The sequence below is a fragment of the Lepus europaeus genome, chromosome 18, assembly GCF_033115175.1.
Source record: "Lepus europaeus isolate LE1 chromosome 18, mLepTim1.pri, whole genome shotgun sequence".
Taxonomy (NCBI): domain Eukaryota; kingdom Metazoa; phylum Chordata; class Mammalia; order Lagomorpha; family Leporidae; genus Lepus; species Lepus europaeus.
The window spans coordinates 69,819,894-69,891,982 of record NC_084844.1 but is presented as its reverse complement, the minus strand read 5'-3'; the positions used below and the strand labels follow the sequence as shown (position 1 = coordinate 69,891,982).

At 42.2% G+C, this 72,089-nt stretch overlaps 2 pseudogenes; one reads left to right on the top strand and one right to left on the bottom strand.

Moving 5' to 3' along the window:
- Positions 1-51,390: 51,390 nt before the first annotated feature.
- On the bottom strand, positions 51,391-52,824 carry LOC133747156 (nucleus accumbens-associated protein 1-like; annotated as a pseudogene).
- A 17,528-nt stretch (positions 52,825-70,352) lies between these two features.
- LOC133746974 (nuclear transcription factor Y subunit beta-like) lies at positions 70,353-70,845 on the top strand (annotated as a pseudogene).
- Positions 70,846-72,089: the final 1,244 nt, after the last annotated feature.

Sequence of the window (72,089 nt, the reverse complement as noted above, 5' to 3'; positions counted from 1 at the left end):
TACTATCCTCACTCTGTCTTTTATGACCTTGTCTAAATATGATCAGAGTCGGCGAACTTGGAAGGCTTCCATAGCCTTGGCAACTCATGACGACAGCCTAGGGTGGTTACTGGCACCATAAACCAGAGTGTCAATTTGTTAGGTCAACAACAAGAGCCACTGTGCACTTGCTCCTCATGTGGGATCTCTGTTCTTAATGTGCTGTACATTGTGATTTAATGCTATAACTAGTACTCAAACAGTATGTTTCACTTTGTGTTTCTATGTGGGTGTAAACTGTTGAAATCTTTATACTAAATTGATCTTCTGTATATAAAGAGAATTGAAAAGGAATCTCGATGCAAATGGAAAGGGAGAGGGAGCGGGAGAGGTGAGGGTTGTGGGTGGGAGGGAAGTTATGGGAGGGGGAAGCCATTGTAATCCATAAGCTGTACACTGGAAATTTATATTCATTAAATAAAAGTTAAAAAAAAAACATAAATGTCAAACCCAAAAAAAAAAAAAGCGGATGGAACAGGGGCTACAGCCTTAGACACAGTAAGCAGGAGGGCCAGAGAAGTAACTTCCTTGGAAATACCTGAAACCACTCACGTTAAGCCTCACATACTCTTGGATGGGCATTATGGACCTGTGGCTGGTTTACTGACTATTCAAATGGGACATGTGGGAGACAACAAATCCCCACATCAGAGGCTGAGAATAAAGCATGAAAAACCAGGTAGAAGCACAAGAATGAGTCTAATAAATGACCTTCTGTGCCAATTCCTAGCCCTGAAGGTTACACACTATGGGAAAGCCAGCTTTGGCCAAAGCATGTCCTAGAAAGACTGCCCAGGGGAACTGCAGGGCCAGCTCACTGACTCTCTTGGAAACAACTGGGCTCCACATGCTGAACACCATCCCCCCACTTTGGAGAGGCAGACAGGACCCATGGCTGGTTACCACCCCTTTCTGACAACATCCCATGTGAAAGATATTCTTCACCAGGTCAGAGGCTGGATGTCTGGCCTGAAAGCCCAGGAGGATGCACAAGGAGAGTGTCTAACTTAGGGACCATCAATACTAGGCCAAGACACTTTGCAAAACTGTTGGAGGTGTGTGCATGTGTAAATCAACCATGGACAGAGCCAGGAGTCAGGACCAAGGCCATGGGTCAGCCCCAGACCCCTGTCCATTAGTCTTTCCAGGAGTCTCTTGCTTCAACATTGACATATGGAGACTCATATCCTGGTCACAACAAAAGGTAAAACTCTTAGACAAATACACATTACACACACATCTGTAAATGTGTATATGTATTAAACAAACCTCTGAGGAAGTGTATATATTGTATATATACTCGTATTGGTCTACAAAACACAGACTATTGTTCTTTTAACTGTGGAGCTGTATGTGATATTCTGACATTGCAGAAGGGAGGAATTTACTTCTGCCATTTTTTCTAGAGCTTACACACTCAAAAATACATGCAAACATATATCTCTTCAAAGTGAGTAGCAGAGAAATAATTCCATTAGTTATAAATCCATGTTTCTGAAACAAGACAGTGTACATATACAAATAACTACACACAAAACACCGGGGAACACACACATAGACACACATGTAGTGTATCTAGACTATTTGTCCAGGAGGCATGGAACCCTCCACACCTCACTGGCAAGCTTAGGGCATAACACACCTGGAGTCCCTTCACTGTCCATTCCAGGGACCCTTGATGCACACCAATAACTAGGGCCTTTTCACTAAAACAGCCCTGACAACAGGAATCTGAATCTTGGTGGGAAGATGGCCACTCTGTCCACCAAAGTAACATACATCTTTTGAATCAGCTATGAGCCTGAGTGACTCAGATGCTAAACGAACTGAAGTTGTGCCTCTTTGTGGAGAATTTTCCCATGAAGAGAGCTATGTTCTCAGGCTGACTTGGAGGTAGTCTACGTAGGCCTGAGTCCTGATAACATAAGGCAGGTGGTACAGGTCTGCCACGTGAGATTGTCCTGATGATAACTTGGAACTTCCAAGGCTCTCTTTGGTTGTTTATGGCCCCCATGCTTTCCAGTACAGGAAGGACAATGGTCAGCCAAGGGCTCATATGACTTCAGTCCAGATAGGGTTCCACACTTCTCCTGGCCCATGATTGGCAGGCTCTTCTCTGTATGTTATTCATAGCTAAAATAGTGCTCTTGGAGAAATCCTGGCAAAAATACACCTTAAAATGTACATAAACATTGAACAAACTCCTAAAGATGCATGCTTAACTATGTGACTACTTGTACCACTCTATAAACATAGCAAAAATGGTTCTCTTGCCTGTTTAGTTGTATTCTTTCATCCAGGATGCTTCAACTCCTTAGCAGAAAAGAATACATTAATGCCATCATTTCTACAAATGTATACAGACACAAATACATACAAACATGTACACCACAGGAATAAGTAAAACAGAAAAACATCTTATTTTTCATGTATAAGAAAGTATACATATACAAATAAGATACACAGCGCATTAAAACACACAGTCACACACACACACATTTACTTCCTTTGTCTGCTGTCCATTTGGCCCTTCCCTCCAGTATTGGCAATATTGAGGGTATGCACACCCAGGAAATCCCTTCATTGCAACAGCCATGTATCCATGGCCACACTAATCACCAGGGACATATCACTGAACTACCTATGGCAGCAGGTAGCTCAGGGAAAGCCCCAGACCCTGAACACTATACCCTATTACAAAGCTGGCTCTGCCTAAAACTCCCTTTCTTAGAGAGGCCAATGTAGCTACATGGAGGACTGGCTCACTGAGAAACAACTAGAAGCCATGTGTCTTAGGCCACCCGCATTAAAACCCTAGAACTCCCAGCAACAACAAATCCTGGCATTACAGACTGAAGAGGGGCTTTCAGGCATAAAACAAAGCCCAGATGACAAAAAAGAAAATGACGGATGAACATGACCACATGAAATTTAAACATAACACACATAAGCAACATGAAAACAGCCAAAGCTCTGAGATCATCTCTGTGAATGAGTATGTGCAAAGGATGCTGCCAGCCCATTACACAGTGCCCTAGAAACACATACAATTTCTGTGTTTCTTTAAATAAATGTTTAAAGGATTCTAGTTTAGAATTATTCATTATAATAAGGAATTCTGAGCAGTGGAGATTTCAGGCATTCAGTGAGAGAAGGTACCTTACATACATTCCAATATGTCCATGCCCACAATACTATGGATCTGTAGTACATTTGTGTTTTAATGAGGAAATCACAGGTGTTGAAATAGTAAATGGAAAAAGCATGTTATATAACTTCCCCTGGTTTAAAAATGACATGCACATTTTTTAATATAAAATCACATGCAGACAAGCAAAGACACTAACTGAAATAATTTCAAAAAATGGGAATTAAGAGTCTTCCATGTCAACACTTTTCTATTAACCAATTAAGCCCATGTAGTATTGTCAGGATAGATACATTGGTCAACAAAGAACAGACAATCAACCAAATATGACTACACATTTCTACCTATAATCTGTGCACATAACCACAAACCTGTATTGAGGATGGCATATCGCCAAAGTCACATACAATGTATATATCCACCATAATCCAAAATCACTTTCCAAGAACATGGACATGTGGCAAAATACACCTTATTCCACTAGAAAGCACATGAGAACATAAACACTGAATGTCATCTAAGTCATGGCTTCACATTTGACTCAAATACACACACACTGCCCAAATTTACAATGCCCAAGGCCCCAAATATAACAGTTCCTTAAGTAAACAATCTGCTTTGTATTATTACTCCCATCATTTCCATTACTACTTGTTTTTCTATAGTAGAAGCTGATAGGGGAACAGGATAGACAGTTTAGCCACCTGCAGCCAATAATCTAGCACATATAGGAGCTTTGGTAAATTTACTATCTTGGCACTTCACCTGGCAGGTGTCTCAACAAATTTTAGAGCCACTAATTTCATCATAATAGTTAATATTAAATCACTTACTATATTCAAATACCCAGCACCACCATTTGTATGATCATGATTATTTATAGTTATAGTTCTCCTGGGACCAGCATTGTGGCACACCAGCTTAAAGCCCTGGCTTGCAGTACCAGAATCCCATATGGGAACCAGTTTGAGTCCCAGATGCTCCCCTTCTGATCCAGCTTTCTGCTAATGCACCTGGGAAGGCAGGAGAGGATGGCCCAAGCCCTTGGGTTCCTGTACCCTCATGGGAGACCCAGAAGAAACTCCTGAGTCCTAGATTCAGATCATCTCAGCTCTGGCCACTTCAGCCAATTGTCAATTGAACCAGAGGATAGAAAACCTCTCATCCTCTCAGTCACTACTTCTCTCTGTAACTCCGCTTTTCAGATAAATAAAATAAATATTAAAAAAAATAGAGGGGGCCGGCGCCGGGGCTCACTTGGTTAATCCTCCACCTGCAGTGCTGGCATCCCATATGGGCACTGGGCTCTAGTCCTGGGTGCTCCTCTTCTAGTCCAGCTCTCTGCTGTGGCCTGGGAAGGGAGTGGAAGATGGCCCAAGTGCTTGGGCCCCTGCAACCACGTGGGAGACCAGGAGGAAGCACTGGGCTCCTGGCTTCGGATTGGCACAGCTCCGGCCATAGTGGCCATTTAGGGGATGAACAACAGAAGGAAGACCTTTCTTTCTGTCTCCTTCTCTCACTGTCTAACTCTATCTGTAAAATTAAAAAAAAAATAGAGGGGCAAGCATTGTGGTGAGCCAGTAAAGCTGCCACCTGCTGTGCCAGCATCCCATATGGGTGCCAATTTGACTCCCAGCTGCTCCACTTCTCATTCAAGTCACTGCTATGGCCTGGGATGGCAGTGGAAGTTGCCGAGGTCTTGGACCCTTTCACCTGCACTGGAGATCCAGAAGAGGCTCATGACAAGTGGCTTCGGTCTGGTGCGGCTCCAACTGTTGTGGCCATTTGGGGAGTGAATCAGAGGATGGAAGATGTTTTTCTCTGTCTCTCCCTCTCTCTGTCCAGAACTCTGCTTCTCAAATAAATAAAATCTTGTAAAAATATTTTTAAAAAGGGAATGAATTGAACCCCTTAAAACTCTTCCTTGATAAAAATATAAGTAAAAATATTACATAACTTTGTAAAGGTTAATTTAGTTTAACATTTTCCATATCCTTATGGCATATCTGTGTTAACTAGCATTCCAAGATGCTACATCATCCATTATAGAAAAACTACTACACTTTCATGATTACACCCTAATCTTATTCTTAACTAGCTATTAAATTCTTTACATTATTTCACCTATGCTAACAACCAAATTAACCCATAAAAAGAACTGCAGATCCCCAAGAAACATTATTTATTGTCTTTTATTATTTATTTATTATTACTCAAATCTTATTTGCACATTCATATTTACAAATTATATACCTAGGAAAGATGAAATTAACAAACCCTCTTAACCATGAAAAATAGAAGACACCAAAAATACTGAAGCTCTGAATGCACAGAAATTGGGACTTAAACTTTGGCTCTTATATACTCCCATAGAAGATATAAAACCAGAAGAATTATTACTGCATACAGTAGATAATAGAGTCCTCATACCTATAGAAATACCAGTCCATATATGACTTTTACCTGAAGATGTCTTGCACTCACAACCAGATCCACCTTTTGATCTAAAAACAAATCCCAGGGCCAGGGCTGTGGCACAGCAGGGAAAGCTGCCACCCACAGTGCCAGCACCCCATGTAGGCAGCACTGCGAGTCCCAGCTGCTCCACTTCCAATCCAGCTCTCTGCTATTAGCTGGGAAAGCAATAGAAGATGGCCCAAGTACTTGGGCTCCTGCTTCACTGTGGAAAGACCCAGAAGAAGCTCCTGGATCCTGGCTTTGGATTGGCATATCTCTGGCCATTGCAATCAACTGGGGAGTGAACCAGTGGATGGAGGACGTCTCTTTCTCTTTGTCTCTCCTTCTCTCTGTGTGTAACTCTGAATTTCAAATAAAAATAATGAATCTTCAAAAAAAATTCCCATCCCAGGATGCTTGCATGAGGCAACCTTCATGTCTACCCCATTTGGTCTATATTATGACAATGCTCTGACATGTGTGGGTCCAACCATATCTCCATGTCTTCAAACAAGTACCACTAAAACACTTTGAAAACTGACAGAAATCTGTGTTACATCATTATGAATCCAACACTTCAATATTGAAAGCAAAAATATTTCAGTAATGAAATGCCACAATTAGACACACAAATGTAATTAATATGATCTTAATCAAATTAGCAATATTTATTTCTCCAACTAAAATTCTTTTTTTGAATTTTTATTTTTTATTTATTTATTTTGACAGGTAGATTGGACTGTGAGAGAGAGAGACAGAGAAAAAGGTTTTCCTTTTCCTTTGGTTCACCCTCCAATGGCTGCTGCGGCCGGTGTGCCACACTGATCCGAAGCCAGGAGCCAGGTGCTTCTCTTGGTCTCCCATGCAGGCAAAGGCCCCCGCACTTGGGCCATCCTCTACTGCACTCCCGGGCCACAGCAGAGAGCTGGACAGGAAGAGGAGCAACTGGGACAGAATCCGGCACCCTGACTGGGACTAGAACCCAGTGTGCCCGTGCCTCGGGCGGAGGATTAGCCTATTGAGCCATGGTGCAGGCTCTCCAACAAAAATTCTCTAAATACAGTTAACCCTCAAACCCACATCAAAATATACTGGATCACCAAAGTTGAAATTCCATGAGAAACTGAATGAAAGTTCAGTCACCTTTGTTGTTCTCCTTATAATAACAGGATTCCACATTGTAATTATCATCATATCCACTAACATTTTATTCCCATCTCCCAACTATTCCCATCTCCCAACTGCCCAGCCAACAATCAATTCATCTACCTTCAACAGTGATGGGTGCAACTCATTCTTAAATAACAACTGACAGCACTGAAGTATGAACCAGGTCCCTAACACTAAACTCAATCATATTCTGTGATTCTACAAGTCAACTAGGACAGTTACCTTGTACATGCCCCCACACAACCCAAATATCAGTTGTCACAACTAGCTATCATTCTCTGAGCAGAAGCAGTAATTGCTGGCCTCTGCCATAAAACCAAAGCATTTCATCCACTTCCTCCCTTAAGATGCACCTGTCTCATTTATTCCTTTGATAGTAATTATTGACACTACTAGCCTACTTATTAACCCATACATCTAGCCATCCAATTAACAGCTAGTATCATAGCTCTTCACTTACTCATACATTGTATTGGTGGGGCCTCTAATCTTGACATGCATCAGTCCTGCAACAGCTATAATCACATTTATTCTAATTCTAGATGTTCTTGAATTCACTGAAACCCCAACCCAAGCATCTGCATTTCCACTCTCATGGTTAATGACCCACCGAACTCATGCCTATCATACAAATAACACCAGCTCCAACCACAAAAGAGGGCATTGCCAGGTCTGTTGCTTTTTTAAAAGATTTTACTTATTTATTTATTAATTTGAGGGGTGAATTACCGATTGAAAGAGGGAGAGACAGAGAGAAAGTTCTTTCATCTGCTGGTTCACTCCCCAAATGGCAATGGCCAGAGCTGGGCCGAACCAAAGTCAGGAGCCAGGAGCTTCTTCTGGAGCTCCCACAAGGGTGTAGAGATAAAAGGATTTGGCCCTCCTTCCATTGCTTTCCCATTTCAGAATCAGAGAGCAGGATTGGAAGCAGAGCAGCCGGGACATGAACTGGCACCCAAATGGGATGCCAGCACTGCAGGTAGAGGCTTAGCCTGCTGCATGACAAAACCACCCCCTTGTTACCTCTGTCTCTATCATACAGCTTCATGATAGGTTTCCATTTTAATTCTTCTGTTCTACCATTCCTAGCCTAGGAACTAAAATAATAACAAATGCCAAGGATAATGATATAGTCTGAGAGCAATACAATTAAGAGCCATCTTAATCCCATTTTTAAAAAGGGATTGATATGATTGTTTTTGTTCTATCAGCATTTTTTCACCCTTATGGGATTATTCTGAGCCTTCTATCCATTATTCCTAGTCCTAAAGCTACAACCTACCAAAAAGCATCTGTGCCCTAATCTACTAGAACTATCTCTACTAAACACATCAGAATTATTAACCTCAGGAGTACCAATTACCCAAGCTCACAAAAGTTTCATAAAAGAAAACAAAAATGACATACAAACTCCACTAACTATAATCAAACTTGGAGCTGATTTTACATCTACAAACTTCAGAATATTTCTTTTTTTAAGATTTATTTATTTATTTATTTGAGTCAGAGTTACAGAGAAAGAGAAGGAGAGGCAGAGAGAGAGAGAGAGAGAAAGCCCTTCCAAAAGTGGTTCATTCCCCAGTTGGCTGCAATGGCCAGAGATGTGCCAATCTGAAGCCAGGAGAAGAGAGGAGCTTCTTCTGGGACTCCCACATGGATACAGGGGCCCAAGAACTTGGGCCATCTTCTACTGATTTTCCAGGCTATAGCAGAGAGCTAGATCAGAAGTGAAGCAGCCAGAATTCGAACTGGTGCCCATATGAGATGCCGTCATTGCAGGTGGCAGCTTTACCTGCTACACTGCAGCACCAGCCCCAGAATATTTCAATATATGTTTTACCATCTCTAAGGTTGTGTATGGTTCAACATTCTTTACAACCACAGGATTCCTCGGCCTATTTGTAATTTAGATCTTACTTTCTCATAACAATTAAAATTTCATTTGATATGAAACCATCATTTTGGCCTTGAAACTGATGCTTGATATACTTTGTGGACAGAGTCTGATTATTCTTACACATCTCTCTTTCCTTATGAGGATCATAAGTATGTTATATATGTTATTCTTTTAATGTTAACTACTGCTACTGGCTTCCAATGTATTAGCTTCAGTTTTAACCAGAAAAAAAATAATGAACCTTATTTGCTCTCTGACAATCCATATATCTTTAATGCTGTTTCTTGGAACCACCATAATCTGGTCTCAGCAATTAAATATTTACATAAAAAAGAAGTCCATACAATATTTAGATTTGATCCTATAGTCTCTGCCTAACTACCATTATCCATAAAATTCTCTTTTAGCCATTACAGTCTTTCTATTCAGCCTAGATACTACCATCTTACTTCCCCTGCCATGGATATTGCAAAAAAACCCAACACTTGTACTTACCATAGAACTAATTATAGTTTCCATTTTAGCCCTAGGTCTAGCCTATGAATGAATTCAAATAAGACTAGAATGAGTGTAATCATTAAAATTAATTATTTCAACACATTAGGTTAAGGTATTCTATTATCACCAATATGCCTTCAAACCTATAGGAATATTATTTTAGCATATGTTGCATCCTTACAAATACTATCATCAGTATACTGATACATCATCACTTTTGTATTTATGAGGCACAATATTATATGCATTCATTTTAAGAACCCTTGTAATCCTAAATGCTTATTTTATCACATCATGTATAATACTCATTGCCTACTAGTATTTGTAGCCTATGAAGCCACTGTGGGCTAAACACAATTAATAATGGCATCCAACACTTATGGTCTAGATAATATATAAACTTAATCCTTCTCCTAAGATAAAAATTATGTAACTTACAATTACACTTATTCCCATAACGATGTACTCAATACCATGATACTCTGAATGAACATAAATACACACAGCTTATAGACTACTTCATATTCCTATTTATTATAAATAAACCAATTATAAAATAAGCTGTTTCTCATCCACCTTCCTCTCTGATCCTTCCTGATACCACCTCACAGTTTCCCTTAAAAATCAGAGTGAATATCCCCTTTCTAAAGGACAACTTCCATAAAAGTGATAAAATACTAATCTTTCTATAGATATTCTTAATTATGACATTCACAGGCACAGAAGTAATTATATTCTATATACTTTCTAGTCAACAGTAATTTCAACCCAAGTAGTTATTACCCAATGAGGAAACTTTAAATAGCATTTAAATGGAAATCCATGCATAATAACATTGATACGAGGAAGCAAAAATATTCCTATATGGTCTTCACCATGTAGAGGCCTCTATTGCCAGGTCAATATTCCTTGCAGTCATACTGTTAAAACCAGGAGGCCATGGTATAACATGAGTCACTACAATCTTAAATCTTAAACAGGCTATAGAGCCTATTTACTTCTTAGAGGATCCCTATGAGGAAAATCATAAGCTCCATTTCTCTCTGACAAACACATCTAAATCACTAAGCATTTTTACATTAGTCCCTCTACTGATATCATATTTATAAAATATTCTTCACAGCTGTCCTAATGTTTGCATGAACAAAAATATTCTTAAATCCCAAAGCATTAAAATGATTTGGACAGAGGCTGCATGTTGGGCCTGCTGACCCAGGTAGATGCACAAGCAGGGAGTCTAATTTGGTCCCAGAACTTGAGGGTTAAGGGTGTTAGTGCAGCTAAAGGAGGTGGTTGGGGATTGCGCTGCCCATGTACAAGGCCAGGACAGGTTAGGAACCAGAGCCTTGTTCAGTCCAGCTTCTTTCTGAGGTTTCCAGATGTCTCCTGGATCATCAATAACAGGGCACAACCTGTATGGTGGGGCCAGTGTTGTGATACAGTGGGCTAAGCAGCCACCTAAAATGCCCGCATATCACATGGGTGCTGATTTGAGTCCCAGCTGTTCCACTTCCAAACCAGATCCCTGCTAATGTGCCTAGTAAAGTAGAAGATGGTCCAAGAAGATGGACCCTGCATCCATATGGGAGACCCAGATGAAGCTCCTGGCTCCTGGCCTTGGCCTGGCAGCTGGAGCAACATGGGGAGTGTACCAGCAGATGGTCTTTCTCTCTCACTTTCTCTCACTGGCTTTCCATTTTTCTCTGTCTTTTTTTCTCACTCCCACTGCCTTGCAAATAAAATAAGTAAGTTTGAAAAAAAAAAACCTGTATGTTGTCCCTAGTGAAAACAACCCTCTTATGGTAATACTTAGTTATGTGCATTTGTGTAAATGGACAGAAAATTTGAAGGAACCTCTAAGGTACACACATAACTGCATAAACACTCATATGAGTCTAGATATAGAGAAAGTTGTCCCTTTACTTGCATGGATATATCCTTGGGTCCAGGATGCTTCAACATCCTAGGAGGAAGGAATTTATTTTACTACCATAATTTCTAGAAATGAATACACACAAAATATGTATACACATTATATAATAATATAGCTAGAAATAAACCTACAATTCCTAAATATATGAGTTTATAACAAGAAACTATACACTTATACTAAATACACATGAAAAGCAGAAACACATACAATCTCACACACATCACACATACACACACATAGTAATCTTTGTCAGGCAATACTGGGCCCACCACTCACCTGATAGAGATCATGGAGGCATAAACAACCAGAGAGTCCCTCTGCTGCCAGACACAAGGGACCCTGACAGACACCAATCACCAGGTCCACATCACTGAGTCAACTGTCAACAGGTTTGTCACTCTCAGTGTGGAACTGGCTACTTCCCAAAACTGTCCACTGGAAGGAAAATGCATCCTCTCCATAACCTATCAGGTGTTCAGGTTCTCAGGTGCCACAGGGGTAGCTGCAGCTGGGCCCCTCCCTGGAGAACATTCCCTCATTCTGTGTTCTGAGGTGACCATGGCAGCAGTGCATGTACACATGAGCTCAGATGGCTAAAGGACAACTCAGCCCGGGTGCTAGTGGAGAGTGGGTGTTTGCAGACTTTACAGAGCTAGGGCAAGGCCCCATTCACTGAAGGCTACACAGGATGAAAGGCCCTTGGAGTCTGTCAGGATTTTTCCCTGAAACAATCCTGATTCCATAACAACTTCGTAGCCTGACCTGATGTCCACCCATTATACCCTTCATTGATAGATACTTTTGTATAGTAAATTTGGCTAAAATATGAAGTGAGATAGTGAAGAATCACCCGCCTGAGAACATCCTGGAAAACAAGAGCATCTCTGCTATTTCCCTCCTCAGCATCAGCGCCACAGTCAGGAGCCTCAGGTTGCAAGGAAAGGAACCAAGGGTGTGCTCTTCAGGAGGGCCGCACGTGCCGCAGGAACAGCGCAGCCAAGGTACTTTTGGGCACCACCTCCAGGCCGCTTGCCCATGGTGCAGGACACTCACAGTTGTTGACTTTTTGTCTTCTGCCCCCTGCTGGACACCAGATGAATCGCTGCTCATCAGTAGTCACAGATTTCAGGTCCTGACTTCCCAATTCCCAAAGGAGATGGGGAGCAGTGAGTATTCTGTGCATGTGTCACAGCAGATGGAGACCCAAAGAAGCAAAGACACTGTTAGTGTGCCAGTGCCTCCCGATGTGCTTTACACCTGCAGAGAACAACTGGAATTTAAATGTTATCAAATGCCATTTACTGGACCACACAAAAATAGTCACAGGTCTAGCAAAATATATACAAAAGTTATCTCCAAAAAGCTACAAAATACAAGGTAGTTTTTATGATATGTAAACTGAGTATGAACATATCTCTGCTTTTCTCCTCAACCTGATCTGTAGGGCACCCCCAGATTTCTCCAGAACTGTTTCATAGATACTGACACACTTACATACACCTAGAATTCCAGACCTTCTGGGAGCATGACAGACAACATCACTGGGTCAGAGGCCAAGGGTTGGGCCTTCCCAAAAGGATGCATGAGGTTTGACTAATGTAAGCTCTCTCACTGTTGGATTGAGGTATGTCCTAACCACTGGAGGAAGCTATAGACACAAACTACCCATGCACAAGGCCAAGAGCCAGTTTTACATCTATGGCTGCAGTCAGCCAAAAGTCCCTACAACCTCAGTAGGGCCGTGGTTCACCAATGGGAGGTTAAAGCTTGTATTATGTCCATAGCAAAAATTACAATCTTTGGACAAATACTTACCTATATCCACACAGGGAAATGTAAGAAAATATCGAGTGAATCCTTATACATATATTTAACTGCATAAATACTCAGATATGTCTATAAAATATAAATAAATTTCCTTTACCTAGATAGCTGTAATTTCACATCTGGGAGACTTCGACATTCTAAGAGGGAAGAAATGTTACTGTCATTATTTGCAGAAATGTCTACTTACACACAACATATATCAATATATATATACTTATATATACAAAGACATATCAAAAATAATACAAACAGAAATAAACCTATGGCTCCCAAATACACAAGTTTATAAGTGTACAAATACAAATGAATTAATAATATACACAACACAGAGACACTTAACCACTGTCTACTGGGCCTTCCCATACCCTGCTGGCAAGCATTGTGACATAAGCATCAATGGGAAATGACATTATGTTCTTAAACTGTGTGTATGAAATACACAAAATTTGTTCCATTTATATAAATTTTAAAAATTTAGAAAAGACTTTAAAAACATATAATCTGCCAGTGCCATGGATCACTAGGCTAATCCTCCGCTTGCAGCGCCGGAACCCCGGGTTCTAGTCCCGTCAGGGCACCAGATTCTGTCCCAGTTGCTCCTCTTCCAGTCCAGCTCTCTACTGTGGCCCTGGAGTACAGTGGAGGATGGCCCAGGTGCTTCAGCCCTGCACCTTCATGGGAGACCAGGAGAAGCATCTGACTCCTGGCTTCAGATCGACGAAGTGCACTGGCCACAATGCGCCAGGCATAGTAGCCAGTTTGGGGGGTGAACCAACAGAAAAAGGAAGACCTTTCTCTCTGTCTCTCTCTCACTGTCTAACTCTGCCTGTCAAAAAAGACATGTAATCTAAAACACACATATTTAATATTTTTGTCCTTGGGCTACTGGATCCTCCACTCCCCTACTAGCAAGCTTGGGGCATAGACACCCAAGCAGCTCTTAGCTAACACCAATCACTATGACCTTGTCACTGTACCTGCCCTGACAACAGGAACCTCACTCTTAATGAGGAGCTAACCACTGCCATTCATTCCAAAGATGTTCACCAGAGGGAAAATCATTTGAATTACCCTTGGGGCTCAGAGACTTGGGTGCCAATGCAGGTGTCTGGAGCTGGCTGACTTCACTCTGGGTTCTGAAGTTACCCTGGAGGCAGTACACATATGCACCAGGTAAGATGGCATCAGTCTTGAAGGGCAGCCCTGTGGGGCTGGACAGCAAGGTGGGAAACTGGAGACTTCCCAGGGACATGGAAAAGCCCCAGACCTGGAATGTTATATCCTAAATCTTCTAAGTGGACTCATTGTTTTTCCTTGTCTCTGCCTTTTATGTCAGTAGGAATAAGTAGGAGAATGCTAGCATAAAATTCTTCTTTTGTCTTATATCTAGAAACTGATAAATTTTGAAGATGCCCTTAATGTATTTATAATCTTGGAGAAAGAAAAAGCAGTTCAGCTAACAGATTGGGGCCAGAACAAAAACAGTAAAAAACTACTGCTATTCCTAAACATGTGTTGAAACTCTTCACTCTGCACCCCAAGAGCATGGGCATCATGCTCATTCCATTCTTCTCTCCTTGCACCCTTTTTAAAGACTTACTTATTTCAAAGGAACAGTTACAGAGCTGGAGAGGGAGACATATAGAGAAAGAGATCTTCAGTGTGCTGGTTCACACAGGGCCAGCACTGTAGCACAGTAGGTTAATCTGCACCCTGGCTTTCCATATGGGCTCTGGTTCGAGTCCCAGTTGTTCCACTTCTGATCCAGCTCCTTTCTAAGGCACCTGGGAAAGCAGTGGATGATGGTCCAAGTGTTCGGGTCCCTGCACCCACATGGGAGATCCAGAAGCTCCTGACACCTAGCTACAGATTGGCCCAGCTCTGGCCATTGCAGCCATTTGGGGAAACAACCAGCAGATGGAGGACCTTTCTCTCTGTGTCTCCTTCTCTCTGTAACTTTGACCCTCAAATAAACAAATAAGTAAATCTTTTTTAAAAAAATTACCAAGTATCAATAAACACCTTGCCTTCTGCTTCCTTCATGCTTCAAAGTTCATCCTTTGGGAGGGCTCAGGTGAGGGCTACAGGTTTTCAACAATACAGGCAACTCTCCATAGCTGCAGGTTCTGCCTCTGTGGGTTTCTAATATTTATAATATTAGAAAAATAATATTCTAACATTCTGACATAAATACTAACATTTATACATTGTATATTTGTTACTTATATTTAACATATCTTAGTATATGTGATTACATAATTAGTATCTGTATATTAATCACTATAACTTCTAAATCAAGAAAATGAATTACAGTAAGCATTATTTTACAAAAGCAAGCCGCACGCCCTATCATCCATCCAACCGCCAACTGCGACCATGTACCCGGTCAATCAGCCCCAATTGTAACCGTCTGAGCGTCCGTTGGGCCCTCACTCTCCCACCCCCACCACCCCCTCCAGACCCGCCACTTGGCTAACCTCATTGGACGATATAAAAGTGGATGATGGGGGGCGCTTGACAGTTGGCACTAACGTACATGGGACAGAGCCAACCAACTGACAGGAGCTCAAAGGTGCACGGACCTGGACCAGCTCCACCTTGCTGAACAAGTAGGGTATATCCCGCGAGGTCCTGGGTCATCTGCCTTGGAGCTCTCTCCTACGCAACTGCCCCCAACTGCACGAGGACCGGCTCCCTGAGGGGGCACCTCCCTCATGACTTCGGCCACGCGGGCCAGTCCCCAGGTCTGAGGTCCTGGATCTCACCAGAGCAGCCTGTCAGGGGCTCCTAGGGCCTCGTAGCCTCATGGACCAGAAAGTCCTGTGGGTGGGCGGCCTGGGCTGTGGAACTGAGCCCTAAAGGGACTCACACAATTGACGCGATCCTGTCAGAAGGTATTTCAGGCTTTAGCTCAGAAGAGAGGAAATGACTGATGACCTTGACTACACAAAGTTTAAACAAAATCCACAGGCAAGACAAAAAGACAGCAAAATTGATAGGAGAAACATTCCTTCCAATGACTTGGCATTAAGGATTTTGCTTGCCCATTACATACTGCCTTGTAAACATGTACAATTTGCATGTGGTTTTTATTTTTCTTTTAAAAATTTATTCACTTGAAAGCCAGAATTACAAGCAGTACAGTGAGATTGAGTTTCTATCTGCCAATTCACTCCCAAAATGGGTGCTACAAGTCAAGCCTGGGCCAGTGCAAAGCCAGGAGTTTATTCCAGTGTCCCAAGTGAGTGACAGGGGCCCAAGCACTTGGGCCATCTTCCTCTGCTTTTCTTGGGCCATTAGCAGAAATCTGGATTGGGAGTGGAGCAGCAAGGATGCTAACCAGCACCAACATGGGATGCCCGCATTGCAGCTGGCAGTTTGACCTGCTATGCCATACATTTGTAGGAAAGAATATTGATTTCAGCATTATATATCATAATAACCAAAAACTGAGGCAAAGGAAAAACAGGCATTCTGTAGAGGCAGCCAGATTAAATAAATTCCAATGCATCTGTACAGCTTATTACTATGACTTTGCAGCTTGTTTTTAGTGAGGTAAATATTATTAATGCAATGTCAAATGAAAATGAAAATTATAGGGGCTGGAGCAGTGGCATTGTAGACTAAGTCTGTGCCTATGGCGCCAGTTCATGGCCCCACTGATCCTCTTCCAATCCAGTTCCCTGCTTATAAGCTGGGAAAGCAGTGGAAAATTACTGAAGTGCTTAGGATCCTGCAGCTGCACTGGAGACCAGAAGAAGCTCTTGGCTCCTGGTTGTGGGTAGGCCTAGCTCTGGCCGTTTTGGGTATTTGGTGAGTGAGCCAATGGATAAGGTCTTTCTCTCTGTCTCTTCTCTCTCTAACGCTGCCTGTTAAATAAACAAAATCTTTTAAAAAATGAAATTATACATTTATCTCTTCAGGAAACAAAGGACTAAAATTACAAAAGCAGCAGAAATTTTATAAACATAAAAATTAAATTGCAAGCTACTGAACACTAGCCAATTGAAGAAATAAAACAGGAAATCAGGAAGTGTCTTGAAAGAAATGAGAATGCAAATACAACATATCAAAATCTGTGGAATATAGAAAAAGCAGTGTTAAGAATGCAGTTTATAGCAATAGAGCTTATACCAGAAAAACAAAAAAATGTCAAATAAACAATGTAATGGTGGAAGTCAAGGAGTTAGAAAACAATGACAAACCAAACCCAAAATTACCAGGAAGCAAGAAATGATATCAGAGCAGAAATTAATGAAACTGTAACAAAAATAAAATAGCAACAAAATGAAAAGGTATTTTTTAAAAAAAGAAATAAAATAGACAAACCTTTAGACAAACTGACAAAAAGAAAAACTAAAATAATAAGAGATAAAAGATGTTACAACTGACACTACACAAATACAGAGGATCATAAGCAACCACTATGAACAGCTAAATGCTAACAACCTTGAAGAAATTTATAAATTCCTGGATATATATGACCTACCAAGATTGTATAAGGAGATATAGAAAATCTGAACACACATATGGCAAGCAATGAGACTGAAGGAAGAATTTAAGAACTTGCATGAGTGAAAGTTTCAAGATCTGAAGGTTTTAATACTGAATTCTCCAAAATATTTAAAGAGGGACTAATACAATATACAATATATTTACAATACAATACAATACACAAAATATTTAAAGAGGGACCAATACAATATTATTCCAAAATACTGAAAAGAAAGGCACTCTGTCAAACCCCTTATATGAGGCCAATATTATTCTGATACCAGATCTAAACAAAGACACACATAAAAAGCAAACTACAGATCAATATTCTTGATGAACATAGATGCAATAGATCCCAACACCATATTAGCAAACTAAATTCATCACTACATATAAAAGATCATCCATGGGGTAGGTGCTGTGGCATAGTGAGTAAAGCTGCTGGCTACAGCGCCAGAATCCCATATGGGTGCCAGTTTGAGTCCCAGCTTCTCTAATTTCAATCCAGCTCTGTGCTATGGCCTGGGAAAGCAGTAGAAGATGGCTCAGGCCTTGGGCACCTGAACCTGCCTGGGAGACCCAAGGGAAGCTCCTGGCTCCTGGCTTCAGATCGGAGCAGCTCTGGCCATTGTGGTCAATTGGGGAGTGGACCACCACATGGAAGACCTCTCTCTTTCTCTGCCTCTCTCTCTCTCTCTCTCTCTCTCTCTCTCTCTCTGTAATTCTGATTTTCAAATAAATAAATAAATCTTTTTTTAAAAAAGATCATACATCATATTCAAGAGAGATTATCCAAGAGATCAAAGAGTGGTTCAACATTTGGAAATCAATAAACATCCTAAGTCAGACTAACAGAATGAAGAACAAAAACCATGCAAAATCCACTGAAAGAGATGAAGAGAAAGTATTTAATAAGATTCAACACCCCTTCATAATAAGAATTCTTAACAAATGAAGTATACAAGAAACATCCCTGAAAATGATAAAGGCAACAGATTGCAGACTAACAGCAAATTTCATATTAAATGTGGAAAACCTGAATGCATTTCTCTAAAATACAGAACAAGTCAAGGCCTTTCATTTTCACCACTCTTACTCAATATAAAAAAATAAAGGCCATAAAAACCATAAAAGAGGAATCAAAATATCCATGTTTGTGGATGGCATGGTATTGTACATAGAAAATGCCAAAAATCAGTTACAACTGAAGAAGCATTACTGTAAAGTCACAGGCTACAAAGTCAACATATAAAAAAGAGAATTTTTATAAACCAATAATGATCTTGCTGAAAGAAAAATCAAGGCAAGAATCCCTTTCATAAAACGTACACAAATTTATTTAGGATGAAATTCAATGAGAGCTCTTCACAATGAAAAGTACAAAATACTGATGATGAAAAAATGGTGAAAGAATCCAAAAAATGAAGATATCCTTTGCTCAGAGGTTGAAGCATTAATGGCATTAAAATGTACACATACCTGAATGAATCTATAGGTTCAATGTAAACCATATGAACATATCAAGGCATTTTATACAGAATTAGAAAAATGTATCCTATACTATGGAACCACAGAATGCAAACAAGTCAGGAAGTCCAGATTCCCCCAAGATCAAGCTGGAATCTCAATACTTGACTTCAAAGCACACTGCAAAGGCATAGTAATTAAAACAGCATAGTACTGGCATCAAAACTGACTCATAGATCAATAGAACAGAATAGAGAATCCAGAAATTCATCTATGTACATACAGTCAATTGATTTTTGACAAAATTGCCAAGAACATACATTAGTGAAAGGTTGTTTCTTCCAATAAATGGTGCTTGGAAAACTGGACATGAAAATTAGATCCCTACCTCTCATGACATACAAAATAAACTCAAGATAGATCAAGCACCTAAGTGGAAGAAGTTAAACTATAAAATGGATACAAGAAAACCTAGAGGGAGTACTTCAGGACATTGATATAGATGGTGATTTTTCAGATAAGACCTCAAAATCACAGGCAACAGAAGCAAAACTAGACAAATGGTATTGTGTCAAACTCGGGAGCTTCTGCACAGTAAGAAAACAATCAGAATATGCACCCAACAGAATGGGAGAAAATATCTAAGTTCTTTACCTGACAAAGAATTAACATACAGAATGAAAGATGGTCCTTGATGTATTGTGATATGGCTTATGCATTTGCAACTTGATGGTTCTGTGACAGTTTAACCACAGAACCAAGCTGATTTTCATTTCAGTCTAGTTTTCAATAAATTACATGAATTGGTCAGTGTGTCTGGACTAACCAAATTTAGGTTAAGATGATTTTGCCCAGATAGGATACTGGGATGGTTCTGAGGATGTTTCAGGCAAGCTAGACTAAGCTCCAGTTGTTGCCATGTTAGACATATTAAATATATTCATTTTCAGTTTTTATATACTCATTGGAACATCACTGCATTGTAAGTTGAGGAGCATCTATATGTTGAAGGTGGTCTAGTGCTGCTCCAAAGCTGGCTATGTTCATGCTGCTTGCCCAGGCACTGGCGCTTCTGGGCCAGCCAGTTGGGCCTTGCACGCTTGGCTGGGAAACTTCTGTGAGTGCATGGCTGGAGCTCAGCACAGCACTGGGGAGGAACAGAAAACTTTGTGGACTAGATCTATTTTTAAAGATTTTTTGATCTATATGGAAGGCAGGGTTACAGAGAGGCAGAGGCAGAGAGAGAGAGATAGGTCTTCTATCAGCTGGTTCACTCCCCAGATGGCTGCAATGTCTGAAGCTGTGCTGATCTGAAGCCAGGAGCCAGGGGCTTCCTGCAGGTCTCCCACATGGGTACAGGGGCCCAAGAATTTGGGCTGTTTTCTACTTTCCCAGGGCATAGCAAAGAGCTGGATTGGAAGTGGAACAGCCGGGAATTGAACCGGTGCCCATATGGGATGCCCGCACTGCAGGCAACAGCTTTACCCACTATGCCACAGAGCCAGCCCCATGGACTAGATCTTAATCAGGAGCCCAGATGAACTTTAATAAACCAGCCTGACATTTGTAGTCTCAAGATCCATACACACGAATCCTTTAATCAACACCAATTTGTGTCCAGGCTTTTTATGGTTTGTGAAATCTGAGCAAAGCTCTGATTATGGACATGCAAAGGACTTAATTATTTGCCCCAATTATTTTGTCAACTTAAAAGTGAACCAGGCATAGCACAGTCATGGAAAGAAATTCAAGTTTATGGAAGATCCTCCTATATGAAAGCCCATTCTGCACAATCTGGAAGCAAGAAGCTGAAGGCACCATTTGTCATCTTGCCAGTATTTCATTTGTAGATCAGACTGATAGTTTCTGCATTACATTTTCCCCTTTGAGTTCCTGGATTCTCTGCGTGGTATTCACGGAGACCCACAGAGGAAGGCATTTTTCTGGTAATTCTAATGGCAGAAACTGTCAATATGTGTCTTGGAGGACAAGGAAATTATATTTGCTTTTTGCTCAGCATCGTTACACCTCCTACCCATTTTCAGTTTTAATTGACAGTGACATAGCAGTAGAAGATGGTCCAAGTTCCTGAACCCCTGCACCTGTGTGGCAGACCCGAAAGAAGCTCCTGACTCCTGGCTTCGGATCAGTTCAGCTCTGGCCATTGCAGTCATTTGGGGAATGAACCAATGGAATGGAAGACCTCTCTCTCTCTCTCTGGCTTTACCTTTCTTTGTAACTCTTTCAAATAAATACAATTAATCTCAAAAAAGACTCTTGTCATCATATCCCAAGTAAACCACAAAATACAGAAAACTGAGGTAATATTTTTATAAATCAAGTTCAGAGGCAAGATGCCATTGCCAGATGTTTTATGCATCTCACATCCTGGATTGCAAAAAATTATACAAATGTTAAAGTATACAAATGTTAAAGAAAAGAAAAAAGAAAGGAGTCTGTGCTCATGGCTGATTTAAACATGTTTATTGGCGTCTCTCCTCCCTGTGAACCAGAGCTGCTCCTGGGTTTGCTCATCACTGTCACATGGTGTGGAAGGCACTCTGTGGGACTTCCAGAGTTCTGTCTGGAAATGCCATGAGCCTCTGCCAGGTCACTGGTGTCACTCATCTGTGGAGCCCTTGACCAGCAGATCAGCACTTTGCATGTCCCAAAGCTCCCCTGATGTAGGAAACCTAGGTCTCATGGGAATTTTCATGTAGCCCTCAGCCTGAATCCAAGCTCCACTGCTGGTCTTGAGTGATGCCATCCCCAGATGACTCCAGGTCCTCACTGTGGATTCAGTCCCAGCCACTAACTCTTCCCTGAGACCCCAGACATCAGCAAGCAGATGTGGGCCATCATCACCTTGTGAGCTGTGAATTTTTCTCCCTTTAGGCCATGAGAAAAATAACATGATTATATTTATTTTATTTATATATATATTTATACATTATATATGCTTATATTTATATAAGCACATGTATAATTTTATGTATTATATCATACAATATATAATTTATTATATTTATTGTATTTAATCTTATCAAAATTTGTTTGAAAGGAAATTCCATGTTAACAACAAGAGAAACAACATGGGTGTAGTAGAGGTAAAAGGTACAAAACATGGATGAGAAGTCTGCCTTTCCTTCCTTCCCTCTGTCACACCCTGTGAGGCCTGGCTTCTGGAATAAGTTTCTGTAACACTGCTGCATAACCTTCAATCTCGATTCATCCAAATCCATGCAGCACTGACACTGTGGTGGGCTTCGTTCTAGGGCTTGGCCTGCATTTACTCCATTTCTGTCCATGTATGTAATGGTGATGAACAAATCAGATCCTTCAACATTGTCTTTAAACATTTGAAACAATCTGAGATGAATCCTTAAATCCGCCAATATTTACTGACTATGGTATGATAGATCAGTACATGTGGACAATAGGTACTCATTGAATCAAGGAAAAATTTTCCTCCCTGAAGAGGAAACCTTTGGTCTCTGCTTTTCTATTTGCTCACAAAATGAAGATTATTGTGAACTGAAGCAAACTCCACCATGTTGAGCAACACAAGAAATTATTCCTTCTACTCAGTCACTGCCTCTTTCTCTCTTTATCTCTCTGTCCACACTTGCCCAATGCCCCCCACCCTCACACAAAACTTTTCTCTCAAGCTGCAGACCCCTACAAGTCTCCATTTTGAAGAACAGAATACTGCCCCTTCCTCCCCTCCCCTGTCCACCCACCTGCACTGCTGAGTAACCTCTGAAGAAAAAGCAGCACCATCTGTGGTGATGCAGGTTTTTGCCACATCAGTATGTCCAATTTATGAATTCTAGAAGGCTGGGTGGAACAGTTCTATGTGTGATATAGTCTGAGTGTGCTGAAAAAATGTGTCTGTGTTGGAAGCTTGGTCCACAGTGCAGCGATTTTGGGAGGAACAGGAAATTTTAAGAGGCAGAGACCAGTGTGAAGTAATTAGGTCACTGTGGGCTGTCATTTAAGGGGATTAATGTAGCTCTCATGGGACCTAGGAAGTTTTCACAAGAAACCTGTCTTAAAGAGAACTGATCTTCCATGCTCTCAGGGCTCCTGATTCCATGGTTGGCCACATCGCATGTGCTCCCCAGATGACACCATTCTCCCTGAAGCAATCCGAACATGGCCTTTTAGGCTGTAAGGTGTGTGTGTGTGTGTGTGTGAGAGAGAGAGAGAGAGAGAGAGACAGAGACAGAGAGACAGAGCGTGAAAGAGAGAGGGAGCGTGCGGGCGGCGGAAGCGGAGCCGTGTGCGGCGGGAGCCGGCCGGGCGGCGGAAGCGGAGCCCTGTGCGGCGGGAGCCGGCCGGGCGGCGGAAGCGGAGCCGTGTGCGGCGGGAGCCGGCCGGGCGGCGGAAGCGGAGCCGTGTGCGGCGGGAGCCGGCCGGGCGGCGGAAGCGGAGCCGTGTGCGGCGGGAGCCGTGTGCGGCGGGAGCCGTGTGCGGCGGGAGCCGTGTGCGGCGGGAGCCGTGTGCGGCGGGAGCCGTGTGCGGCGGGAGCCGTGTGCGGCGGGAGCCGTGTGCGGCGGGAGCCGTGTGCGGCGGGAGCCGTGTGCGGCGGGAGCCGTGTGCGGCGGGAGCCGTGTGCGGCGGGAGCCGTGCCACAGAATCTCGCCAGCACGGGAACCAACGGAGGAGGGTAAGTCCTCAGAAACCCAAGACATTGAGGGGGGAGGGAAACAGAGGCCTCACCCTTCACTCAACAAGCAAAACAAAGAGCACTGCGATTTTACATATCTAAAGCGCAGCCAAACTCAGTAACTTTAGCAAAACCGGAGAACACATTGAGGGCTGAATAAACTCTTGGTGTGGTCCCAGAGGTAGATCAAACGAATACTCACAGAGGCCAGATTTCAACTACCCTCAACTCCACTCCCAACTGAGTCAAAAAAAAAACAAAACCATAAATTATCTCCAACATGCCAAACAATAAACATAGAAGCCGAGGTAACAAAAGCAAGGAAGACACTATGACGCCCCCAAATGAGAAAGACACGCCAAAGCAAGATTATGAAGATGAAGAGATAGAGGAAATGCAAGAAGCAGATCTCAAAAAAGTGACAGGAACATTAAGAAATTCTCAAAAACAAATTCTTGAACTACAGAAATCCTTAATGGACAAGATAGAAAATATCTCCCGTGAAAATGAAATATTAAGGAGGAATCAAAATGAAATGAAAAAACTAGTAGAACATAAAACTGAGATAATGACAAAAAACATCAATGAAATGAAGAACTCAATAGATCAAATGGCAAACACACTAGAGAGCCTTAAAAACAGAATGGGTGAAGCAGAAGAGAGAATATCGGAATTAGAAGACAGAGAACAGGAAAGAAAACAGTCAAATCAAAGAAAAGAAGAAGAAATCAGAAATCTAAAAAACACTGTCAGGAATCTACAGGATACTATTAAAAAACCCAACATTCGGGTTCTAGGAGTTCCTGAAGGCATGGAAAGGGAGAAAGGATTAGAAGGCCTTTTTAGTGAGATACTAGCAGAAAATTTCCCAGGTTTGGAGAAAGACAGAGGCATCCTAGTACAGGAAGCTCATAGAACCCCTAATAAACATGACCAAAAGAGAACCTCACCACGTCACGTCATAATCAAATTCACCACAGTGAAACACAAAGAAAAGATCCTAAAATGTGCAAGAGAGAAACCCCAGATTACTCTCAGAGGATCTCCAATTAGACTTACAGCTGACTTCTCATCAGAAACCCTACAAGCCAGGAGAGAATGGCAAGATATAGCCCAGGTGCTACGAGAGAAAAACTGCCAGCCCAGAATATTATATCCTGCAAAGCTCTCATTTGTGAATGAAGGTGAAATAAAGACCTTTCACAGCAAACAGAAACTGAAAGAATTTGTCGCCACTTGTCCAGCCCTGCAAAAGATGCTTAAAGATGTATTACATACAGAAACACAGAAGCACGGTAGCCAATATGAAGGAAGGTAAAGGAAGGAAACCTCACAACAAAAGAACACAGGAATCTCAAACCAGATATCAGAAAATATCTTTGGCAAATGGCAGGGCAAAGTTACTCCTTCTCAATAGTAACATTGAATGTTAATGGCTTGAACTGTCCAGTTAAAAGACACCGATTGGCGGATTGGGTTAAGGAACAAAACCCATCTTTTTGCTGCTTACAAGAAACTTATCTTTCCAACAATGATCCATACAGACTGAAAGTGAAAGGATGGAAAAAGATATACCATGCCAACAGAAATGAAAAAAGAGCAGGCGTAGCCATCTTAATATCGGACAACATAAACTTTACCATAAAAACTGTCAGGAGAGACAAAGAGGGACACTATTTAATGATTAAGGGATCCATTCAACAGGAAGATATAACAATTATCAATGTATATGCACCGAATCACAGGGCACCAGCTTATTTAAAAGACTTGTTAAGGGACTTAAAGGGAGACTTAGACCCCAATACAATAGTACTGGGGGACTTCAATACTCCACTCTCAGAGATAGACAGATCATCAGGACAGAAGATCAACAAGGAGACAGCAGATTTAAATGACACTATAGCTCAAATGGATCTAACAGATATCTACAGAACATTTCATCCTACATCTAAGGACTTTACATTCTTCTCAACAGTATATGGAACCTTCTCTAGGATTGACCACATACTAGGCCATAAAGCAAGTCTCAGCAAATTCAAAAGAATTAGAATCATACCATGCAGCATCTCAGACCACAAAGGAATCAAATTGGAAATTAGCAACTCGGGAATCCACAGAGCACGTGCAAACACATGGAGATTGAACAACATGCTCCTGAATGAACAATGGGTCATAGAAGAAATTAAAAGAGAAATCAAAAATTTTCTGGAAGTAAATGAGGATAACAACACAACATACCAAAACCTATGGGATACAACAAAAGCAGTGTTAAGAGGAAAGTTTATATCAATAGGTGCCTACATCAAGAAATTGGAGAGGCACCAAATAGATGAGCTTTCAAGTCATCTCAAGGACCTAGAAAATCTGCAGCAAACCAAACCCAAACCCAGTAGAAGAAGGGAAATAATTAAAATCAAAGAAGAAATCAACAGGATTGAATCCAAAAAAACATTACAAAAAATCAGCCAAACGAGGAGCTGGTTTTTTGAAAAAATAAACAAAATTGACACCCCATTGGCCCAACTCACTAAAAAAAGAAGAGAAAAGACCCAAATCAATAGGATCAGAGATGAAAAAGGAAACATAACAACAGACACCACAGAAATAAAAAGAATCATCAGAAATTACTACAAGGACTTGTATGCCAGCAAACAGGGAAATCTATCAGAAATGGACAGATTCTTGGACACATACAACCTACCTAAATTGAGCCAGGAAGACATAGGAAACCTAAACAGACCCATAACTGACACAGAAATTGAAACAGTAATAAAGGCCCTCCCAACAAAGAAAAGCCCAGGACCAGATGGATTCACCGCTGAGTTCTACCAGACATTTAGAGAAGAACTAACTCCAATGCTTCTCAAACTATTCAGAGCAATCGAAAAAGAAGGAATTCTCCCAAATTCTTTCTATGAAGCCAGCATCACCTTAATTCCTAAGCCGGAAAAAGATGCAGCATTGAAAGAGAATTACAGACCAATATCCCTGATGAACATAGATGCAAAAATACTCAATAAAATTCTGGCCAATAGAATGCAACAACACATCAGAAAGATCATCCACCCAGACCAAGTGGGATTTATCCCTGGTATGCAAGGATGGTTCAACGTCCGCAAAACAATCAACGTAATACACCACATTAACAGACTGCAGAAGAAAAACCATATGATTCTCTCAATAGACGCAGAGAAAGCATTTGATAAAATACAACACCCTTTCATGATGAAAACTCTAAGCAAACTGGGTATGGAAGGAACATTCCTCAATACAATCAAAGCAATATATGAAAAACCCACGGCCAACATCCTATTGAATGGGGAAAAGTTGGAAGCATTTCCGCTGAGATCTGGTACCAGACAGGGATGCCCACTCTCACCACTGCTATTCAATATAGTTCTGGAAGTTTTAGCTAGAGCTATTAGGCAAGAAAAAGAAATTAAAGGGATACAAATCGGGAAGGAAGAAGTCAAACTATCCCTCTTTGCAGATGATATGATTCTTTATTTAGGGGACCCAAAGAACTCTACTAAGAGACTATTGGAACTCATCGAAGAGTTTGGCAAAGTAGCAGGATATAAAATCAATCCACAAAAATCAACAGCCTTTGTATACACAGGCAATGCCATGGCTGAGGAAGAACTTCTAAAATCAATCCCATTCACAATAGCCACAAAAACAATCAAATACCTTGGAATAAACTTAACCAAGGACGTTAAAGAACTCTATGATGAAAACTACAAAACCTTAAAGAAAGAAATAGAAGAGGATACCAAAAAATGGAGAAATCTTCCATGCTCATGGATTGGAAGAATCAATATCATCAAAATGTCTATTCTCCCAAAAGCAATTTATACATTCAATGCAATACCAATCAAGATACCGAAGACATTCTTCTCAGATCTGGAAAAAATGATACTGAAATTCATATGGAGACGCAGAAGACCTCGAATAGCCAAAGCTATCTTGTACAACAAAAACAAAGCCAGAGGCATCACAATACCTGATTTTAGGACATACTACAGGGCAGTTGTTACCAAAACAGCATGGTACTGGTACAGAAACAGATGGATAGACCAATGGAACAGAATAGAAACACCAGAAATCAATCCAAACATCTACAGCCATCTTATATTTGATCAAAGATCCAAAACTAATCCCTGGAATAAGGACAGTGTATTCAATAAATGGTGCTGGGAAAACTGGATTTCCATATGCAGAAGCTTGAAGCAAGACCCATACCTTTCACCTTACACAAAAATTCACTCAACGTGGATTAAAGACTTAAATCTACGGCCCGAAACCATCAAATTATTAGAGAGCATTGGAGAAACCCTGCAAGATATAGGTACAGGCAAAGACTTTTTGGAAAAGACCCCAGGAGCACAGGCAGTCAAAACCAAAATTAACATATGGGATTGCATCAAATTGAGAAGTTTCTGTACTTCGAAAGAAACAGTCAGGAAAGTGAAGAGGCAACCGACAGAATGGGAGAAAATATTTGCAAACTATACTACAGATAAAGGGTTGATAACCAGAATCTACAAAGAAATCAAGAAAATCCACAACAACAGAAGAAACAACCCACTGAAGAGATGGGCCAAGGACCTCAATAGACACTTTTCAAAAGAAGAAATCCAAATGGCCAACAGACACATGAAAAAATGTTCAAGATCACTAGCAATCAGAGAAATGCAAATCAAAACCACAATGAGGTTTCACCTCACCCCGGTGAGAATGGCTCACATCCAGAAATCTACCAACAATAGATGCTGGAGAGGATGTGGGGAAAAAGGGACACTAACCCACTGTTGGTGGGAATGCAAACTGGTTAAGCCATTATGGAAGTCAGTCTGGAGATTCCTCAGAAACCTGAACATAACCCTACCATACAACCCAGCCATCCCACTCCTTGGAATTTACCCAAAGGAAATTAATTTGGCTAATAAAAAAGCCATCTGCACATTAATGTTTATTGCAGCTCAATTCACAATAGCTAAGACCTGGAACCAACCCAAATGCCCATCAACAGTAGACTGGATAAAGAAATTATGGGACATGTACTCCATAGAATACTATACAGCAATAAGGAACAATGAAACCCAGTCATTTGAAACAAGATGGAGGGATCTGGAAAACATCATGCTGAGTGAATTAAGCCAGTCCCAAAGAGACAAATATCATTTCTTTTCCCTGATCGGCGACAACTAACTGAGCACCAAAGGGGAAACCTGCTGAAATGAAATGGACACTCTAAGAAACAATGACCTGATCAGCTTAGGTCCTGACTCTAGATATAGAATGTAATACTTTATCCTTATACTTTGCGTTTCTGTGTGGGCACAAACTGATGAGCTCTTTACTAATGATATACTGAAGTGATCTTCTGTATATAAAGAGAATTGGAAATAAAAAAAAAATAACAACCTGGTATTGAAGGGGAAATGGCATAGAAAGTTAATTAATTTGAAAAAGAAATCATGTGGGTTCTCTGTCTTTAATGTGCTGTACATTGCTATTTGATGCTATAATTAGTAATCCAATGGTAGTTTTTTTCACTTTGTAGTGCTATATGGGCAAAATGCTGAAAACTTTACCTAATATATACTAAGCTGATCTTCTGTATACAAAGAGAATTGAAAATGAATCCTTACATGAATGGAAGGGGGGAGGGAGCGGGAGAGGGGAGGGTTGCAGGAGGGAGGGAAGTTACAGGAGGGGGGAAGCCATTGTAACCCATAAGCTGTACTTTGGAAATTTATATTTATTAAATAAAAGTAAAAAAAAAAAGAAAGAGAGAGGGAGGCAGGGAGGGAGAGAGAGACTGTATGTGTGTGTATGTACTAAGTAAGCTTCTTTTTTTTTTTAAACTTTTATTTAATGAATATAAATTTCCAGTGTACAGCTTATGGATTACAGTGGCTTTCCCCTCCCATAACTTCCCTCCCACCCGCAACCCTCCCCTCTCCCGCTCCCTCTCCCCTTCCATTTGCATCAAGATTCATTTTCAATTCTCTTTATATACAGAAGATCAATTTAGTATAAAGGTTTCAACAGTTTGCACCCACATAGACACACAAAGTGAAACATACTGTTTGAGTACTAGTTATAGCATCAAATCAAAATGTACAGCACATTAAGGACAGAGATCCCACATGAGGAGCAAGTGCACAGTGGCTCCTGTTGTTGACCCAACAAATTGACACTCTAGTTTACGGCACCAGTAACCACCCTAGGCTGTCGTCATGAGTCGCCAAGGCTATGGAAGCCTTCCAAGCTTGCCGACTCTGATCATATTTAGACAAGGTCATAAAAGACAGAGTGAGAATAGTAACCAATGATCCTAAGAGTGGCATTAACCAGGTCTGAACAATTATACAGCATTAAGTGGGGAAGAGGACCATCAGTACACACATGTTGGGAGTAGAGCCATTGGTGGTAGAGTAGAGGTTATGATTACAAAGGAATGAGGCCCAAGTACGCTAGACAGGGTCTAGAACAAAGGACAGAGTCATTCTTAGAGGAGCTAAGAAAGGTGCTGTCTAAGGTACAATTAAGTTTTCTGATTGAGAGGCAAATAGAACCTGATAGAAGGGGCTTGATAATAATCTGGTGGGCTTTAGGCCTTGTAAGTTAAGAGGCCCAGACCTATCTATCTCTTCACATGGGGTATATCCTAAGGGAGGTGTGAACCTCCTAGGGGAAGGCACTCTGTTGACTTTCATTACTTGGCTGGCCTGGGAGGAGAGCTGGCCAGGTAAAGGCAGGTGGCAACTCTAACAAGAAATTTACAGTTCTGCCTGCAATGTTGCTGACCCTACTTGACCTCACCCTCAGCTGCAGTGGTCACTTTGGAAGTTGGGCTGAGTGAAGGGCTTTTCAGCTTAGAGCCAATAAGATCTGTGGCTCTGACCTGGGCATCCTTCGACTCCAGGGCAGGTCCATTTCCAGTGATCCACCTCTTGGCAGAGCTGCCAGGGCTCTTCACAAGCTGACTTCTGCTGAAGCCCAGGCTTACCACATTGAAAGCCACTGCAGTGGACTGGCCTGTTGGGTCTGCTTGAGGGCAGATCACTGTACAGATCAGCCATTAATAGGCCTGCTACCCATTGCTTCTGATGCCGAGCTTTCTTTTCCTCCTGGTTTGTGTTAAAGCAGACCAGAGGATGCAAGTCAAGGGAGTGCCCGTGTCCCATCTCTAATCTTCGGTGGCCTGAACTACAAGTCTATAGTCACAGGCATGTTCTGTAGTAGTTTTTCTAAGGTAGACAATGCCCATGAGGAAAATTATATTCTCACTTTAAAACTTTCTTTCCCTTTGGTCTGAAAGGGAGGTTTTTTCTACTTACTGTATACTTTGCTGATGGCGAAGTGAATCTAGCTATGAGATTATTATTTAAGCTCTTATTTTGGCTATGCTATTACAGAAAAATGTTAGCCATCTCTTTTATAAGGTCTAAAGATTAAATTGTGCGTCCTACAGATTCCTTCATAATAGATTTAGTTTCCTATCTTGAAGAGAATAGAGAAATGAAAGAACAAGTTGGGCTTAGAATAGAGAAATGAGGGAGCAAGTCCTAGATCGCTTGCTGACAATAGCAATATCACATGAATACTTAGCAAACAGTTTCAACCATTAGATAACAACTTAAGAAAACATTTACCAGAAGGTCCAATGCCTTCTATAAATTTTAAGAATCATGTATTTGAAAATACCTCTTAAATATCTAACATGGTGTAGTTTGTTTAACCAGCAAACTTAAGCACAACCATCTAAAATGTTTTTAGTTTCTTTCTACCAACAAGTTTAAAACATATGATACATAGATTCAGGTCACTCAAATTAAAATGTATCTTTGATTGATTTTAGCAGCTTAAATTTATGGACAATCTTATCTATAAGCCATTTAAAATAAAACTCTTAATAAAATTTCCCCATGTGGACATACAATATGTACACACATTTAACATAGCATAATAGACCAATATAGCGTTTTTAATAATAGCTTTTAAAATCTTTAACTCTTTTTGTAGATTGCCAATTGATTTGAATTGCTTTTTTAGTAACCTCAGTTAACCATACTTTCTCTCAGTTGGTACTGTTAATACATTATTGGCTTCATCTGTTTACAGAGCCATCCCAAAGTACTGAATACAATGGAAGTGGCTGGAAAAAGTCCATAGGAACCCATAGGAGGACAGCTACACACAGAACCAACAACGCTTTAGTTTTATGAGCAGCAAATCATATATAACTGTGGATGACAAAAGACTTTAAGTCGCCATGTTTAAAATTATAAACTCATAGACCAAATTTGATCTTGTTACAAGGTGATTATTCAAATCTTTGAAAATAAGCACATATTTACCTAACCCATAGATCTTAATAAAAATTCAGCTGTTTTTGAACAATTAGAATTTAACAGACATCAAGAGAACACAATATATTACTTTAACACATTGCTTTAACAGAGCATCAGAGTTTAATTCTATGTCAAAGATAAATTGAGCTTCCTGTGATCTTTTGCTGTGAGGTTTCCTTCCTTTATCTTCTTTCATATTGGTGACCATGTTTCTGTGTTTCTGTGTGTAACACATCTTTAAGCATCTTTTGCAGGGCAGGATGAGTGGCAGCAAATTCTTTCAGTTTCTGTTTGCTATGAAAAGTCTTAATTTCACCTTCATTCACAAATGAGAGCTTTGCAGGATATAGTATTCTGGGCTATGTCTCGCCATTCCCTTCTAGCTTGTAGGGTTTCTGATGAGAAGTCAGCTGTGAGTCTAATTGGAGATCCTCTAAGAGTAATCTGACGTTTCTCTCTTGCACATTTTAGAATATTTTCTTTATGTCTCACTGTGGTGAGTTTGATTACAACATGTCGTGGTGAGGATCTCTTTTGGTCATGTTTATTAGGGGTTCTATGAGCTTCCTGTACTAAGATGCCTCTGTCCTTCTCCAAACCTGGGAAATTTTCTGCTAGTATCTCACTGAAAATGCCTTCTAATCCTTTCTCCCTCTCCATGCCTTCAGGAACTCCTAGAACCCGAATGTTGGGTTTTTTAATAGTATCCTGTAGATTCCCGACAATATTTTTTAGATTTCTGATTTCTTCTTCTTTTCTTTGGTTTGCCTGTTTCCTTTCCTGTTCTCTGTCTTCTAAGTCCGATATTCTCTCTTCTGCTTCGCCCATTCTGTTTTTAAGGCTCTCTAATGTGTTTGTCATTTGATCTATTGAATTCTTCATTTCATTATGATTTCTCGTCACTATCAGAGTTTCTTGTTCCACTAGTTGTTTCATTTCATTTTGATTCCTCCTTAATATTTCATTTTCACGAGAGAGATTTTCTATCTTGTCCATGAAGGATTTCTGTAGTTCAAGAATTTGTTTTTGAGAAGTTCTTAATGTTCTTAGCAATGTTTTGAGATCCGCTTCTTGCATTTCTTCGATCTCATCATCTTCATAATCTTGAATTGGGGTGTCTTTTTCATTTGGGGGCGTCATAGTGTCTTCCTTGTTCTTGTTAGCTTGGTTTTTGCGTTTGTTGTTTGGCATGTTGGAGATATTTGGTTTCTTCACTGTGGTGTTTTTTCTTGTTACACTATGGCTCCTTATTAAGTGGACTGTCTGCTTTCGGTGGAGCCTTAGAGGCTTGAGATGAGTGTGGACTGAGAGCTGTGTTTGGTTCCTCAGGGCTGAGGGTGTGTCAAAGATGACACTCCCAGGTTAGGCGTGGTAAATCTCTCTTTCTTTTTTTGATTCAAAAGGGAAGTAATTCCGCACAGCTGAACGTAATTGGAGGTAGTAATTAGCAGGCAAATGATATACCCACAGGAGCCAGAGATTGGAAGCTCTTTCCCAAGGACCACACAGGGAATCTCTGCTGCCCTCAGTGTGGGCTCCAATTCTCCTGCAGTCTCCCACTGGGTTGCTAAGTTAGATGCTGATCTCCAGTTATTTCACCCCTCCCCCCAGAGTCAGGTTTTTCTGCTAGGCTCAGGGCCGGTGCAGACCTGAGGTCGCCCTGCTTATGACGTATGTCCAAAATGGCGCCTGCTCTTTGTCTTGCTCGCCTTTGAGAGGTGAGCGGAGAGAGAGAGACTCGTGTCCGTATCGGTCACTTTTTTTTTCCTCTCTCTCTTCTAGTTAGCCTGGTGAACTTTTCCCCACGGAGTTTCAAGCCTCGTTCCCTCTAGCCTCCTCTTTCCGCTTGCCCGCTGGTGTCTCGGGCTATGGAGGTTCGGCTCACCTCGCGTTCCAGCGCTGGTGCGTTGAGTCTGCCGCTGGTGTCCCGAACTTGGGCTCCCACGCTCTCCACGCAGGTCCACTGTGAATCACTAGTTCCGGAAGAGTTTCCTCTGCTGTTTCTTCCCCTACTCTTCCTTGACCCTGCAGTATCTCCACTTATATTAACGTGTGTCTTGACGAACTATCAATGTGCTTCCTTCCTATTCCGCCATCTTGCCGCTCTCCTAAGTAAGCTTCTTAAAATTATTATAGAGGTAAGTGACAGAGAGATGGAGAAGGGAGGAGGGGAGGAAGACCGATGGAGAGGGTGACAGAGAGGAGGTAGGGAGGAATGGACAGAGACAGCACTCCTATTGATTCACTACAAAATGCCCACAACAGCTTGCACACAGGCCAAAGCTGGGAGCCAGGAACAAAATCCAGATCTCTCAGGAGGGTGGCAGTAATATTATTTTTGAGCCATCTCAGTGTAATCCCAAGGCCTACTCTAGGAGGGTTCTTCAGTCATGAGACACATCCAGGTACCAAATGCAGAAACCTCCAATAAGAGACATGGGCATCTCAACTAGCCTTTGAATTCCTTGGCCAAACTTATGCCATGAGCCTCTTTTACATATACTTTTCAAAGTTGTAAAATAGTTGCCCTATTTATTTCAATGGCCTAGAGAAAAGGAGACACAATCCATCAGACAAGATACAGAAAACAATCAAATCATTAGATGTCAGTTTAGCTGGATATACATGGTGTTTTTTTTTTTTGTACTCTATATATTAACTACAACCAATCAGAGAAAGCACATATCTTCAGGGATCTGGCTTGTTTCATTAGCGTAATGGTCTCTAGTTGCACCTATTTTGTTGCAAAAGACAGAATTTCATTCTTTTTTATAGATGAGTATGTATTTATGTACCATATTTTCTTTAATGAGTCACCAGTTGATGTAAATCTGGGTTGATTCCCTACGTTGACTATTGTGAATTGAGCTGTTATAAACAGGGGGCTACAGATAATTCTTTCATATGCTTATTACATTTCCTTTGGGTATATTCCCAGAAATGGGATGGGTGGATCATATGATAGATCTATTTTCTGAGGAATCTCTAGACTGGCTTCCACAATGGTTATACTAGCTTACATTCCCACCAGAAGTGTATTTAGGGTACCTTTTTCCCCACATTAGCAGGGTCTAGAGATGGATTTTTATTATCAGAAAATGAATATGGACCTGGAACTGTGGTGTAGTGGATAAAGTTGTTGCCTGAAGTGCTGGCATCCCATATGGGTGCTGGTTGTATCCCTACTGCTCCACTTCTGATCTAGCTCTCCGCTATGTCCTAGGAAAGCAGTGGAAGATGGTCCAAGTTCTCAGGACCCTGCACCCACATGGGAGACCAGGAAGAAGCTCAAGGCTCCTGGCTTTGGTTCGGTTCAGCTCAGGCTACTGTGGACATATGGGGAGTAAATCAGCAAATGGAAGACCTCTCTGTATGTGTGTGTGTGTGTCTCTCCATCTCTGTCTCTGTCTATGTCTCTCTCTCCCTGCCTCCCTTCTTCCCTCTCTGTAAATCTGAATTTCAAATAAGTAAATAAATCTTTAAAAAAAAACATAAAAGTATAAGAGAAGCTGCTTCTGCATGTGGTAAGTAAATGATAATGGTATTGTAAAAAAGATGAGAGAAAACTCTGAAAATAAAGAATAGCAAAGAAAAATAAGTATTTCAAAATGAAATTTAGACTAAATAATCTAAGATTCCAATTACTTGATAGAAAAAATGATAATCAGCTTTAACACTTTTTTTAAAGGTTTATTTATTTAAAAGGCAGAGTTACAGAGAGAGAGAGACACAGAGAAAGAAATCTTCAGTCTGCTGGTTCACTCCCAAAATGGCTGCAACACCCAGGTCTGAGTTAGGCTGAAGCCAGGAGCTTCATCCAAGTCTCCCATGGTACTTGGATCCAGGGATTCTAAGTACTTGGGCCATCTTCCACTGCTTTCTCAAATGCATTGGCAGGCAGCTGGAATGGAAACAGTGCAGCCAGGATTAGAACTAGCAACCATAGGGATTCTTGCATTGCAGGCCATGGCACAACCCACTAAACCATGTAGCCCCCAAAGGCAACTGATCAATACTTAAAATAACTAAGTTTCTCTGTCAAATATGTGACTTGATTTAAACAAATTTACATGGTACTAAATACTAAAAAGTTAAAACACCCAAACCAATAACATTTCTCTACACCAAATGATGAACTTTCTTAAACAAACAAAAGAATTTAGACCAACTGCACTTAGAAATTACCATAAAAAATAAATAAACAAATAATAGGTAAGTAAATAATTAGGGATAAATGTAACCAAGGAAGTGAAAGACTTATACCCCCAAAATTATAAACATTAATAAAAGCAACTGAAGAGGGCACAGATAAATGGAAAGATATCCCATGTTCATGGATTACAAGAATATTGCCGAAGTAATATTACTTGAACTAATCTATTAAACAATATCCATCAAATTTCCAACATCAACTTTCTTTTGGTAAATAATTTTTATTTATATAAGGTGAACAAATTTCATGTGTTGCCTACATATGGATTTAGGAGCATAATGATATTTTTCACCCTCCCTCTGACCCACACTCCCACCTCATCATTTTTCATATATAGAAAAAAATCCTAAGACTAATATGGAACAAGAAAAACAAATAGTCTTGTGAAATGAATCATAAGCAAAAAGAACAAAGCTAGAACATCACACTACCTTATTTCAAACTATACTACATGAAATTGTAATTAAAATAACATGGTACTGGCATAAAATTAGACACACTGGTCAGTGCAATAGAACAGAAAGTCAAGAAAAGAACCCATGAAACTATACCAATTGAACTTTGATAAACATGACAAGAATATACAATGTGAATGGACAGTCTCTTCAATATGTGATGTTGGGAAAACTGTATACTCAATTATACAACAATGAACTGGGACATTATCTTGCACTAAATATAAAAATTGACTCAAAATGGATTAAATGAAATGAAATGGTACAACTACTAAAGCAAATACAGAGGAAAAGCTATGCAGTGTTGGTCTAGGCAATATTTTTTTAGATTTGACAAAATGCAGACAATAAAAACAAAGACAATGAGATTACATCAAAACTAAAAGCTTCTGTATAGCAAAGAAAGCAATTAACAGAGCAAAGAGATAACCTACAGAATGGGAGGAAATACTGACAATCCACATATGTGATAAGGGTTTAATATATAAAATATATAAGTATTCAAACAACTCAAGAAATGGGTCTGAGTGGACGGTTCTCAAAAGAAGGATTTGAATAGATGTTTTTCAAAAGAAGACAAACTGAAGGCTAACCTTAAAATGTTCAACATCACTAATCTTTAGGGATATGCAAATTAAAACATCACACCTGTTAGAGGGCTATTCTCAGAAAGACAAAAGATAGTCCAGTGTTAGCAAGGATGTGGAGAGAAAGATAACCACCATACACCTTTGGAGGAAACATAAATTAGTACAGCCATCATAAAGTTGAGATAAAATACTAAAACTAAAACCACTATCTGATTCATCAATACTGCTTCAAAGTATCTTACTGGAAAGATTTTAACTTTATGTGGAATAAATGTCTGCCTGCCTATATTCATTTCAACATTGTTCATAATAGCTAAGATATGAAATCAGCCTAAGTGTCCATCAACAGATAAAGAAAATGTGTGTGTGTGTGTGTGTGTGTGTGTATATATATATATATATATATATATATATATATATATAAAGAAATAACATTTAGCCTTTTTTTAACATTTAGCCTTTTAAAAAAGGAAGAGATTCTATCATTGAGGGCAACATGGATGAACTGGAAAACATTATACCAAAACAAACCATACACAAAAAGACAAATGATCAGGTTCTCACTAATATGTGGAAGCTAAAATAATGGAAGTCATAGAAGTAGATGGTAGAATGGTGGTTAACAGAGGTTGGGGAATAGGAGCAAGCAGGGAGATGATAATCTGTGGGTGCAAAGCCCAGATGGCTATTTTAATTTTTGAGATCTAATATACAGTATGGTGATAGAGGTAATCATTGAGTACTATTCATTTCAACTTCACTAACAGAATAATTCTCAGATGTTCTCACCACAAGAAATGTCAAATATTTGAGATGATGAATAGGTTAATTAGTTTGATTTAATCTATCTACATGGTACTCACAAACCACATAACTTTATACCCTATGAATATACATGATTACAATTTATAATTATAATAAAAAGTAAAAAAAAGATTAAAATATATTGAAATATAATTCTAAAATGTTTTAAAATTTGCAATATAAGAAAAAACTAAAAACATGTACCATAGTATTTGATGTGAGTTTTCTGATCTTTTACCTGTTTTTTTTTTCATCCTGCATATTTGCTTTGTTCTCCCTGGGAGTTAGGTAGGCCTTTAAAATGAACCCTTGTCTGTTCTCATGAGGAAGAAAGGCTTTCCTCAGCCTCCCTGTCCCCTGGAGCCTTGGCAACCTGGCTCTGGCATCAACTTATGCTCGCCTGTTACCCTTCCTTCTTATAGACCTCTGGGACATCTCTTGGTGCCTTTCCACAGAAAGAGCTCCTACACCTCCTACAGTACACTGTCAGGTAATTTCTGTCAGGTTTTAGCATTACAGTATGTGCAGTAAAGAAAACAGCTGACATGAAATACACTGAACAACTGAACAACTGAAAACTGGTCACATTGGCCTTTTCCTACAGCTAAAAGAGGCTGAGATGAATATAGACAAACTTTACCCCTTTATCCTGTGAAAGGGGATTATTGGTCATCGAATCTTGCTAGCCAACAACCTTCCTTTGGTTTGTGATATGCTGGGAAAAAAAAAACACAAAGATCAGAGAGTATACACAAGAAAACAATTAAATCGATTAAATTTACTATTTACTTACTATTTCTTTAATGTTATTATAACATGCTCTTAATTCTTTAATTCTACTTATCCACTGACTTTTATCTTGAGGAAGAACACAAAGAAACAGTTGTCAAGAAAAAAAGAAAATCTTCATAAAAATCATAATAAAATGTGAAACTAGGCCAAACTCAATCACCTAAAAATTGAAAAGAGCTATGATATTTATGGTGTCTTATATTCATATCATCAATCTTATTCCCAATAATTTATATTTCAGGATATTTAATAAATACATTATTACAAGATGCAAGAAATGAACAATCACGTGCCAAACAGAAAGATTTCAAAAGTAACATTACTAAATGGAATCAAAACCCTCTCCACATTTATATTAATAAAAGAAAAATTTACTGAGGTTTGAATCATAGTTGAGTATGACTCCTATCTTAATGGAAGTGGCAGGGGGTATTAAGGAGTACAAGGTCCAATTAGACAACACTATGTGTAGGCTCTGTTGTAAAACAAACAGGTAAAGAGTAGAGAAAAACAGTGTGAGGACAGAGGTCACAGTCTGCAAGGTGACGTGATTCCTCTTACAACAACAAAAATGTAATTTATAACTGGCAATCAGCTTAGAAAACAAGCATTCTTGAAAAAAAATCTGTTTTTAATTTATTTAATAAAACATTAAAATAAATCTGGATTTTCATTTATTTTTTGCAAATGAATATTAAAAGTTAAACAACAGGAAACAGGGTGGTGTACAAATATTTGTATACAAATATTCTAGCAGCAGGTCTCCTGCCTTTACTGCCTGCATATAATAGAAGAAAAATGCATTTGAATTATTAAATCTAAGTGATTAAATCTAAAATTGTCTCAGCATTTTGTTCTGTCTTTACTTGCACAGACACAGTATGCTCAATTTATACAGGTAATCCTAAAAACTTTCAGTAGAAGTCATTTTAGAAACCAGTCTAAATCCCAATTAATTCATTTTTGGAGAACAAAAGGGGGTACTATTTCAAAGCACTTAAAAAATAGCTGCTAATTATCATTACCAGTTTTTTTTAATTTTTTTATTTATTTTTTATTTATTTATTTATTTATTGATAGGCAGAGTGGACAGTGAGAGAGAGACAGAGAGAAAGGTCTTCCTTTTGCCATTGGTTTACCCTCCAATGGCCGCCACGGTAGGCGCACTGCGGCCGGCACACCATGCTGATCTGATGGCAGGAGCCAGGTGCTTCTCCTGGTCTCCCATGGGGTGCAGAGCCCAAGCACTTGGGCCATCCTCAACTGCACTCCCTGGCCACAGCAGAGAGCTGGCCTGGAAGAGGGGCAACCGGGACAGGATCGGTGCCCCGACGGGGACTAGAACCCGGTGTGCCAGCGCCGCAAGGCGGAGGATTGGCCTAGTGAGCCATGGTGCCGGCCCCATTACCAGTTTTGATAACCAAAGGTTCTGCCCTTACAAAGACACTAACCTAATTTCCTTCTATTTCTCCTTGTTGCCTTGACTTTGTGATTTTAAGAAAAATAATTGTAAAAAATTCTTCCGATACTCTATTTATGAAAGGAAAAGAGAGGATGACTAGATGATGGCACCTGATAAAGTAAGAACCTAAAAGCTAATTGCCCCCTTCCTTTCCTGCCCAGCTCAAGAGTTTCTGCAAACATTTTTGGAGAACATAAAAGTGTTGCTCTGATTTTTGCACCATCCAAAGAAGAAAAGATGGTTATTTCAAATGATTGCTTTATCATCACCAGTTACTCAGGACCAAAGGTGGTTCAATCTCATTAGTAAATGTCCTGTGAAAGATAAACATGAAAGACCAAATGACTAGGAGTGAAATCTCTTGGAAAATTCAGTGATCCCCTTCATGGGTAATCTTCCAGGGCATCAGGTAATGTGTTGATCTATTGCAATCACGAACTGTAAATAAATATTTTCTTCTTACCTTCCAGGAAATGCTGCAGAACCCGCAGCTTCTCAGCTGCCTATTAATCTCCTTTTGCCCTTGTTGCCAAGTAATTGTTGTTTACAAGTTGTTCTTCCCATTCTTTCCTACAGGAAAGAAACCAAAGCATGGGAATCCCTTTGTTAGAATTCTTCTGCTTAGAAGGGAATGCTACAGGAAATTAACTTTAAACAAGCCTAAAGAACACAACTTTTAAAACATGTATATTCAATTGTGTACTGTTTCTGAATGCATGGCTCTTTTTGGACACAGTTCTTCTATAGATTTAATGAATATGTAGACAGTTATTATTATGCCAGTGACTGAAATTCATAATGTCTAAGGAGGCTATTCCATCTCCACTAAAATGCTGGTAGTGCAGTTCAGTGAATAAACAAAAAATGAATATTAATATAAACACTTGACTCCAATACATACTTGACTGCTAAAGACATATTTCAAAAAATACAGAAAGAAAGGTGAAGTGTTGATTACACTGATTTATCACATGAGATATTGGTGTAGATAAACATGTTTCTCTTTAATGTTAGTCTGGGCAGTTAAGTATAGTGAGACTACTTTCTTTAGATGTTACTGCTATTCACTATTAAAATCTGCAATTTCTCTCTACATGATCAGTTCAAAAATTTTAACAGGTACAGAAATATGATCAGAGGGGGGAGCGGCAAGATGGTGGAATAGGAAGGGAGCACACTGATAGTCCAGGAAGAGACAGTTTAATAAAAGTGGAGATACTGCAGGTTCAAGGAAGAGTAGGGGAAGAAACAGCAGAGGAAACTCTTCCAGAACTAATGATTCACAGTGGACCTGCGTGGAGAGCGTGGGAGCCCAAGTTCGGGACACCAGCAGCAGAATCAACACACCAGCGCTGGAACACAAGATGAGCAAAACCTCAATAGCCCGAGACACCAGTGGGAAAGCAGAAAGAGGAGACTAGAGGGAACGAGGCTTGAAAGTTCGTGGGGAAAAGTTCACCAGGCTAACTAGAAGAGAGAGAGAGAGAAAAAAAAAGTGACCGATACAGACACGAGTTTCTCTCTCTCTGCTCACCTCTCAAAGGCTAGCAAGACAAAGAGCAAGCACCATTTTGGACATATGTCATAAGCAGGGCGACCTCAAGTCTGCACCGGCCCTGAGCCTAGCAGAAAAACCTGACTCTAGGGGGTGAAATAACAGGAGATTAGGATCTAACTTGGCAACCCAGTGGGAGACTGAAGGAGAATTTGAGCCCACACTGAGGGCAGCAGAGATTCCCTGTGTGGTCCTTGGGAAAGAGCTTAGGATCACTGGCTCCTGTGGGTATAACATTCGCCTGGTAACTACCGCCAATTCCATTCAGCTGTGCGGAATTACTTCCCTTTTGACTCAGAAAGAAAGAAAGGAAGGAAGGAAGGAAGGAAGGAAGAAAGAGCGATTTATCACGCCTAACCTGGGAGTGTCAGCTTTGGCACACCCTCAACACTGAGGAACCAAACAGAGCTCTCAGGCCACACCCATCATACCCTCTAAGGATCCATCAAAAGCAGACAGTCCACTTAATCTAGAGCCATAGTATAACAAGAAAAAACACCACAGTGAAGAAACCAAATATCTCCAATATGCCAAACAACAAACGCAAAAACCAAGGTAACAAGAACAAGGAAGACACTATGATGCCCCCAAATGAAAAAGACACCCCAATTCAAGATTATGAAGATGAGGAGATAGAAGAAATGCAAGAAGCAGATCTCAAAAAATTGATAAGAATATAAGAAGTTCTCAAAAACAAATTCTTGAACTACAGAAATCCTTAATGGACAAGATAGAAAATCTCTCTCATGAAAATGATATATTAAGGAGGAATCAAAATGAAATGAAACGACTAGTAGAACAAGAAACTGTGATAGTGACGAGAAATCATAATGAAATGAAGAATTCAATAGATCAAATGACAAACACATTAGAGAGCCTTAAAAACAGAATGGGTGAAGCAGAAGAGAGAATATCGGAATTAGAAGACAGAGAATAGGAAAGTATACAGTCAAACCAAAGAAAAGAAGAAGAAATCAGAAATCTAAAAAATACTGTCAGTAATCTGCAGGATACTATTAAAAAACCCAACAATCGGGTTCTAGGAGTTTCTGAAGGCATGGCAAGAGAGAAAGGATTAGAAGGCCTTTTTAGTGAAATACTTGCAGAGAATTTCCCGGGTCTGGAGAAGGACAGAGACATCTTAGTACAGGAAGCTCATAGAACCCCTAGTAAACATGACCAAAAGAGACCCTCACCACGACATGTTGTAATCAAACTCACCACAGTGAAACATAAAGAAAAGATTCTAAAATGTGCAAGGGAGAAACATTAGATTACTCTCAGAGGATCTCCAATTAGACTCACAGCAGACTTCTCATCAGAAACCCTACAAGCTAGGAGAGAATGGCGAGACATAGCCCAGGTACTAAGAGAGAAAAACTGCCAGCCCAGAATATTATATCCTGTAAAGCTATCTTTTGTGAATGAAGGTGAAATAAAGACTTTTCATAGCAAACAGAAACTGAAAGAATTTGTTGCCACTCGTCCTGCCCTGCAAAAGATGCTTAAAGATGTGTTACACACAGAAACACAGAAACATGGTCACCAATATGAAAGAAGATAAAGGAAGGAAACCTCACAGCAAAAGATCCCAGGAAGCTCAATTTCTCTTTGACAAAGAATTAAAATCTGATTCTCTGTTCAGCAATGTGTTAAAGTAATCTATTATGTTCTCTTGATGTCTGTTAAATTCTAATTGTTCAAAAATAGCTGAATTTTTATTAAGAGCTATGGGTTATTTAAATATGTGTTTATTTTCAAAGATCTGAATTATCACCTTGTAACAATGATCAAATTTGGTTTATGTTATGTCATGATTTTAAGGAATCTTATTTCAACCAGATATTTTGGATTTTGAGCCTTCTTGGCCTTCTTGACAGGCATTCAAAAAATCAAAGTGTCAAACAATCTGGACTCTAAAATTTCCAGTAAATCCTGGACTTTGGTTTTTCCAGTTTGGGCCCAACTAAAAAAATCGAAGGACCTATGTCTCTCATCTTATAGAGATACCAACTAATCAGGCTATTTGGATTATATTAGAAGTACTGTCAAGATGTGACATGGTACTAAATTTTAAGCTTCTAGAATGGAAAATGCTATTAATACAAATGTTTGAGAATTAAAAAGTCTAATGATCTTGTGTTACTAGACATGATAGTTATCTTAATGAGAAAGCCCCAGAGGCCTAAAGGGTTAAATACTTGTAAAATCCTACAGGTGCTTTCAAAAATACTGTGAAGTAAGCAAGTGCCTCTTATTGGCTGATGAGTTTATAATTTTAAACATGGCGACTTAAAGTATTTTGTCATCCACAGTTATATATGATTTGCTGCTTATAAAACCAAAGCGTTGTTGGTTCTGGGTTTAGCTGTCCTCCTATAGGTTCCTAGGGATTCTTTCTAGCCACTTCTATTGTATTCAGTACTGTGGGATGGCTCTGTAAACAGATGAAGCCAATAATGTATTAACAGTACCAACTGAGAGAGAGTATGGTTAACTGAGGTTACTAAAAAGAAAAAGCAATTCAAATCAATTGGAAATCTACAAAAAGAGTTAAAGATTTTAAAAGCTATTATTAAAATTGCTATATTGGTCTATTATGTTATGTTATATGTGTGTACATATTGTATGTCCACATGGGAAAATTTTATTAAGAATTTTATTTTAATTGGCATATAGATAAGATTGTCCATAAATTTAAGCTGCTAAAATTAATCAAAGATACATTTTAATTCTTGTGACCTGAATATGTGTATCATATGTTTTAGACTTGTTGGTAGAAAGAAACTAAAAACATTTTATATGGTTGTGCTTAAGTTTGCTGGTTAAACAAACTACCCCATGTTAGATATTTAAGAGGTGTTTCCAAATACATGATTCTTAAAATTTATAGAAGGCATTGGACCTTCTTGTAAACGTTTTCTTAAGTTGTTATCTAATGGTTGAAACTGTTTTCCAAGTATTCATGTGATATTGCTATTGTCAGCAAGCGATCTAGGACTTGCTCTTGCTCCCTCATTTCTCTATTCTAAGCCCAACTTGTTCTTTCATTGCTCTGTTCTCTTCAACGTAGGAAACTAATTCTATTATGAAGGAACCTGTAGGATGCACAATTTAATCTTTAGACCTTATAAAAAAATGGCTAACATTTTTCTGTAATAGCATAGCCAAAATAAGAGCTTAAATAATAATCTCATAGCTAGATTTACTTCACCATCAGCGAAGTAAACAGTAAGTAGAAAAAACCTCCCTTTCAGACCAAAGGGAAAGAAAGTTTTAAAGTGAGAATATAATTTTCCTCATGGGCATTGTCTACCTTTGAAAAACTACTACAGAACATGCCTGTGACTATAGACTTGTAGTTCAGGCCACCGAAGATTAGAGATGGGACACGGGCACTCCCTTGACTTGCATCCTCTGCTGCTTTAATAAAAACCAGGAGGAAAAGAAAGCTCGGCATCAGAAGCAATGGGTGGCAGGCCTATTAATGGCTGATCTGTACAGTGATCTGCCCTCAAGGAGACCCAACAGGCCATTCTACTGCAGTGGCTTTCAATGTGGTAAGCCTGGGCTTCAACAGAAGTCAACTTGTGAAGAGCCCTGGCAGCTCTGCCAAGAGGTGGATCACTGGAAATGGACCTGCCCTGGAGTCGAAGGATGCCCAGGTCAGAGCCACAGATCTTATTGGCTCTAAGCTGAAAAGCCCTTCACTCAGCCCAACTTCCAAAGTGACCACTGCAGCTGAGGGGATGGTCAAGTAGGGTCAGCAACATTGCAGGCAGAACTGTAAATTTCTTGTTAGAGATACCACCTGCCTTTTCCTAGCCAGCTCTCCTCCCAGGCCAGCCAAGTAATGAAAGTCAACAGGGTGCCTTCCCCTAGGAGGTTCACACCTCCCTTAGGATATACCCCATGTGAAGAGATAGATAGGTCTGGGCCTCTTAACTCACAAGGCCTAAAGCCCACCAGATTATTATCAAGCCCCTTCTGTCAGGTTCTATTCGTCTCTCTCAGAAAACTTAATTGTAGCTTAGACAGCACTTTTCTTAGCTCCTCTAATAATGACTCTGTCCTTTCTTCTAGACCCTGTCTAGTGCACTTGGGCCTCATTCCTTCGTAATCATAACCTCTACTCTACCACCAATGGCTCTACTCCCAACCTGTCTGTACTGATGGTCCTCTTCCCCACTTAATGCTGTATAATTTTTCATACCTCGTTAATGCCACTCTTAGGATCATTGGTTACTATCCTCACCCTGTCTTTTATGACCTTGTCTAAATATGATCAGAGTCGGCAAACTTGGAAGGCTTCCATAGCCTTGGCAACTCATGACGACAGCCTAGGGTGGTTACAGGTGCCATAAACTAGAGGGTCAATTTGTTTTGTCAGCAACAGGAGCCACTGTGTACTTGCTCCTCATGTGCCTATCCTTAATATGCTGTTCATTATGATTTAATGCTATAACTAGTACTCAAACAGTATGTTTCACTTTGTGTTTCTATGTGGGTGCAAACTGTTGAAATCTTTACTTAATGTATACTAAATTGATCTTCTGTATATAAAGAGAATTGAAAATGAATCTTGATGTGAATGGAAGGGGAGAGGGAGCGGGAGAGGGAAGGTTTGTGGGTGAGGGGGAAGTTATGGGAGGGAGAAGCCATTGTAATCCATAAGCTGTACATTGGAAATTTATATTCATTAAATAAAAGTTTAAAAAAATTTAACAGGCGCGGGTAAATTTTTTTAAAAAAATTAAAAAATTAAAAACCCTCACTGTAAAAACTGCTAAAGGCAAGCCTGAACACCTTGCAGTACCTATGGCTGAGTAGATAAACAACTGAAACAGGCCTCCCAGGCATGCAGGCACCAGGGGCCTAACACCTGTGCCTCATTAATACACAAATAAATCTGCTCTTGGGAAACAACTGAAAATTAATTGTCCCAAATCATTTACTGAGTTTGAATAAAGGAATTAGACCCATATTCCCTGCATTTTATGTGAAACCAAACAATGACAATCATTTTTCGGTGCCAGTGCTGTGGTGCAGCGGGTTTACACCCTGGCCTGAAGTGCCAGCATCCCATATGGGAGCCACTTCAAGACCCAGCTGCTCCACTTCTAATGCAGCTCTATGCTATGGCCAGGTAAGGCAGTAGAAGATGGCCAAAGTCCTTGGGCCCCTGCACCCACATGGGAGACCAGGAAGAATCGCCTGGCTCCTGGCTTCAGATCAGCACAGCTCCAGCTGCTGGGGCCAATTGGGGAGTGAACCATTGGGTGGAAGACCTTTCTTTCTCTCTGCTTCTCCTCTCTCTGTTTGTACCTCTGACTTCCAAATAAATGAATAAATCTTTTTTCAAAAAGAATAATTTGTCAACAGTGGAGGCAAGTAAGATCAGCTTTATGAATTTTTCTCAAATTTCATAATGTCACAAATAAACCTATAATTTAAAATTTATCTTCAATGCTGACACCCTGGCAACAATATCTTGAGAGGCTTGCTGAAAAGAAAGCCACTGAAATGTGCATGCAGTCAATACCCACCAGACCCTATCATCTGAGGAAAAGACAATCTCGCATACTAGGCTAATAGCCATGAATATGACCAACTGAACACTTGAAGCTCAAAAATCTGACCACGGGAAAGACACATCTTCCCCAAAGTGCTCCAGAAGTGCAACTGAAGTAAAAAGAAATTGCTAAATTTTGTCTTATATAAAAATATATATAAGAGTACTTCAAAAAGTTCATGGAAAATAGTATTTATTTAGGGACTGGTGTGGTGTAGTAGATACAGCTGCCACCCATGACACAGGCATCCCATATGGGAGCTGGTTCATGTCCTGGCTGCTCCACTTCCAATCCATATCCCTGCTAATGTGCCTGGGATAGCAATGGAGGATGTCCCAAGTGCTTGGGTGCCTGTACCCATGTGGGAAGCCAGGAAGAAGCTCCTGGCTCCTGGCTTCAGCCTGGCACAACCATGGACATTGCAGCCATCTGGGAAGTGAACCAGTAGATGGAAGATTCTCTCTCTTTCTCTCTCTCTCTCTCTTTCTCTCTCTCTCCAACTCTTTCAATTAAGTAAATAAATAAATAATTCTTTTTGTTTTAAAAGGACAAGTTTATTTCAGTGCAAACATTTCAAAATTTATATATGGTTCTACCTTAAGACACATTTTTCATGAATACTCACAATAGAGGTATGTGGAGAGAAGGAGTGTGTGGGTAGGAGGGAGGGAAGAAGAGAGAGAGAGATAGCACAAATAAATAGCAAAACTCTAACAATGATGTCATCAAAATGTCAAAAATTCTATTTGTGGACAAATATTTTACATAAATCTCCTCTAACCTCTACAATAACCCTCTGAGAGAATGTTTTTAATCTTCCTTTCCAAATGAGGAAACTAAGGTTCAGAAAAAAAACTAAATAACTGATGGAGAGAAAAAAAGAATGAGAATTAGAAAACACACCTCCCTGGAATAATATGGAAGAAAAGAGACACTAAAAGGACATGATATTTCAGATATTATGGGCAAAATTGCTTCTAGCAACAAGGCAAGGTTGAAATCTGTGGTTTCTTCCCCAAATTTTTCATTTTTGAGTACCACAATTAAGGACATAGAGATGAGTTTTCACCAATTGCATCAGAAGGTAGGTTAACAACAGCTGTTGTGAGGGTTCATAACCTGGGTCATTTAGGTGTACAAAAGCCTTGAATGGAATAGTTTAGAAAGCGTGGGCCTTGAAGGGTTCCTTTTAAAAGCAGGAGTGCCATCTAGTGGTAACTATTCTACTTTGCAGGCACTGGGTCCCTGAAACCAATCCGCACCCAAGTTGGGAGAGGCACCCTATGTAGGTTTCATCTCTACACTGATGTTAATGGACCAGAGGCTGTTGTGGAACCACTGTGTTGAGGACTCTGAACATATCCCTCAGAAAGGAACACTGTGTCTGACTAAAAACAACGGCCATGAGTGCCATCATCATTTCTCAGGGAATCACTTTCACAGCAGCGACTGATGCCCTCCCCCTTAAGAATTCCTGCTTAGATATCGCCATGACCCGCAATAGTTTTCTCTGACACGGAAATGCACTAGACTATGCAATGAATACATATAAATAATAAGTACACGTAGCTGGTGATTACAGAGGGATATCTATCTCTAATTATATTAATGTCATATCTTCCAAAGATATGAACATAAATTTGTATGAGACTAGAATTTCTTTTTTTTTGTTACAAAGGTGTTTAGTTTATTCTCCTATCATGGATACTCCGGGGTTCACATTTCCCGATGCCACTCCTCCTCTATAAAAGTTCAGGGAAGGGGCAGCAGCTGGCCGCCCTGGGGGGGGGGGGCTCCTGGGCTAAGGCATGGCCCTGTCTGGCTCTTCTGGTGGAAAGTTCCCTCCCCTGCCCCCCCCGCCCAGAAGCCAGGGGCCACCTCCTGGGTTCCCTGAAGAACACTGGGCTCTGCCACCTGGCCCTGGCACTGCAGAGCGCCCCCACCATGGGAAAAGGTGGGGAGGGAGGAGAACCCCGGTTCCAGGGAGCCAGTGTGCCTATTCAGGCCTTGGAGGCCTGGGCACACCTGGGCATGCCCACTGTTCTCTGAGGGTCTGGCTGGAGCCCCTTGTCCACCCCGGCCGCAGCTGCTTGCCAAGAGACCAGGATATTTTGCTTTGGGGTCGGCGCTGGGGCGGGGGTGGAGTGGGGACTAAGGGGTTTGTGCTTTAGCAGGGGGTGCCGACCCCCCCACATACACACTCGGGGTGGCTGGGGGCTAAGGCGCAGGCCAGACTGAGACTCCCCCCAAAGCAGGCTGGTGGTGACACTGTTGGAAGGATATAGTGTGGGGCGACCCCCTTTGGTCCTCCCCACCCCGCACCAGAACCTCCCTTAAATGCTTCACCTGGAAAGCGAGATCCTCGGGCACAAGGTGTACACGGAAGTCAGAGCCAGGAGGCAGAAAGGCTGGTAATGGGGGGAGGTGAGAGGTGTAGGGGTGGGGAAGAAGCCTCCATGTGCACATGTGCACACACACTCACCTACACACACACTTGCCCTAGGCGAGAACAAGAGGAATGGTGAGAAAAAACTGCCAGCGGCCCAAGCAGACCCTGTTCTACCCCTGGGGGAACCAGGCCCACCCAACCAGCCAAGGCCAGGGACCTCCCTTGAAATACATCAGTGAGGGGTGGGGAGAAGTTGAGGGAGGGAGGGAAGCAGGTCAGACCCATGGGGCCCAACTCAGGAACACGCAGTCACACTCCACACACACGCATGTGCACTCTGCCTGCCTGCCCAGCACACGACCCCCCCATATCCTGCCTTCCACAGTGTGTCCCCACCCCCACTGGGGATCTGCAGGTGGGCTGGTGGGGTCAGACCCAGTCCAGTTGGTTTGAAAAATAAAAGTAAATCTTATACTTCAATATTTCAGTAGCTAAAACAATGTTATGTACACGGGTAGGGGCTGGGGGCTCTGTCCCGGGGTGGGGTGGGGGTGGCAGGGCAGGGGCAGGAAGCGGAGGAGAGGACAGCAGCCCCACCCCTCCCAGCCTGCTCCCCGCCCCCCATTCCAACCCCGGTCTCACTCTGCTTCTTTTACCTTCATTCAAGTTGCACGAGCACGTGCACACACATGCACACACACATACAAGAGGCGCCTTGGCTGAGGATCTCCCTCCCTGGGGCTCCAGGGGACACGGGCTGGATGGAGGGGTGAGAGCAGGTGCTGGGCCGCCACCCCCAGCCACCTTAGGCTGCTTGTGGCATTGCTCTGAGCCTGTTGGCTCCGCTGTACCATGGGCAGTGCCCATGGCCTCACCTGCCCCGGCCCCCAGGTGCAGGGACTGAGGAAGAGTCAGGAAGGTGCTTTGGAGGCCTGGAAGCACTGGAGGATGGGGAGGGGGTAGGGGGATGGGGAGGGGTCCTGAGAGCCCCCCTTGAGTCCCAGCGGAGGCTGAAGAAGGACTTCCGCCAAGCAGGCCCCTGCCCCATGTCCGGGCTGGTGGTGGTCAGGGCACAACACTTGGAGTGAGGGAAGTGGGGAGCCCTGTGTGGAAGACAGAAACCTGTGCCTGCCCCCTGCCCCTGTCTACCAGCCCTTGCCAGACTTGCCTGCCCCGGCCAGTGGCTCACACTGGGGAAGGGGCTGGGATGGGGGAGGGGGACCCAGGAACATGCAGCAACCCCCTCGGGGCCTGGGAAGGGACACAGTAGCTCCTGACCAAGGTGTGTGTGAGGACATGGGGGTGGGGGAGTGTGACGGCCCCCCCAGGTGGGGTAGGGGAGTGTGATGGCCCCCTGAGAGGGGTGGGGGAGTGTGACAGCCATCCCGGGTGGGGTGGGGGAGTGATGGCCCATGGGTGAGGTGGGGGGAGTGTGACGGCCCTCCCGGGTGGGGTGGGGGGAGTGTGACGGCCCTCCCGGGTGGGGTGGGGGGAGTGTGACGGCCCTCCCGGGTGGGGTGGGGGGAGTATGATGGCCCTCCCGGGTGGGGTGGGAGGAGTCTGATGGCCCCCCCGGGTGGGGTGTGGGGGTGCGGTTACTGCAGGGCCTCTGTCGAGGGGCCGCCTTGCCCCATAGCTGGCCGTCTGGAAGCCATACTCCCCGCTCGTCACCTCCGGCTCCGTCTTGCCTGAGTCCCTGATACAGGCAATGCAGGGGCGCCATTGGGTGAGCAGCTTCAACTTGGGCATCCAGCTCTGGCGCACTACCCAGTGCGCGTTGGGGCACACGCCGGCCACAACGGCGTTCCTCTTGCTCTCCTTGAAGTTCCGGCAGTGGTACTCCACGGCGTGGAGTGCGCGGCTGTCCAGAGGTTTGCTGCTGTGGGCCAGTGCGTTCCAGTCAAAGGAGAAGGTGAGGAGCAGTCGCGGCCAGACCTGGTTCTGGGTTCCTGAGCTGCGCCCTCTGATGTACACCTTGGCGCCTGTCACCAGCTCTGGGTTCTCGGAGGGGTCGCCCTCGTCCTGGAGCTGGGGGTGACAAGGGTGCCAATCTGGTTGATGAGCTGGGCTGGGAGCGACGCCAATCTTGCCACACCCGGATCCGACTGCAGGTTCCGGGAGGGCCTCAACCTTCTCGGCTGTCCGGCCCACATTCATTGCGCTGTGCATGGTGTACCTGTTGTATATCTGCCAGCACTGCTCCTCTGAGCCTTCCTCCCCTGCGTCCTCCTCCTTGTGGTAGGAGCCGGGCTGTCATTGGTGTAGGGGCTCCAGGTGCCCGGGCTCTTGTGCTCCGACGTGCTGGGCCCACTCCCCACACCCACAGCTGCCGCCACTGTCCCGCTGGCCGGCTGCCCCACTCCACCCCCGCGGCCAAGGCCACCCTGGCGGAGGCCTGCTGCGAGAGCTGCTAGTTGGCCGCCAGGTCCAGCACGGAGAACTTGGCCATCTTGCAGCTACCGCCACTGCTGCTGCCACCCTCGCCTCCTTGGGGCCACCTTCCCATAGCTGTTTGGCCCTGGGCGTGCACTACACCGAGTCCGACTCCTGCTGCTCTGTCCTGACCCGTGACAGGAGGGGCAGCGGCAAGCTGCAGGCTGGCCAGCCAAAAGTCTGTGCCACGGGACTCTGCGGCTCGGACGAGGGTGCCCCTCGGTGTGCAGGCCCTGCGAGTCGCCGCTCCAGGAGCTCACCTTCAGGAAGAACTCAGCGCCTTTCTCCAGGATCTTCTGGATCTGTAGGATGCCCGCTGTGTCTGTGAGCAGGAACTGGTCCCCCACGTTCATGCACAACAGCCCGTGTAGCAGCTCAGGGTCTGCTGGAACGACAGTGGCTGCATGGCCGCTGGCAGCTCCACCATGGCGCTGCGGCTGATGTTGAATAGGAGTAGGAGCTGCTGGCGGCCAGCGCGGCCTGACCTCTGACCACCACCGACACATCACAGGGCAGCCCTGCAGCCGCTGTTCGCTGAGGCGCTCCAAGATGCCGTGGCCGAAGATGGGGATCTCCATCTACAGGCTCTGCGCCATGGTGGGGCTGCACCGTGGCAGCTGAGGCCTGGCCTGAGCCCTGGGCATGCCCCTGCGCCAGGGCCTCCACCTCCATGGCCTCCATGGCCTCCGCCTCAGCAGCAGTGGCAGATGCGGCGGCCACTCACTGTTAAATTTAATTGTTTTAAAAAATGATGTACACCCAGCACCATGGCTCAGTAGGCTAATCCTCTGCCTGTGGCGCCAGCACACCAGGTTCTAGTCCCGGTTGGGGCTCTGGATTCTGTCCTGGTTGCTCCTCTTCCAGTCCGGCTTTCTGCTGTGGCCTGGGAGTGCTTTTTTCCCACCATAATGAAACATCAGAGCACATCACTGACACATTTTAAATGTATATAAAGACAGAATGCACAATTATCATCTGCCTAATACAAATATCTTCATATGTCTAGATGAAACATGTTCCCATATGAGGAGGCCCCACTGAAACAAAAGCAACGAACACTTCCCTGCATGAGGGACTGACTGCTAAAGTTACGATGATTTTAGGTTAAGGTTTGAACTGAGAAATCCTGAGATTCCACCTCAATATCCACAAGGACATAAAGAACTGAATTTAAAAAAACCTTGTGGACTGTCAGATATAATGCCGGATTTTGTACAAAAACATATATTTTTCCTTCAAAACTAAAATTTAGCAGTCTCTAAAGTCACATTAAAGTAGGGAAATTCAATTATTCTTTCATAAAAGCAATCAAGAAAATGTGCATAAGTTTAATTTTATGGAATGTTTTTACCTCATTTTTTAATTTCATAAAACTGTAATATATAACATGTCATTATGTTATTTTTTTAAAACAGGATCAACATTTAGGAATGAGGTGAGGAAAGGATACTGTACCAGGAAATCTCTGTGAAATTATCTGAAGTGAATAAATTTTCTATTCTGTAGCCTACTGTGATTTCTTTTGATCTTTTTCTTGATTTACTTGAGAGACAGAGAGATATAGAGTGAAACAGAAATAGAAAAAGAGATGTCCCATCCACTGGCCTATTCCCCAAATGCCTGCACAGCCAGGCCTGGACCAGCCCAGAGCTGGTAGCCAGGAATTCAATCCACAGCTCCAATATGGGTGGTAGGGACTCAAGTACTTTGGGCATCACCACTGTATTCCAGGGTCCACCTTGGCTAGAAGCTGAATTGGGGAACTGGAGCTAGGGATCAAATCTAGGTACTCCAATGTGAGATGTAGGCATCTTAATCGATAGGCCAAATACTTGCCCCTAAAGGCATTTCTGATATCATTAATACATAAGGAAGAATGCCCTTCCTTCAGATGTTTCTCTGCATATCTCCCTCACTCTCTTCTTACTCCCATCCTACCTCATTTACGTTGGTATGTAGGATAACTGACATAAGCTTGATGTCTTTCTATAACCAGGTAAAAAATTGGCCACACAGTTTGTAATGTAAACAGTACAGAAAAGGAAATACTTATACAGTCAAGAACAAATTATTTTCCAACAATTTAAAAATAGGCATTTATGGCCGGCGCCACGGCTCAATAGGCTAATCCTCCACCTAGCGGCACTGGCACACCGGGTTCTAGTCCCAGTTGGGGCGCCGGATTCTGTCCCGGTTGCCCCTCTTCCAGGCCAGCTCTCTGCTGTGGCCAGGGTGTGCAGTGGAGGATAGCCCAAGTATTTGGGCCCTGCACCCCATGGGAGACCAGGAGAAGCACCTGGCTCCTGCCATCGGATCAGCATGGTGCGCCGGCTGCAGTGTGCTGGCCGCGGCGGCCATTGGAGGGTGAACCAATGGCAAAAGGAAGACCTTTCTCTCTGTCTCTCTCTCTCACTGTCCACTCTGCCTGTCAAAAAAAAAATAGGCATTTATTTAGTAAAATCCCAAGTCCTAATTAAAAGGTCATTTTATCTCTTTTTTTAAAAAAAGGATTTATTTATTTGAAAGGTAGAATCACAGACAGGAGGGAGATAGAGAGAGATCCTCTTTCCACCAGCTCACCTCCTAAATGGCCCCAATACCCAGGGCTGAGCAAGGCCAAAACCAGGAGCTTGGAAATCCATCCATTCTCCCACATATGTGGCAGGGGCCCAAGTACTTGGGCCATCTTGCACTGCTTTTTCTTCAGGCATTAGCAGGGAGCTGGATCAGAAGCAGAGCATCTGGGACTGAAACCTGCCCTTGTACAGGGTGCTGCTGTCAAAGGTGGTGGCTTAACCCATTGCGCGATGATGCTGGTCTCCATCTTATCTCTTAAAGCATGTTTTCCAACACTAGATGGACTTATGGAATATTATAAAAATAGAAATAGATGTTTCTGTTAAATATTTTCTTTTTAAAGATGAAATTAAGTTACATTTTAAGTGAATCCATCATTCACTGCACAAGTTCTACACCACCACTATCCGACAAAATTTTCTGAGAACATAGAAATGTTCCGTAACTAACTGTCCAAAATGGTAACCACTCATCACACATAGTAATTAAGAAGTTGAAATATGGCTAATGCAGTTGAAGAATTACATATTTAATTTTAACTAATTAAAGTCAAAATTTATATGGCTAATGGTTCCCATATTGGACAGTGAAGCTCAAAATGTTTTAACAATGATAATACACACACACACACATACACACAGAGAGATACACACACACACACACACACTGGTTTTAAAGCAAAACTGTAAAGTTTCAAGGAATATAAAGATAAATATACACATGATACATAATCATATGTAGTATAACTGGAGGAAGAAAACAAACATTAAAAGTAAAAAGGTTCAGACATTTGACCTAGTGGTTAAAAAGCCAGTTAACATGCCCACATCCCATATCAGTGTCTGATCTGAATCTCAGTTTTACTCCCATTTCTAGCTTCCTGCTAATGTACACTCTGGGAGGCAGCAGGTGATAGCTCAAGTACTTGGGTCCCTGCCACCTAGGAGGGGACCTGAATTGGTTCTCAGCTCCAGTGTTTGCATGGCCTAACTGCCACTGTGGCATTTGGAGAGCCAACTAGGGGATCTAAGCTTTCTCTCTCTCTCTCTCTCTCTCTCTCTCTCTCTCTCTCTCTCTCTCTCTCCTCTTTCCTCTCTCACTGAGTGTGTGTATTTGTGCATCTCTGTGTAACTAAATACAATTCAACTTAAAAAAACTTTTTTTAAGTTAATTCATAAAATAAATCAAAGTAATTCCTGAAAAGAGGCTTTTATACAGTATGCATATTTCTAAATGCATAGTGGCACTAGTCAGAACTATCAGATAAGCATGTAATAGTTTCTTTTTCTTTCCCATCCCTCTCATTGCCTTTTCCCATGGTATTTCTGTCACTACCACCACCCTCAGCCACTGTCTCCTCTCACCAAACTCTTGTCACATACACATGTGAAAGTGAGGAAAGACCATCTTCAGTGGCAACAGTGTTAGTTCTATTAGGTACCAATGGTGGCATTGCTGGAAAGACCCTGAACCAGATGTGGATATGTGCAGACTCAACAACAGATTGTCTAAAAGAACCAAGAAAGGACAGGTTAAAAAGAAAGTAAGTGGGTCGTGTGATCAACTTTAGTTTAAGGTCAAATATGTACTTCAAATTTGTTGGGATTAATGTACTTGAATAAACAATTCACAGAGGCTTCTGGAGATGTACATCACCACCTAAGCCTCCTAAAAAACTCACTAAAAATCATTACCAGGTGAACATCCTTATCCAAAATGGTTAGGATTCAGAAGTGCTTCAGATTTTTAAGATTTTGGAAGATCTGCATAGACTTTACTGGCTGAACACCCTTCATCCACCTGCAGCGCCAGGCAGAGTACCAATACATTCCAAAACTTAAAAGTTGTTTTCGCCCATATGTGGTGTACAGTTCAAAATTACATGGCTATGTGTCCCTACATTAAATAATGGTTTTGTCTGTAGACCTCTCCTTTCTATTTTACAGGCATTTCTCATATGCCCATCAGGGCTATCTGTTACCAGTCCATTTAATGCTCATACGGTAGTCCTCACTTATGTGCAGTTTCGCTTTCTATGGCTTGTTATGCCTGGTCAATGAGGGTCCAAAAATATTAAATGGAAAATTCCAGAAATAAACAATTTCAGAGTTGTAAACTGTATGTGGTAATGAGTAGCGTTATGATATCTCATGCCATTTTGCTCTGTCTCGCTCAGTGTATCCATGCTGTGCACACTACCACCCATTAGCCACTTGGGAGCCATTTCAAGTCATCAGAGTGGCTGTTAGGGAGTCACAATGCTTATGCTCAAGGAAGCTCTATTCTGTTTAATAATGATTCCAAAGCACAAGAATAGTGATGTGGTAATTCAGGTATCTCACAGAAAAGCAAACTAAAAAGGTAAAACAGTTTGACTTATTAAAGAAAAAAATATACCCTGATGTTGACCTACATTAGGGATGAAACTTTTATCAATGATATTGTGAGGGGAGAAAAAGAATGTCAGGCTAGTTTAGCCTTGCGCCTAAAATTACAGAAGTTTAAGCCATAGTATGTGATAGTAAGGACTTAGTTTGGAGGGCCAAGGCATGAATTTTCTGTGGTTTCATGCATCTACTGATGTACACAACACTCCTGAGGTCTTAGAATGTACTAGGGAATAAGAGGAGACTACTGGACATTAGCTTTTAGAAATCTCAAATCTATACACCTTTTTCATTTGCTCAGACTTTATATTTATTGCATATTTCAGTCTATTTTGACATCATAAACTATCATCTTCTTAAAGTTTAAATAAAGGGAGAAATGAGAAATAAGACTAAATGGAAGAAAATGGGATTGATTGGTAAAGCCTTCCTGTGACTTTAATCAACAGGCCTTTCAGTCATCCAATTATTCTCCTCTATTTCTAAGTTTCTGATTATATTCTGGTTGGTTAGAGTATGCTGGTTCACTCTCCAAGTGACTACATTGGCTGGGGCTGGTCAATGCTAAAGCCAGGATCCAGGAACTTCATCTGGGTCTACAACAGGGGTGCAAGGGCCTGAGCACTTGAGGCATCTTCTACTGCACCATCTTTCCCAGAAACAGTAGCTGGAAGCTGGATCAGAGTTGGAGCAGCCGGGATTTGAACTGGTGCCAATATGGGATGTCGGCACTATAGGCAGCAGTTTAACCAGCTGCACACAGTGCTGGCTCCAGGAGTAGTATTTTTCTTACTAATTTTTCAAAAATATTTTCTCCAAATCACAATGAAAGATTAACCATTTTCTTATTATTTCCTTTTCCAAATTAAATTTTCATCAAAACTCTGTAAGCTATAAGTGACCCTATTACAAAAATTTTAAACTATTTTAAAGTTCAGAAACTTTAATAGAACCTAAACCTGGTACTGATTTTCCCTTTGGTATATTAAATTTGCTATTGTGTTATCTATATTCCTAATAATTTGAATATTCCCCCAATAAATGCCATAAAAATTTAATTATATGACCACAGATATCTTTACTTTTTTTATTTTATTTTTTGACAGGCAGAGAGGACAATGAGAGAGAGAGACAGAGAGAAAGGTCTTCCTTTGCCATTGGTTCACCCTCCAGTGGCCACTGCGGCCGGCACACTGCAGCCGGCGCACCACGCTGATCCGATGGCAGGAGCCAGGTGCTTCTCATGGTCTCCCATGGGGTGCAGGGCCCAAGCACTTGGGCTAACCTCCACTGCACTCCTGGGTTCAATCTCAAAATGCCCACAACAAAAAGGGTTAGGTCAGGCTAAAATCTAAGAACGCAACCCAGGTCCCAGAAATGGAAGGCAAATTACTTGAGTCATTACCATTGCCTCTGTGGGTCTGGATTAGCAGGAAGCTGGAGTAAGTAGTGAAATCGGGTATTGAACCCAGGCACTCCAAATGGGACACGAAGAGTCTTAACAATTTAACAGTGAGGCCAAGATCTGCCCTCCCATCACCCAGAATAAATTTAACCAAGGACGTGAAAGACAACTACAATGAAAATTGCAAAACACTGATGAAAGAATGTGAAGAAGACAAAAGAAAACACAAAGTTCTTCTCTGTATGCAGATTATAAAAATTAATACTAGTACAAGTCCATGTTACCTGAAGCAATTCACAGCTTCAATGTAATTACCACCAAAATAATAAAGACAGCATTCACAGAACTAGAAAAACCAATCCTAAAATTTACATAGAAGCACTTTAAAAGAACCCAAATACATAAAGATATCTTGAGCAACAAAGTTGGAGGCATCACAACATCAGATTTCAAGACATATTATAGAGTTACTGTAATCAAAATAGTATGGTATCAGCATAAAAACAGAAATACAGACTATTGGAACAGAATAGAGATCTCAAAAATTAATCTACATACCTACAGTCAATTGCTCTTTGATAAATCTACCAAAACTCATACCAGAGAAAGGACAGTCTCTTCCATAAATGGTGCTGGGAAACCTAAATCTAAAGATCCATACCCATGGGGCCAGTACTGTGGCTTAGCAGGTAAAGCCACCACCTACAGTGCTGGCTTCCCATATGGGCACTGGTTCCAGTCCTGGCTGCTGCACTTCTGATCCAGCTCTCTCCTGTGTCCTGGAAAAGCAGAAGATGGCCCAAGTTCTTGGGCCCCTACATGCATGTGGGAGACCTGGAAGCTCCTGGCTACTGGTTTTTGATCGGTGCAGCTCTGGCCATTGTGGCCATCTGGGGAGTGAACCAGCAGATGAAAGACCTCTCTCTCCCTCTGCCTCTCTATAACTCTGTATTTCAAGTAAAAATAAATAAAACTTTAAAATAGAAAATCCATACCCAGAATCCAAAATTTCATCCCATGCCTCCCACCGTAATCTAAAATCAACTCATAATGGAAAAGATATATAAATGTGGCCGGCGCCGTGGCTCACTAGGCTAATCCTCCGCCTTGCGGCACTGGCACACCGGGTTCTAGTCCCGGTCGGGGCACCGATCCTGTCCCGGTTGCCCCTCTTCCAGGCCAGCTCTCTGCTGTGGCCAGGGAGTGCAGTGGAGGATGGCCCAAGTGCTTGGGCCCTGCACCCCATGGGAGACCAGGAGAAGCACCTGGCTCCTGCCATCAGATCAGCGTGGTGCGCCGGCCACAGTGCGCCTACCGCGGCGGCCATTGGAGGGTGAACCAACGGCAAAAGGAAGACCTTTCTCTCTCTCTCTCTCTCTCTCTCTCACTATCCACTCTGCCTGTCAAAAAAAATAAAAATAAAAAAATAAAAATAATTTAAAAAAAAGAAAAAGATATATAAATGTAAGTCCTTAAATTATGAAACCACTGGGGGAAAACACTGGCAAACATTAAATTTTTTTGAAAAAGACCCTAAGGGCCGGTGCCGCGGCTCACTGGGCTAATCCTCCGCCTAGTGACGCCAGCACACCGGGTTCTAGTCCCAGTCGGGGCACCAGATTCTGTCCCAGTTGCCCCTCTTCCAGGCCAGCTCTCTGCTGTGGCCAGGGAGTGCAGTGGAGGATGGTCCAAGTGCTTGGGCCCTGCACCCTATGGGAGACCAGGAGAAGCAGCTGGCTCCTGCCATCGGATCAGCGTGGTGCGCCGGCCGCAGCGCACCAGCTGTGGCGGCCATTGGAGGGTGAACCAACGGCAAAGGAAGACCTTTCTCTCTGTCTCTCTCTCTCACTGTCCACTCTGCCTGTCAAAAAAAAAGAACCTAAGACCCTAAGAGCAGAGAGGAAAGGAGAAACATACAAATGTGATCATCCCAAACTAAGAAGCTTCTGTACAGCAAAAGGAACAAAGCACAGCTGACAGAAAACAGTTACAAGCTGTGCATCTAGCAAAGGACTATGACTCAGAACATATACAGAACCCCAAACACCACAAAAACCCAAATCCAGTTACCAAACAGGCAAAGTATCTGAATAGATATTTCTCCGGAGAAGAAACACAAAAAGAAAACAAAAGCATGAAGAAATGTTCAATATCGCTAGCCTTCAGGGACATGTAAATCAAAACCACAGTGAGGTTGGGAAGGGTGTGGCAAGAAAGAATGGAAGGAGACTGGATAACAGGCACCAAACACAGACAGAAGGCACTGGTTCCAGTGTTCACAGCACAGTGCTCCTGTTCCACTGCAGCTCACAATAATGTATTATACACTGCACAAAGAACCAGGAGAGAGCAACTAGTAGCTACCAGAACAAAGATAAGCTAAGGACATAGAAAAGATATTTTCCTGGTTTGATTGATGTATGCTTTGTATATGTACTGAAATACTGTACCACAAAAGTATTGAATGCTAATAAAAATATTTTAATAGAATAATAATAAAAAGATATTTTACCAAGGTAGTCTCTGTCTCAGTGATATGGAGAACAGAACATATTGAGAAAGGGAAGTGACTTTGGAAGCTCTCTTCAATATAAGGAATTAGACCACCACTATTTGAAGCCAAGTGCCTTTTACTGTCTTTTCTTAGAAAAAATATATTATATATATAAAAATATATAGAGAAACACTCCTTTTATTCTTCAATTAAAGTTCTTTTGAAATATGAAATTGGTATTTCTTCAGAGTAAAACACCTGTCAGAAAGTACGAATACATTTTTTTTTGACAGGCAGAGTGGATAGTGAGAGAGAGAGAGAGAGAGAGAAAGGTCTTCCTTTGCTGTTGGTTCACCCTCCAATGGCCGCTGCGGCCGGCACATCTCGCTGATCTGAAGCCAGGAGCCAGGTGCTTCTCCTGGTCTCCCATGCGGGTACAGGGCCCAAGCACTTGGGCCATCCTCCACTGCCTTCCCGGGCCATAGCAGAGAGCTGGCCTGGAAGAGGGACAACCGGGATAGAATCTAGCACCCCAACCGGGACTAGAACCTGGTGTGCCAGCGCCGCAAGGTGGAGGATTAGCCTGTTAAGCCATGGTGCCGGCCACGAATACATTTTTTAAAAAAAAGAAACAGGACTCACAAATATCATGTCTTAAGAATTAAGTCTCCAGTCACCCTACTATATCAGTTGTAGGATTTATTATCTAAAGAGACTTAGAAGTATTTCATGATTTTCTTGCATTCAGGAACTTTTTTATTTTCTTAGATTCAGCATCAGGTTCCCTAGCTAAATTATTATAATAGAACATTGGCTAAGACTTATAATTGAATATCATTAGTTTTTATTATTTTGTGTGTCTCTTAAAGTCAACATCACATTTAAAGTTTATTGCTTCAAAATTATCCCTTTGTCAAAAATCAGAGGATAATACATTTTTTTCCTAACAGCACAGCTTGGGAAAATATACTCATCAATGATGCCAAGTTAAATTAAATTAAAAAATAGAGTAAACATGGTGATCAACTACCATATATAAGAACCTAGAGAAGAGTTAAATATAATTTAAAATTTATTTTAGAGCAAGATACAATAATTTGCATTCTATACTACGCCATTTCTGCAATGCCAAGATAAAGGAGTATTTTGAGTTTCTCAGAGAATGCCAAATAATTGGTCTGAGTTCCATCTAACTTAATTGCCTAATAAGGTAAGTTTACTATGGCTTTTTGACTATATAAACACACTAAAAGCTATCCATAAAGGAGACAAAAATTAAATTATTTTCTATACTGTGCACTATGACATTATACTTTAAAAACCTTAAAAAAAGCATTACATGAATCAGAAAACAAACAGACTTCCTAGGGACTTTTGTAGAAAGTTATAATCTAATCAAAAAGATTTTTGGAAACATAGGATAATAAAAGGAAAGTTAAATATGTTCACCTTCAATTTATTTCATAGGTCACTGTTATACCATCTAATAAGATAACTAAAAACATGCAAGCAGCTGGTTCTACAGCTAGACAGATTAATGTAATAGTCTGTAGTCATCTGTGCTGGCAAGGACTCGCCTCTTTTTGCAAGGAGAAGGTCAGTTGCCCTTGGGAAGAGGAGGGGAGGATGGAGAAACAATATTCCTTCCACCATGTGGCCATGTGTGCTCCATTCCCTAAGTTAAACATCCACTGCAGCACACACAGGACACTCTCTCTCTTCCTTCACATCTGGCAGTGTTGTCTCACATGTAACTTGACAAAAAACATGTAACAGTGGTCTGTAAAACCTGTAAGATGTATTGCATAAAACTAATAATACATTCTCATAACACATCACTGCAAATTAGTTGGAAGCCAAATACTTAAATTTAAATCAACACTTCCAAAGCAAGATGTGGCCTAAAACCATTCAGGCATCATATAACCCCCTACAAGTGTCTCAAGAGTTAAATCCATTTGTTTTCTACCTATCTGAATCAATGAAGAAAACCACTAAGAAATGTAAATCATTGTAAAACCTCATAGGCCATAAAAATAAATCTGTGAGTATTAGACATATGAAGCTGTAGTTAGTGTTCATAGATTTAAGTTCCATAATTTATTTGTTATAGTTCCAGGTAGCACTTTTTTTTTGACAGGCAGAGTTAGACAGTGAGAGAGACAGAGAAAAAGGTCTTCCTTCCATTGGTTCACCCCCCAAATGGCCGCTAAGTCCAGCACGCTGCCCTGATCCAAAGCCAGGAGCCAGGTGCCCCCTCCTGGTCTCCCATGTGGGTACAGGGCCCAAGCACTTGGGCCATCCTCCACTGCCTTCCCGGGCCACAGCAGAGAGCTGGACTGGAAAAGGAGCAACCAGGACAGAATCGGCACCCCAACAGGGACTAGAACCCAGGGTGCCAGCGCCACAGGCAGAGGATTAGACTAGGGAGCCGTGGAACATGCTCTGCATTTAGATTTTCAAGAGGCTTTGTTTTACATGTTTTACCCCAGTATTTAAAAGTTGTGGGAAGGAAGCAGATGAGACAATATAATGCCCTTTTTACAGATGAGAAACTAACTCATTACCCTAAACATAAGCTCTAGTATGTCAGTGGTAGGCTTAAGGCCTGAGCTGTCTGATTATGAAGAAAGGTTAGGATTTCTGAGGCAGTTTAAATAGTTGTTACACAAAAGGACTTCTGAACACTGGAAAATTTATGTATTTTTTAATAACCTGTTACTAGCTAGTTTAAAAGAGCTATAATGGCAACAGAAAAATAATTTTCATCTTCTGAAGCAAATTTTACCAATAATTCTGTGGCTATTTTAATGTGACACTGCTACATTTTTCTAGGTTTTGTCTATTAATATTAATAAGAAAATATGCACCAGCACTGTGCTTCTATGAATTCTACATTTAACCCAAGTGCCAAATTTACAATTAAGCTTATTACATTATAAGAGCTGCTGCCTACTGGGTAGAAAAATATTAATTTCACACTTTAAATACTATAAAACTATTTAACAGCAGTGTTGGCCTGCCAACTGAATCCTTTCCTGTTTGAGCTGTAACCTCCCTAGTGGCTGAAGAGCCCTAAAAGGGCATTAACAAACAGCTCTTAATTCAATCATATTTGCATTTTAACCTTTCTTAGGTACTCTGAAAGAAGTCTTTAGTACTGTAAAATATATATGGGAAAAACAAAAAGCAGATTATAATGAAGGTTAATACTACATGTACATTGTCCTAATTAGTGTACTGTAGGATAGGAGAGCAACAGATATCTGATGTAAGCTCATTCATAAGAATTTGGGTTATTACATTTTCTGATACTCATTATTTCTGCAGATACTCACATATCGCAGTAATATTTAAATATTATCACATTTTAAAAGCACAAGTCCTAATTCCTTGCTATTCTAAGATTAGACTCCTCTAAGATATTGGATCTTATACATTATCCTGTAATATTATATATCTCTGTATTTACTACCTACCTACAAGAATTAAAAGTCTCTTCAGAGTCCAAAGCAGAACTTGGTTCTTCTTCCATTTTTATTAGAATCTCCTGGAAAAAATTTTAAAAACACAGTAAAATAATGGAGATTGCAAAGCAATGTTTCAGTTAAACAGTTGTGTAACAGTTCTATGCAGTCTATTAGCCAACAATAAAATGTCCCCTTGCCCCTTCCTTAAATTATCTTCTGTACTTCTTTTAGGAAAAATACTCATCTTCAAGCCACGATATAAACCAACAGTACTCCTAATTTGCATAATAATACTATAATGCTATCAATGTAATTACTAAGAAGAATATACATTTATAAAATATACATTTATAAAATATACATTTATAAAAAATTATACATTTATACATTGATATATATATTATATATATAAATTTACACACTTACAGAAATTGAGGAGGAAGAGATGAACAGAAAGCAGATTTGGTAGAATAAAAATACTTTTACTAAAGAAACTTAAAATGCTAATCAATGCCAAAATAATATATATTAAGTATAAGTTCTCAAAATATATATTTCAAAGTTTATTTATGAAACAATAGTTTCCCATGATTAAACAGATCATTTGTTCTTCAAAAAAAATTATAAAACTGATAGAAATTCCTAAAATGCATAAACCATTTAGTTATACGCTAGCATTTTCATAAAAGGGAATTTTCTGTTGGTGACCAAGTCTCCATGCTAACAACCGGGACAGCCCAAGACAAACTCAGGAGAGAACAGACCCAGAAGGTTTTCCAGCTCCCATGTCTCCACCTGCTAGACACTGAGGAGGCGGAGATGAACAGAAAGCAGGTGTGGCAGGAAGTGGCCAGAAACAGATTGTAGGGCGGCAGGGGCGGGCCGGGGCCGCGTCCACAAGCCAAGGGCAGCTGAGGGGCCGGCGGACCGAGCGCGGAGCACCGCGAGGCCCCGGCCGCGCCCTCACCTCCTGTCTGTCACCGGGTAGCTTGTCCTGAGCCCCGAGGCCCGCATCCTGCGCCGGCGTGGTGCCCTTCAGGTACAGGATCCCGTAGTCCTCGGGCACCAGGACTCCAGGCTGCTGACGACGCAGCTGCGCGGGGCAGCGGGTCGGGGTCAGGGCGGCCGCGCCCGGCCCGGGCCTCCCCCGCGGGCCTCGGGGATCCGGGGGGGTCCCCGCCCGGGCGAGGCGCGGGGCTCCGAGGAGGGGGCGCGGGCGCTGGGGAGGGGCGGTGACTCTGGGGAGCTGCGGGGGGGGCTGAGGGGAGGGGCGGGGGCTGTGGGGAGGGACGGGGCTCTGGGGAGGGGCCGGGGCTCTGGGACATGGCCGGGTCTCTGGGGAGGGGGCCATGTTGCAGCCCCTCGGGCCCCTGCAGGACTGGTCTGGCGATGGCTATGGTGATGGTGTTCACGGTATTGGTGATGATGATGATGGTGTTGATGGTGTTGATGATGGACGTGTGGTGGTGGCGGCTGCGGAGCCCCGGGGCCCAGGAAAGGCCCAGAGTGGGCCAGCAGGGGGAGAACCTGGGCGAGCGATGGTCCCCGACCCCCGCCAGCCTGCCCATGCCAGGCCCCCCGCCCACCCTGCCCTGCCCCTGCCCCGCCCTTTACCTGAGGTGAACAGCCAGAGGCCCAGGGGTCACGGTGGGCTGCTCCATGTCCCCACTCCCCTCAGCAGAGCCACGTTGCTGACAGCAGCGGGGGAACTGGGGTTCACAGCTGTGCCATGGAACACACAGTGCTGGGGGCGGAAGTCAGACCCAGCTCCCTTCCGGGTGGATCCCCAGGCCCGCAGTGCTGGGGCGGGAGCGCCATCAGGGTCTCCCCATGCTGGCCCAGAGCACCCAAGGAGTCCGGAGCAGAGCTGGGGCTGGAACCCAGGATCTGATGGAGGGAGCGGGCGTCCTCCCAGCCTGCCCTGGGGTCCCGCACACAGCGCTCCCCTCTCGGGCTTGGCTGCTGAGCTCCGACCTGAGCGCTGGGCGCCTCATCCTGCAGGGACTTCAGGGCCCATGTTTGGTGCGGGGATTGAGACCAGGGCATCCCGGGTCAGACTGTGTTCCGGGCCCAGCTCTCTGCGCATGCGCACCTTGGGAGCAGCGGTGAGGGCTCAAGTGCGACGGCCCTGCACCTGCGTGGGGGACCCGGATGGAACTCCAGGCTCCTGGCTCCAGCCTGGCCCAGCGCCGGCCTTCTGGGAAGTGACCCAGCAGATGGGCGCGCTCTCTCCCTCTCTCTAGCTCTGACTGCGTTTCAAATAAATCAGAAGAAAAGCAAAAAAAAAAAAAAAATTACTGAACTTCTAATACACCTTAGACGTTTACCCAAATATTTATGTTTTAATTGCTAACTTACAATATATCTGTCAAAAGTTCAGTGATTTAAAACATGAGAAAACAGAAATACCAAAAAGTATTCATGTCTCCTGCAATACTATCAAACATCTAGAAAAATATTTACTTAAGAAATGGGAATATTCATTAAATAAAAGTTAGAACAAATTCACACCTATCAGTTTAAATTGTATAGAATAAAAATAAATTTACTGAAGAAATTATAAAAACACTTATCAATGCCCCAATGTAAAATATATGTCCTTACTGATAGAGATTTAATAGTCTAATTTTTAAATACACATTTCAACATTTAATTATGAAAACACTGTATACTACTAAATATATCACGTGTTCCTCCTAACAAATGACAAAGATCAGAACCTGCGACGGGGCGGCCGCAGGGTGTCTGTGTCCGCGGACTGCGGGTGCAGGAGTCTCCGTGGCTCCCTGCCGGGTCACGGGGCACCAGAGAACACCCGAACCCAGAAGTGCTAAGAGTCTTGGCGGAAACAACCCGCACCAGCCTTGGCACGGGCAGCTGGGGCTGAGGTGGCCCAAGGCAGAGCCTGTGGAGACTGGGCACTGCCGGGGACCCTCAGCGGGGACTCTGCACCCCGGACCAGAGATGCAGGGCCTTCTCCCGCAGGCCCAGATGCGGGCTGAGAGCGCATGACCCGCCGTGCCGCCTGCACCTGCTCTCTAGGGCTGCCCGGGAGCTGAGGACAGAACTTGTAATTCTGGAAAATTGTACATATAATGGGCTACACCCCGTAGAGTTTTCATTTGTGTGAAACATTTGGAGGGGATTAATACTGGTAACCAGGAGAAATCAAAGACAGACAGAAAGCTCCATATTTCATCTAAGCTGTTACATGATATAAACATATGTTAGAGAGAGCAGGACAAATGCCATGTTGAATACTTATGACCAAGAAGTGACCTACCCTCACCCATGCAGTTAAAAAAATTCTATGTTGCATGTACCCTGTGAAATGTCCTATTGCCTAACCACATCCTAGCTGAAAGACAGCCAGTTCCTCTGTAACCTTGCCAATTCCAAGAAATGTCATTAGCTCATGCAAACATAGTTGAAAACCTCTACTTATTACACCAGAAAATTGTAACAGAACCCTGCCACCTACATTTTGGTTTTGCCCCATATAAGTCTTGCTAGACAGGGAACCAGCAACACAGTGTGGCCCCCAATTATGTACTATGTCCCTGGCCAATCAGTCTGCAACTCATCAATAAAGTTTTACCCAAATTCAGTCTTTGAGTGGTACTCTCCCCATTTCCCATAACACATTTGGTGACACAACAGAATACCAACTAAAAATTACAAACAAACGCTGCTTTACCTCTGAATCTAATTTCTAGGTAAGCAAAATAAGTAATGATTTTATCAAGGATTTAAATAAGCATAATGACAATACATTCACCAGAACTTATGTGTAGTGTTGCCCAAAAATAACAATAAAGGGTGCAAGGGAGTTTACTATGATGCTTTTCATTGCTATTCTGATTTTGAACTAAGTTGTCAGGCAGCCATAATTGTAACAAGAATGCTCAGGATGTTTTCCAATCATACTTTACCTAAGGAGCTTTAAATGATCAAACTGTACCAATATCTAAAAATGTTTTAAGCTAACACATTTCATTTGTTTGAGTAATAATTTAACTAACAGTAAGTTTCTAGAATACAGCTGAAATTTTAGAGGTATATCAATAAGTAATGTAAACTAGGCACTAAAATAATCTGGGTATGGTTCTTTATGCATTTTAAATACATGCATAAGTAATATGTACTATACGTATTAGATGTCACCATATATGTAAAAACACAATACATTTTCTATCTAAAGAAACAGTTCACCAATTACTTAGGGCAAGAAGAGTTTGAAATTTACATAATGTTAACTATTAAACATTATAAAATGAATTTATAACATTCATAATTGAAGTATTTTAGTTAATTTGAAAAATACATGTTAGTAAATTGTCTTGGCTTAAATAAGGATAGAAAACACAGTATTTTACAAGTCATTTCTAACATACTTTTAACAGAGTGAATGGCATTCAGACTCCTGAACTGAAGTTAAGTTTAGCTCAGGGCATCTACAGGTTTTATCAGTGCAGTTTGCAATCATGGTAAAGGAAGATATGCAACAGGTTTCTGCAGTCCGTTTTATGCACAAACATCTGTCTGCTTCTAGGTTAAGCTAAAAACAGCCAGAACAACACTATACAGTAAGAGCACCTACTCAAAGGTGCCTTCAGTTTACATCTGAAAACACTGGGTGTCACACATCACTTCACACTAGCTATGAATTCTGAAATCTAATAGAAAAATAAGACATAGTCTCTGAATTATTAGAGGATCATCACCAATTATGTATGATATGTAACAATACGAAGAGAAAAATGACTTGGTGCAAAGGAAGACAAAACAGTCACAGGTGGGTGGTGTAAAGATCCTAAAGGATTTCCGTCTTTTAATTAAATCAACTACAGTGTTTTAGTTAAAACCGTCCCAGCACCATCCCCGCCGCCAATGCTGCCTTGGCCTGGGCACTACCCTCCCACCTGCCCAACCGGACCTGGGCCTGGGCCTGGCCGGAGCCTGCGAGGCCACAGCGCGGCTCTTTGTGTGCCAAAGGAGGAGCGCGGTAAGTGGGCCAGGCCGCCTCCCACTCCACACCCTTGAACTCCAAGGCCGAGGCCAAAGAGGGCTGCCAGCGGGGCGTGGTCGTGGTCCCTCTAGGTGGCGCCCTGGGCCGGCTCCATTTTGTTGGTGAGCAGGCCGGCTAGCCGGGACGCAGCCCGGGTCCCCACTGCCGCCCAGACCCTGCCCCCTGGGCTTCTGCAGCCGCGCGGGCCCCACGGAGCACCTCCTGCCCGCCGGCTCCTGGGTCCGCGGGGCCTGGCCGAGTCCGGCCGCTTTGTCCGCCGGCGCACTCCAGCCCCGCGCAGCGGGCGGGAGACGGGCGTTGGGTGCAGGTCCGGGCTGGCTGGGCCATCAGGGGTCCGCACAGCACAAGTGGGGCTGACAGGTAAGCGGGCTCTGCAGTGGGGCCTCGGGCCACCCCGCGCACCTGCGTGGGGAGGCAGCGAGGTCCCCGGGAGGAAGGAATGGCGTTGGTGTCCTGCAGTCTGGTTTGCACGTAAAGAATGCAGCCGTCTGGTAGCTTGTGGTCCCTGGACTTGGGAAGGAAGCCTTTGGGATTGCACTAAGGTTTGGATCATCGCTGGTGGGAGGCAGGATAGGCAGGGGCTTATGGAGCAGTAGTCTCGGAGAACAAAGAATTACAGAGCACCCACAAATTGTTATCTCACCCGAAGTACTAGAACAAGATGCTTTAAACACGGGTTGGAATTGAGCAAAGATTAGACACCTTTTTAAAAAGGTGCTCTGAGCACCACTGACACCAAGGTTCTGACAGTATTTCGTGACAATGGACGGTGACAGTTCTACCACAGATGCTTCTCAAGAAGAAATATATCTTCCAATTGCAAATGTGGCTAGGATAATGAAGAACGCCGTACCTCAAACAGGAAAGATTGCAACAGATGCCAAAGAATGTGTTCAACAATGTGTGAGTTCTTAGCTTTATAGCATCTGAAGCCAGTGAAAGGTGCCATCAAGAGAAACAGAGGACAATCAATGGAGAAGACATTCTCTTTGCCATGTCCACCTTGGGCTTTGACAGTTATGTGGAACCTCTGAAATTGTACCTTCAGAAATTCAGAGAGGCTATGAAAGGAGACAAAGGAATTGGTGGAGCAGTCACAGCTACAGATGGACTAAGAGCAGAGCTTACAGAGGAGGCATTCACTAACCGGTTACCAGCTGGCTTAATAACTGCAGATGGTCAGCAACAAAATGTTATGGTTTATACAACATCATATCAACAGCTTTCTGGTGTTCAACAAATTCAGTTTTCATGATCTGCAGAAATGATAGATGGAAGTGTAGAGAAGCAAGAGTCTGTGATTCTGGAACAGACATCAGAAGAAAATGACGTGAAAAAAATGTCTCTTTACACATTAAATAGGTGTAATGTAGTTTCCTGATGCTTAACTAATTGAGGTGTTAATTCTGACTTGAGAATCTTTTTCATGAATGATTTTAAAGAAAAATTTTGAATTTAAAGGTATTAAAATATTTTTGTGGCCGGCGCCGTGGCTTAACAGGCTAATCCTCCACCTTGCGGCGCCGGCACACCGGGTTCTAGTCCCGGTTGGGGCACCGATCCTCTCCCGGTTGCCCCTCTTCCAGGCCAGCTCTCTGCTGTGGCCAGGGAGTGCAGTGGAGGATGGCCCAAGTGCTTGGGCCCTGCACCCCATGGGAGACCAGGATAAGCACATGGCTCCTGCCATCGGAACGGCGTGGTGCGCCGGCCGCAGCACGCCTACCACGGCGGCCATTGGAGGGTGAACCAACGGCAAAAAGGAAGACCTTTCTCTCTGTCTCCCTCTACTGTCCACTCTGCCTGTCAAAAATAAAAAAAAGATGAAAAAAATATTTTTGTTTTGTATGAGAAAAAATGATAAAATCCCTAATAAAGTGAATGACTTTAAGAAATCTATGAGAAAAGTATATTCTTATGCTGACATAAACACACCAGTAGCAAAAAGACAGTAGGCTGACATCAGCAAAAAGGCAGAGTATGAAACTCCAAGTACTTGTCCTCCCATAGAAACACTGAAAGACAAGCAACTAATCAAGCAAACAGTGTCAAAACTCTGAGACACAGTCAAAGATTTGCAAAAGTCTAATGATTACAGAATCAAGAAAAAGAGAACTTGGAAATTCTGTGGCATTTTTGACTTGCCCTTAGCTCACCCTCTACCTTGGCTGTAGCAGTATTCAAGAGGGAAGTTCACACACCCAGCTTGGGATTCTGGTACCTGGATCCAGATAGAGCACAGCAGATCATTTTGTAAGTTGTTGTGCACATCTGCTTGAACCTGTTCAGGGGCAATCTGAAGGAGTAGCCAAAAAGGCAACTTAGAAGAAAGCATCAGGCATTACTGGAACATACTGCAAGGCAAACTAAGAGCCCAGGGATGCCTGGGGCAAAAGATTACAAGTGAAACACAAAATAGACCAACCCAATGCCTCAGAGCAAAAACTAGTGAGAGTTTCTTTGGAAAATTAGGACATTCAAAAGGACTCATATACGTGGGAG